The sequence below is a fragment of the Aegilops tauschii genome, chromosome 1 (assembly GCF_002575655.3).
Source record: "Aegilops tauschii subsp. strangulata cultivar AL8/78 chromosome 1, Aet v6.0, whole genome shotgun sequence".
Lineage (NCBI taxonomy): Eukaryota > Viridiplantae > Streptophyta > Magnoliopsida > Poales > Poaceae > Aegilops > Aegilops tauschii.
The window spans coordinates 1,067,557-1,139,645 of NC_053035.3; the positions used below are offsets into that span (position 1 = coordinate 1,067,557).

The following is a 72,089-nucleotide window of genomic DNA, read 5'->3' on the forward strand; positions in this document are numbered from 1 at the left end:
ATAAAGCCTTTCCTCAAAAAAATTATGCTTGCTATATGCCACATTCATTGACTGGTCAACGACAAAGCCCTGTCACAGGAAAACTACCATGTAAATGTGCAATAGCTTAGGATGTATTCTAACTGGTATTATAATAATTTATGTATAAGTTGTACTGTTGTACTTTCCTATCTCATAATGTTTTTGGATATTTTCCCAATCTATTAATCAGTATGGAGCGAGGGAAAATGCAATTCTGAAAATTTTGAAAATATAGACACACTAGAAGTGTTTCCTGCTGATATGTCCTCTTTATTCCACAGATGGCGGGCTTTCTTTACGGCCCCAGGGAATTTTTTTTCCTTTCAACATGGTATGGCACCAAATCCTCTCACAGACTTGCATTCAGTTTAAGTGAATAATTGTGTCTACTCCCTCCGTTTCAGTTTACAAGTCCTACGCGTATACCTAGGTTGCCAATTTTATCATCGTAACATAAACTATATAACACAAAAATTATACCGTTTGAAAATAGAACTTCTGAAGTTTATAATGGTATGTTTTTTGTAATATATGACTTCTATTAGGTTGGTCGAATTGACGACCTAGGGGTACGCGCATGCCTTGTAAACTGAGAGAGGGAGTACTATTTTATAGCTTTGATAAAAGTGGTAGATATATAGTAAATTTCTTATTAAGATGACGTAAATGCTTGGGTTGTAAACTGTCATAGAAAAATTTCGCCAATTTCCGTATAAAATGTTGTCAAGCTGGGGTTTTGTAGATTAAGTTATTCTACTCATAGAATGGCTGTTGGAATAAATTATTATAGAATTCAAAATGATTATTCATAAGAACTTTGATATTTTTGACAAATTTAAAAATGATACAGACAAACTAGACATTGGAATATGCAACTTAATTCGTTTGTATGGGAGCTATCTAATGCGTTGTTTGTGTTGGAACTGCAGCCCTCTAGCTACCTCTCCTCTCACTCGAACGGAGCTGGAAGAAGAAGAACAGTGGACACGAGATTTTCCGGCCGGCGCACGAACGCCACCATGGGCGCACGAACGCCCCAATCCTTTTTCTTTCTTACAGTGGCTAGATGGCTACACACGGCTCAACTAGAGCACAACGGATTACATGGCAGTCTTATAGTCCAGCTAACCCAACGCCTGAGCAACCTATTCCAGCGACTTACGCGCAAGCACGCGTGAACTGCACAACGGGCTTCCCTCGCATGATCCGCATGACTCAACCCACTCTTGATGCTCCTCCACAAGACCTGGCAAGCCTGCATGCATCTAGCCTGCACGTACTAAACTGACTAACCAACACATGCAGCTCCACATCTGCTGCTATAGGCCTAGTACTACCACCACGGGCACACACATGCCACACACACCACGAATGTAACGTGGTTTATTCCAACAGTTTGGTTGGTGTAGGACCAGGAGAGCTGTCCATAGAGGAATAACCAGACCAGGAAACGATGCTGCCGTCTTGGCTCTCTTTGTCTAAAGATCTTCCGATGAGGATCAGCTTGGTTTCATCCGGCAGCTCTGCTTCTGACTCCATGAGGCGTGTGTTCACGCTCTGCTTGCTCCAGTTGCTCGTCTTCAACAGCAAGACCCTACAAAAGCGTTGCCTTTTTAAATAAGAAATGAAACCTTGTAATAGTGTGCCTTTTGTTCCTGAAGGAAGGCAAAGCCAGTACAGCGACAGGTTTTTTTTCAAGTTTCAACCATCGACAGTTGTTCATCAGCACACCCTGATGGTTGAAGTAGTGTCATTGACCACAAATGGCAACATTAAATGACTTTGCTGGAGAATCTGAAACCTTGTAGTAACATGATTGGGTTCTCAAGCTTATTTTGGTTGATTTATAAACATTCCAAAAGTAGTCGCTTCATTTCGGTCTATTAACTAGCCTGAGCAAAATTGGGCCAAGTTATCAAAGGGCCTGCACTAGTGTTTTAATCAGATAGACAAAATGTGGTCTGGCATGACAGTCTTGTGCTAGAGTGAATCTGTTTATATTCTAGCTCCTACATGCAGTTTCTGTGGACTAGCACAAAGACCAAGACAAGTGACGAACATGGCTTTGGCAAGGTGTTGTGTTGGCAATTCTGGAGAGACGAGCCCAACAGTAAATCATACTCCCTATGGCCAGATGTGTAAAATCTTTCATTGCATAGTTTCATTGGAGGTTTAGGCTTTGCTTAGATTATCATTTTCATTCCGTATAAAACTTACAGACCTCCGCCGGGAAATAGCTGTTGGCCGGTAAGTTACACTTGTAAGAATAATACACCCGTATTCAATTACACCGATGCCAAGCGCGGCCTTAAATGGCTTTGGAGTAGCTATACAAGGAAACGCAAGAAACACACGGGCGTACACACCACAGCTGCAAAGTTTGCTGAAGAAATAACACTGCCAGTGTTAACTGACGAAACTGAACTGAACTGAACTGACTGAAGAAACTGAACTGATCGAACCTTGATGGGCTTAAACACTAGGCAGATTCAACCTACATTTTCGCTGAGAATAAAATGCATGTAAACTCTGTAGTCAAGCAATTTTATGACAGCCAAAGCAAAGGAAAATGCATCTAAAGTGTCATCTATGTAAGTAGAAGATGATAAATGAACATTTTGATCCTGCTTGTATCGTTGGTTCTGCTACTGTGTTCAATACTCCGTATGAGGTAATAAGTTTTAAATAGCGGGCCGTGACAAATAGTGGCCGAAGCGTTACCACCCTCCAAACACGACAGTTCTGAGGTAGCGTGCTATTTAGAATTATAATATTAACAAATACCAAACCAAATCCTAAGAACAGACAGTGCATCACCCAATGGTCCAATACTATACTACAATATCATTAGGAAGAACGAAAGAATATATGGTCTTATTACTACGCACCACCATCCTTGACTAGCAGAACACATCAAGATTCAGAGTTTGGACGGCAACTCCAGCATTGAATTGCTGTTGCTTGACATGCCCGGGAAGCAGGTTTTGACACATGCTTGACAGTGGTTATCAACTTGACATGGTTGACACATGCTGGTCTGCTATACATGTGGTTGTGAAGTTTAGTATGAGTAGCACTGCCCTGTAATCTATATCGAGCTAGAAGAAATCAGGGCAGAAATAAAAGGAAACGCCATATAAAAAATATATATATACCTTCGTCCACTGAGTGATGATCAGCTGGTCACAAAATTCAGTAAGTAAAACAGCGTAGTCTGCTGTAAACATACTCTGCTAGCTAGGTATACGTGTCAATCAGGCGCAACACAAACTCGTACATAAACACACGTACAAGTGTCAATCAGGCTTTACCGTCTGTCCTGAATTATTATTAGCAAATCATGCATGATGAAATCAATGTTCCTGGATTCTACAAGACTACACACTCCAACAATTCTTACATGCAGCGTACCATTGATTCAAACACCACGAGAAAGCACTGAGCAGGAGACATGGACTCTCCGAGAAGACAAGAAGAGGCTAAGAAGAGGTGACCTTGGTGCTCCCGGAGACGCGCGTGCTTGGCCAGCTCGCCGGGGAGGGGCGTGCTTGGCGGACGGATGCACTGGCTTATACGTTGGCAAGCATCCCTAGGGGTGGGGAAGTAAGCCAGCTTGCCTGCTGTGGAGAAGGAGACGACGGCATCGTGGCGGCAGCGGCCTCGTCTCGTCTCCGTCTCATTCTTGCGCCTTGTGTCTCGTCTCGTAGGCTCGAGGGCGGTGGATTTTGCGGGAATTAAGAGGCCTGGCTTGGGGAATTTGCCTACGCAGGTCCAGAATTTGCTCCACAACAGCTCCAGAACGTTGAGGGGAGGGAATAACTCTCACCCCCACTTGCATAAGAAGCCATGTACATGGGAGCTTGACCGGTACAAGATCGTCATCGTCATTAGGGATACCAAGCTGAGAAGAAAAATGGAATAAGATGGGTATTGTTTGGAGAAAGAAAATTAAGGGAAAACGATTTAAAACAGCCGGATGCACGCAGCCGTCCGAGCGACCGTCTCGCGCGCAGTTGGATCGCGCGGCATCGGACGGTGCGGACGCGTTACTACCAGGGGCGTTGACGCGCGTGCCCCAGGTGTTTTTTTTGCTTCGACCCCCACTAGCTCGCCCCCCTGCCTGCTTCCACCGTTTTGAGTGTCTCGTTTCCATCCCCATCCTCTCTAGCTCGGGCGACGATGCAGGCGACTGCCAGATCCAGAATCGTGGCGGCGGTGGGGGAACTTGATGCTGCGGGGAGGGCAAAGGAACCGGAGGTTCGGACGACGGCGAGCGTCGTCGGCCATGGCGCCAAGCTACACGACCCCCCTCTAGTTGCGGCGGCGGACGAGAGGTATGGGGTCCTGCAGTTCGTAGCAATTTTCTCCCCCGCGCTGCTTGATCTCCTTTTAGTGGTTCATTTTGCGGTTAATCCCAGTAGTTCACAGTGTTGGATGAGTAGATCCGGGTCGATTTTCATCAGTTTTGTCCGTTCAAGGGTTTCAGTTGAGCAGTTACTCCCTCCATGTCGCCAAATTCATCCCCATTTCACCTAGGGTTTGGCGTGTAGATCGTTCCTTGTGGTAGCTAGGGTTTGGATATGTTTATAGTTGAGACTTTAGGGTTAGGGGACGAGATTGTATAGGTAGGTGATGAGATTTTCAGAGAGTGGATGACTAGGTTTGTCAGTGATGTCATATTTTTGCGATGCTGCTATCTGGTCAGGGCAAGTTTTTATGCTTGGATAGGTGTTCATGCTGCTATCTGGTCAGGCAAAATTTTATGCTGCATAGGTTTTATGCTGCTATGTGGTCAGGCAAGTTTTATGCTGCATTTGTTGTTTAGCCTAGGGGTTTTCTTGGAATGAAAGTCAGTGTTTTGGAACTGATGTATAGATACATGCTGCAAGTGTGGTTCCTCTGCTTTTTTGCTCTGATATTACTTGCCTGCAGCTTTTACTTGCTCTGCTCGACTGTTTTTTACCAGAGCTAGACTGCCTTACTCTGCTTTTTCAGTGGAGATGCTGCCTTCTCACATTAATGGCAGCTGATAACTCTCTTCCCATTAGCTAGGAAAATACAAACTACATTGTGTGATATTAGATTCTTGATCTACAAAGCCAAATCTACTGCATCAGGAAAACTTAACTAGCTAGAGACACATCACTTAGAGACTATGCCGCGACGACCACCACTTATGCTGCAAAACCAGCTCAGTTTAAGAACTTTTTGAACATATGTTACTTATTTTTTTTTTTCTACATTCAGACCAGATTTCCCATGTTATAGTGTTTTGCTGCATGTAATTAGTTTCAGACTTTTTTCTTGATCTGGTTTTGTCATGTTGCTTTTTTTGTCTAAATCCACTCTGAAGTGATGACAAGAAAGGAATTATCATTTTTATCTTTTGTTTCATTGTTATGATTTTTGGTAGATGTTGAGTATGCTGGAATCTGAATGACCGTCGCTTCTGTAGTAATTATGTAATGTTGTTTTGTACCCCACTACATTTTTTATTCATTTTGATTTTTGCAGCTTCATGTCGGAGGAAGAAGCAATGGAGTCTGATACTGCATTCAGTCAACGCTTCGCAGCAAAACGCTTGTGTGAAGTTGCGAATACAAAACTCAATGATAGGAAGAGGGAATACATAAATGAAATTGGCTTTGGTGATCTCACGAGCATCTCCCCCTTCCCAGCACCACATGATCTGATGGAGTGGATAGCTATCAACATCGACACTGACAATCGTGAGCTGAGGTATTGCACCCACCTCCTTTCTTTTTCTTTCCTTTTTTCCCCTGCATCGTATACTTTCTGTCTTTCTCTCAGGCCATGTTGATTGCAAGGAATGAATACAATATTTTTTTGGGTTTTTCAGGCTGAGTCGGAATAAGGTCATTGTGTTCACTAGAGACATGGTGAAGAAGGTTTTCAACATCCCATCAGGCAACAGACCAGTTGAGCTTTTCAAGAGACACCAGCATTGCGAGCTCCGCAACATTTATCACAAGAATGGCAGGGCTCCAATTGCGCATACAGTGGATCTGCTTCATCGGGCAGGGGACGATGATGGAGATACTACAAAGAGGTCATGGGTGCTCTTAGCGCTTGCAACAGTTTTAACTCCAGGCACTGGCAACATGGTGCCCCTAGAGTACTTGAAAAGCCTCGAAGATATGGACAAGGTTACTGATTTTGCTTGGGATGAGCATGTTTTAAGTGTTGCAGTGAGACAGGTCAAGAAGTGTCAGGACTAGATTAAAAAACAGGCTTCTTCTTCATTCTGGGTTGGGGGATGCTTCCCTATGCTTGCGGTACACTTCTTTCTTTTTTGGAATTTTTCTATCTATCGCAACATGTTTGTGTTTTTTATAATCACATTTTTTTCTTTTTTGTGTCTGATATATTATGTCTTGTCTTCTTATTCAGGTTATTTACATGGACCATTTGATATTCCCTCAAGCTGCCATCAACGAGCACCAATTGAATTGTTCTCTCCCGAGGGCTTGCTTTGTGCATCAGACTGATTTCGATATTGTGTTGGAATATGATAGGAACAAGCTTTCTTTGGGCAAACCCTCATTCGGGAAGTGTCGGGTAAGTTTTTTGTGTGGTTTTACTCCCCTTATCCATCTTTGCAGTATTGTTTCTTTCCCATTTTGTCTGCCCTTCTTATTTTATGCTTGTGTATTCATGGTTTTAATACTTGTTTCTTTTTACTTTGTGTCATGTAGTTTCGCCCTCCGTCAGAGACACCTTACGCAGCATTGCCTGCCCAAGGCCATGAAGGCAACAACAGTGAAGTTGCTCAAGATCAGCATGTTTCGGACAACCCAGATTGCGGTGATACTCAAGATCGTGGGGCTAAAAATATCAACATTGATGATAACCAAGATGACATGGCTGCGAAACAGAATCCTACAGAAGTTAGCTATCCAACAGAAGATGGCAAAAGCACCGATGAAGATTTGTGTGGTTCACTGGATGATTGGCTTCAGAACCCAACACCATTTGGGGCAGAGCTCGAGGTGAGGTTTTTTTGTGTATTGTTTTTTCTGTTTTTTAATTTTGTTAAATATCTTTCTATCGCTTTTTTCTTTTTTCTAGTTTCATTATATGTTTAAGTTGCTTCCATACTGATGACCATCATTTTATTTTTCTATACATTTTGTCAGATACCATCACATCTGGCTACAATCTACGACAAGCACACAAAACTATTTTCTTCGGAGTTAAAAGGTGCTCTAAGCTCTTTTGGGCAAGTGTTGCAAGCAATACATTGCAAGCGAATGGGGCAACTCCTCAAAGATGTGCACGCTGCTTCGCCAAGCTCTCAGGAAGCAGCGGATGTTAGTTTTGACGTGCCACCCCCTCACAACAATGATGTAGACAAGTCAGATCATCATGGATATACCAAGTAAACTTCTAGCAGGAAGGCTGCAGATGAGCCAACAACAGACGAGGTGGTTGAGTCTTCTGAAGGAGCTCGAAGCAATCATGCAAGCAGCAGTGCTCACGAGTGTAATGGCAACAATGTGTTTGAGAAGGGCACACGAACTAGTCCTGTTGTCAGTGACCCCCCTGCAGAGTGTTTTGAGAATGCGAAGGATAAAGTGTCCAGTGGTGAAGATATTGAGCATGGTCACCAACTCAGCCAGCGCAATCACTCAGTGCTTACTAGTGTGGCTGAACATTGGAGGGATGCGCAATCGACGTGTCTGTTCCAAGAGGGCACCGAGGAGTATGATTGGTGGATTAGTGTCCAAAGTCAAGATGGGAACTCCAATGCTCCACCCAATGGCAATGGAAACACTGCTTCAACACCAAAGTCTTGTGCTGTTTTTGATGTCACTCCTCGGGCTCCAATCTCAACACAAGCACAAGCTTCTATGTTTGATGTGACACCAATCTCCATGGCTCCATTCTCGAGTTGGGCTGCAGGTATGCCCTACTACTAGTTTATCTTTGAACAAATCTCTACTCGCGACATTTTCTAGAAAATCAATTTTTCCTTTGTTTTTGTCAGATGGACCATCCAAAACACAAGAAGAGCCAGTTGTTCTAGTAAGCAGCAGGGAACCAAGTCCCGACCTCAACGAGGAGAAGTTGAAGAGTAAGGACGAGAAGAAGCTGAAGAGCAAGAAAAGAGTAGGGAGTCCAATGTCAGCCGGATCAAAGTACAAGAAAATCAAGACAGATTCGAAGATGGAAGCAATGTACCAGTACTATGTCATGAAGAGGTACAAGATGAAGAAGATGAAGAGAGGGGAAATTGAGTAAGTGTCATCTTTTTACTTATTTTTTGCTTCCATCATGTTGTTATCTCATATTTATTACATTTTCGTCTTGTCAAACGCTCCACTCTAATTTTTTTGCTTCCATCCTTCTTGTTGCGGGCCTCCTTTCATTAGGATTGGTGATTTCCACATTACGTACCCCAACTTCCAGAAGTTGTTGAAGCCACGTGCTTAGATTTGCAACGAAGTCATGTCTTTATTCATCGAAACCTTCAACATTGAACAGTTGTCGTCTTCAAAGAAGTAGAAGAAATTTGCTTTCTCTATTTTAATGAATGCTAGTTCATCTATTGTTGCTCCCTTTTATTGCCATCAGTTTTCTAGAGTTTTATGCCCTATTTGCAAAAGTTATCCATCATTTTTTCTTATGTCTTCTCCTTATGTCCAATGTGTTGCAGCTTCAACTCTCTGTCCACCCAGAAGTTTTTGATCCGAGTGTTTGTGCAAGAGAGCTGAGGAGGGCGTGCCAAAATTTTCAGATTTCAGGTTTCGACCTAGTAAGTCTGCTCCCAGCATTTTTTACTCAATTTTCTATGCTCCCTATAGTTTATTCCATTTTAACCTATATCTTGTCTTTACTTCTTCTCTAGATTTTCTTCACCATCATCCGCGATGGCCACTGGATTGTCTGTGTGGTTAACCTCTTCACAAGGAGTTCAATATGATTGACTCATTGGCTGACGGGAAATTGGATGTTGCTGTTGAAAATATGCCCTAGAGGCAATAATAAATGGTTATTATTATATTTCTGTGTTCATGATAATAGTCTATTATTCATGCTATAATTGTATTGTTCGGAAATCGTAATACATGTGTGAATACATAGACCACAACCTGTCCCTAGTAAGCCTCTAGTTGACTAGCTCGTTGATCAACAGATAGTCATGGTTTACTGACTATGGACATAGGATGTCACTGATAACGGGATCACATCATTAGGAGAATGATGTGATGGACAAGACCCAACTTAAGCATAGCATAAAAGATCGTGTAGTTTCGTTTGCTAGAGCTTTTCCAATGTCAAGTATCTTTTCCTTAGACCATGAGATCGTGCAACTCCCGGATACCGTAGGAGTGCTTTGGGTGTGCCAAACGTCACAACGTAACTGGGTGACTATAAAGGTGCATTACGGGTATCTCCGAAAGTGTCTGTTGGGTTGGCACGGATCGAGACTGGGATTTGTCACTCCGTGTAAACGGAGAGGTAACTCTGGGCCCACTCGGTAATGCATCATCATAATGAGCTCAATGTGACTAAGGCGTTAGTCACGGGATCATGCATTGCGGTACGAGTAAAGAGACTTGCCGGTAACGAGATTGAACAAGGTATTGGGATACCGACGATCGAATCTCGGGCAAGTAACATACCGATTGACAAAGGGAATTGCATACGGATTGATTGAATCCTCGACACCGTGGTTCACCCGATGATATCATCGTGGAACATGTGGGAGCCAACATGGGTATCCAGATCCCACTGTTGGTTATTAACCGGAGAGGCGTCTCGGTCATGTCTGCATGTCTCCCGAACCCGTAGGGTCTACACACTTAAGGTCCGGTGACGCTAGGGTTGTAGAGATATATGTATGCGGAAACCCGAAAGTTGTTCGGAGTCCCGGATGAGATCCCGGACGTCACGAGAGGTTCCGGAATGGTCCGGAGGTGAAGAATTATATATAGGAAGTCCAGGTTTGGCCACCGGGAAAGTTTCGGGGGTTATCGGTATTGTACCGGGACCACCGGAAGGGTCCCGGGGGTCCACCGGGTGGGGCCACCTGTCCCGGAGGCCCCCTTGGGCTGAAAGTGGAGGGGAACCAGCCCCTAATGGGCTGGGGCGCCACTTTGGGCCTCCCCCCCATGCGCCTAGGGTTGGGAACCCTAGGGGGGGGGAGTTCCCCCTTGCCTTGGGGGGCAAGGCAACCCCTTCCCCCCTTGGCCGCCGCCCCCCCTTGGAGATCCCATCTCCAATGGCTGCGCACCCCCCTTGGGGGCCTATATAAAGGGGGGGAGGGAGGGCAGCACACTACAGCCTTTGGCGCCTCCCTCCTCCCCTGCAACACCTCTCTCTCTCGCGCAGAAGCTCGGGGAAGCCCTGCTGGAGAGCCGCTACATCCACCACCACGCCGTCGTGCTGTTGGATCTCCATCAACCTCTCCTCCCCCCTTGCTGGATCAAGAAAGGAGGAGACGTCGCTGCACCGTACGTGTGTTGAACGCGGAGGTGCCGTACGTTCGGCACTCGGTCATCGGTGATTTGGATCACGGCGAGTACGACTCCGTCATCAACGTTCATTGGAACGCTTCCGCTCGCGATCTACAACGGTATGTAGATGCACTCCCTTCCCTCGTTGCTAGTAGGCTCCATAGATGCATCTTGGTGAGCGTAGGAATTTTTTTAAAATTATGCTACGATTCCCAACAGTGGTATCAGAGCCAGGCCTATGCGTAGTTACTATGCACGAGTAGAACACAAAGCAGTTGTGGGCGTTGAGTTTGCCAATTATTCTTGCCTCTACTAGTCGTTTCTTGTTTCGGCGGCATTGTAGGATGAAGCGGCCCGGACCGACCTTACACGTACGCTTACGTGAGACAGGTTCCACCGACTGACATGCACTAGTTGCATAAGGTGGCTAGCGGGTGTCTGTCTCTCCTACTTTAGTCGGAACGGATTCGATGAAAAGGGTCCTTATGAAGGGTAAATAGAAATTGGCAAATCACGTTGTGGTCATACGTAGGTAAGAAATCGTTCTTGCTAGAAACCTACAAACCACGTAAAAACTTGCAACAACAATTAGAGGACGTCTAACTTGTTTTTGCAGCAAGTGATATATGTGATATGATATGGCCAGAAGATGTGATGAATGATATATGTGATGTATGAGATTGATCATATTCTTGTAATAGGAATCACGACTTGCATGTCGATGAGTATGACAACCGGCAGGAGCCATAGGAGTTGTCTTTATTATTTTGCATGACCTGCGTGTCATTGAATAACGCCATGTAATTTACTTTACTTTGTTGCTAAACGGTTAGCCATAGAAGTAGAAGTAATCGTTGGCGTGACAACTTCACGAAGACACAATGATGGAGATCATGATGATGGAGATCATGGTGTCATGCCGGTGACGAAGACGATCATGGTGCCCCGAAGATGGAGATCAAAGGAGCATGATGATATTGGCCATATCATGTCACTGTTTGATTGCATGTGATGTTTATCATGTTTTTGCATCTTATTTGCTTAGAACGACGGTAGAAAATAGGATGATCCCTTAAAATAATTTCAAGAAAGTGTTCACCCTAACTGTGCACCGTTGCGAAGGTTCGTCGTTTCGAAGCACCACGTGATGATCGGGTGTGATAGATTCTTACGTTCGAATACAACGGGTGTTGACGAGCCTAGCATGTACAGACATGGCCTCGGAACACACGCAATACACTTAGGTTGACTTGACGAGCCTAGCATGTACAGACATGGCCTTGGAACACGTAGGACCGAAAGGTCGAGCATGAGTCGTATAGAAGATACGATCAACATGGAGATGTTCACCGATCTTGACTAGTCCGTCTCACGTGATGATCGGACACGGCCTAGTTGAGTTCGGATCATGCTTTCACTTAGATGACTAGAGGGATGTCTGTCTGAGTGGGAGTTCATTAAATAATTTGATTATATGAACTTAATTATCATGAACTTATTCTAAAATCTTTACACTATGTATTGTAGATCAAATGGCCCACGTTGTCCTCAATTTCAACGCGTTCCTAGAGAAAACCAAGCTGAAAGATGATGGCAGCAACTATACGGACTGGGTCCGGAACCTGAGGCTCATCCTCATAGTTGCCAAGAAAGATTATGTCTTAGAAGCACCGCTAGGTGAAGCACCAATCCCTGAGAACCAAGACGTTATGAACGCTTGGCAGCAGCGTGCTGATGATTACTCCCTCGTTCAGTGCGGCATGCTTTACAGCTTAGAACCGGGTCTCCAAAAGCGTTTTGAGAAACATGGAGCATACGAGATGTTCGAGGAGCTGAAACTGGTTTTTCAAGCTCATGCCCGGGTCGAGAGATATGAAGTCTCCGACAAGTTCTTCAGCTGTAAAATGGAGGAGAACAGTTCTGTTAGTGAGCACATACTCAGAATGTCTGGGTTGCACAACCGCTTGTCTCAGCTGGGAGTTAATCTCCCGGATGACGCGGTCATTGACAGAATCCTCCAGTCGCTTCCACCAAGCTACAAGAGCTTTGTGATGAACTACAATATGCAGGGGATGGAAAAGACCATTCCCGAGGTGTATTCAATGCTGAAATCAGCTGAGGTAGAGATCAGAAAAGAACATCAAGTGTTTATGGTGAATAAAACCACTAAGTTTAAGAAGGGCAAGGGTAAGAAGAACTTCAAGAAGGACGGCAAGGCGGTTGCCACGCCCGGTAAGCCAGTTACCGGGAAGAAGTCAAAGAATGGACCCAAGCCCGAGACTGAGTGCTTTTATTGCAAGGGAAGTGGTCACTGGAAGCGGAACTGCCCCAAATATTTAGCGGACAAGAAGAAGGCCGGCAACACCCAAGGTATATGTGATATACAAGTAATTGATGTGTACCTTACCAGTACTCGTAGTAGCTCCTGGGTATTTGATACCGGTGCGGTTGCTCATATTTGTAACTCAAATCAGGAACTACGGAATAAACGGAGACTGGCAAAAGACGAGGTGACGATGCGCGTCGGGAATGGTTCCAAGGTCGATGTGATCGCCGTCGGCACGCTACCTCTGCATCTACCCACGGGATTAGTTATAAACCTCAATAATTGTTATTTAGTGCCAGCTTTGAGCATGAACATTGTATCTGGATCTCGTTTAATTCGAGATGGCTACTCATTTAAATCTGAGAATAATGGTTGTTCTATTTATTTGAGAGATATGTTTTATGGTCATGCCCCGCTGGTCAATGGTTTATTTTTGATGAATCTCGAACGTGATGTTACACATGTTCATAGTGTGAATACCAAAAGATGTAAAGTTGATAACGATAGTCCCACATACTTGTGGCACTGCCGCCTTGGTCACATTGGTGTCAAGCGCATGAAGAAGCTCCATGCAGATGGACTTTTGGAGTCTCTTGATTACGAATCATTTGACACGTGCGAACCATGCCTCATGGGTAAGATGACCAAGACTCCGTTCTCCGGAACAATGGAGCGAGCAACCAACTTATTGGAAATCATACATACCGATGTGTGCGGTCCAATGAGTGTTGAGGCTCGCGGAGGATATCGTTATGTTCTCACTCTCACTGATGATTTAAGTAGATATGGGTATGTCTACCTAATGAAACACAAGTCTGAAACCTTTGAAAAGTTCAAGGAATTTCAGAGTGAAGTCGAGAATCAACGTGACAGGAAAATAAAATTCTTACGATCAGATCGTGGTGGAGAATATTTAAGTCACGAATTTGGTACACACTTAAGGAAATGTGGAATAGTTTCACAACTCACGCCGCCTAGAACACCTCAGAGAAATGGTGTGTCCGAACGTCGTAATCGCACTCTATTGGATATGGTGCGATCTATGATGTCTCTTACCGATTTACCGCTCTCATTTTGGGGTTATGCTTTAGAGACTGCCGCATTCACTTTAAATAGGGCACCGTCTAAATCCGTTAAGACGACACCGTATGAATTATGGTTTGGGAAGAAACCTAAGCTGTCGTTTCTAAAAGTTTGGGGATGCGATGCTTATGTCAAGAAACTTCAACCTGAAAAGCTCGAACCCAAATCGGAAAAATGCGTCTTCATAGGATACCCTAAGGAAACTATTGGGTATACCTTCTACCTCAGATCCGAAGGCAAGATCTTCGTTGCCAAGAACGGGTCCTTTCTAGAGAAGGAGTTTCTCTCGAAAGAATTGAGTGGGAGGAAAGTGGAACTTGATGAGGTGATAGTCACCCCTTCCGAACCGGAAAGTAGCGCAGCGCGGGAAAATGTTCCTGTGGTGCCTACACCGAATGGGGAGGAAGTTAATGATGATGATCATGAAACTTCAGGTCAAGTTACTGAACTTCGTAGGTCCACAAGGACACGTTCCGCACCAGAGTGGTACGGCAACCCTGTCTTGGAAATCATGTTGTTAGACAACGGTGAACCTTCGAACTATGAAGAAGCGATGGCGGGCCCGGATTCCGACAAATGGCTAGAAGCCATGAAATCCGAGATAGAATCCATGTATGAAAACAAAGTATGGACTTTGACTGACTTGCCCGATGAGCGGCGAGCCATAGAAAACAAATGGATCTTTAAGAAGAAGACGGACGCAGATGGTAATGTGACCATCTACAAAGCTCGACTTGTCGCTAAGGGTTATCGACAAGTTCAAGGGGTTGACTACGATGAGACTTTCTCACCCGTAGCGAAGCTGAAGTCCGTCCGAATCATGTTAGCAATTGCCGCATACTATGATTATGAGATATGGCAGATGGACGTCAAAACGGCATTCCTTAACGGCTTCCTTAAGGAAGAGTTGTATATGATGCAGCCGGAAGGTTTTGTCGATCCTAAGAATGCTAACAAAGTATGCAAGCTCCAGCGCTCAATCTATGGGCTGGTGCAAGCATCTCGGAGTTGGAACATTCGCTTTGATGAGATGATCAAAGCGTTTGGGTTTACACAGACTTATGGAGAAGCCTGTGTTTACAAGAAAGTGAGTGGGAGCTCTGTAGCATTTCTCATATTATATGTGGATGACATATTATTGATGGGAAATGATATAGAATTCTTGGAAAGTATAAAGGCCTATTTGAATAAGTGTTTTTCAATGAAGGACCTTGGAGAAGCTGCTTACATATTAGGCATCAAGATCTATAGAGATAGATCAAGACGCCTCATTGGTCTTTCACAGAGTACATACCTTGACAAGATATTGAAGAAGTTCAGTATGGATCAGTCCAAGAAGGGGTTCTTGCCTGTATTGCAAGGTGTGCAATTGAGCACGGCTCAATGCCCGACCACGGCAGAAGATATAGAAGAGATGAGTGTCATCCCCTATGCCTCGGCCATAGGGTCTATTATGTATGCCATGCTGTGTACCAGACCTGATGTAAACCTTGACGTAAGTTTGGTAGGAAGGTACCAAAGTAATCCCGGCAAGGAACACTGGACAGCGGTCAAGAATATCCTGAAGTACCTGAAGAGGACTAAGGATATGTTTCTCGTTTATGGAGGTGACGAAGAGCTCGTCGTAAAGGGTTACGTCGACGCTAGCTTCGACACAGATCCGGATGACTCGAAGTCACAGACCGGATACGTGTATATTTTGAATAGAGGAGCAGTAAGCTGGTGCAGTTGCAAGCAAAGCGTCGTGGCGGGATCTACATGTGAAGCGGAATACATGGCAGCCTCGGAGGCAGCACAGGAAGCAGTCTGGATGAAGGAGTTCATTACCGACCTAGGGGTGATTCCCAATGCGTCGGGCCCGATGACTCTCTTCTGTGACAACACTGGAGCTATTGCCCTTGCGAAGGAGCCCAGGTTTCACAGGAAGACCAGGCATATCAAGCGTCGCTTCAACTCCATTCGTGAAAGTGTTCAAAATGGAGACATAGATATTTGTAAAGTACACACGGATCTGAATGTAGCAGATCCGTTGACTAAACCTCTCCCTAGGGCAAAACATGATCAACACCAGGACGCAATGGGTGTTCGATTCATCACAATGTAACTAGATTATTGACTCTAGTGCAAGTGGGAGACTGTTGGAAATATGCCCTAGAGGCAATAATAAATGGTTATTATTATATTTCTGTGTTCATGATAATAGTCTATTATTCATGCTATAATTGTATTGTCCGGAAATCGTAATACATGTGTGAATACATAGACCACAACCTGTCCCTAGTAAGCCTCTAGTTGACTAGCTCGTTGATCAACAGATAGTCATGGTTTACTGACTATGGACATAGGATGTCACTGATAACGGGATCACATCATTAGGAGAATGATGTGATGGACAAGACCCAACTTAAGCATAGCATAAAAGATCGTGTAGTTTCGTTTGCTAGAGCTTTTCCAATGTCAAGTATCTTTTCCTTAGACCATGAGATCGTGCAACTCCCGGATACCGTAGGAGTGCTTTGGGTGTGCCAAACGTCACAACGTAACTGGGTGACTATAAAGGTGCATTACGGGTATCTCCGAAAGTGTCTGTTGGGTTGGCACGGATCGAGACTGGGATTTGTCACTCCGTGTAAACGGAGAGGTAACTCTGGGCCCACTCGGTAATGCATCATCATAATGAGCTCAATGTGACTAAGGCGTTAGTCACGGGATCATGCATTGCGGTACGAGTAAAGAGACTTGCCGGTAACGAGATTGAACAAGGTATTGGGATACCGACGATCGAATCTCGGGCAAGTAACATACCGATTGACAAAGGGAATTGCATACGGATTGATTGAATCCTCGACACCGTGGTTCACCCGATGATATCATCGTGGAACATGTGGGATCCAACATGGGTATCCAGATCCCGCTGTTGGTTATTAACCGGAGAGGCGTCTCGGTCATGTCTGCATGTCTCCCGAACCCGTAGGGTCTACACACTTAAGGTCCGCTGACGCTAGGGTTGTAGAGATATATGTATGCGGAAACCCGAAAGTTGTTCGGAGTCCCGGATGAGATCCCGGACGTCACGAGAGGTTCCGGAATGGTCCGGAGGTGAAGAATTATATATAGGAAGTCCAGTTTTGGCCACCGGGAAAGTTTCGGGGGTTATCGGTATTGTACCGGGACCACCGGAAGGGTCCCGGGGGTCCACCGGGTGGGGCCACCTGTCCCGGAGGGCCCCTTGGGCTGAAAGTGGAGGGGAACCAGCCCCTAATGGGCTGGGGCGCCACTTTGGGCCTCCCCCCCATGCGCCTAGGGTTGGGAACCCTAGGGGGGGGAGTTCCCCCTTGCCTTGGGGGGCAAGGCAACCCCTTCCCCCCTTGGCCGCCGCCCCCCCCTTGGAGATCCCATCTCCAAGGGCTGCGCACCCCCCTTGGGGGCCTATATAAAGGGGGGGGAGGGAGGGCAGCACAATACAGCCTTTGGCGCCTCCCTCCTCCCCTGCAACACCTCTCTCTCTCGCGCAGAAGCTCGGCGAAGCCCTGCCGGAGAGCCGCTACATCCACCACCACGCCGTCGTGCTGTTGGATCTCCATCAACCTCTCCTCCCCCCTTGCTGGATCAAGAAAGGAGGAGACGTCGCTGCACCATACGTGTGTTGAACGCGGAGGTGCCGTACGTTCGGCACTCGGTCATCGGTGATTTGGATCACAGCGAGTACGACTCCGTCATCCACGTTCATTGGAACGCTTCGCTCGCGATCTACAACGGTATGTAGATGCACTCCCTTCCCTCGTTGCTAGTAGACTCCATAGATGCATCTTGGTGAGCGTAGGAATTTTTTTAAAATTATGCTACGATTCCCAACCGTTGCTGCAAGGAATCTGGCAAGTGACATTTTTTATATTTTCTATGTGTAGTTTTCATTGTTAATTAAAATGAAAAAAGTAGATCCCCCAATGAACACATGCTCAAATTTTTGTTTGGTAGTGAATCTGAATGTGTCTCATGTTTTAGTGGTGGTAGCATTTTCCCCCATCACTTTTTGTGTTTGACATAGCCACTACTTTTTTTTGCTATTGTTTCATATTTCTGCAGTTTATCAATTTCAAGAGGATTGCTACCGAAGAGTCGGATTTCACAGTGGATCTATCTTCTTTCAAAATAGACTGGCCCCTGCTGGACTACCCACAACAAGCAACTCAGTAAGTCTAATCATACGCCCCCATCCATAATAGTAGTGTTTTTCCATGTCCTTTTATGTAAAACCTTACACCTTTTTCTCTACCCATTTTTTGATGTATGGTGCAATGAAACAGCTTTGATTGTGGATTGTTTTCAACAATGAACTTGGAAAATTTTGGTGGCCAAAGGATGAAAGATTTCAAGAAGTGCAAAATTTGATGATAATGCTTTTTTGGTACTTTTTCATAAGTTTACGTCTCTGATATATGTTTGCTCTTCTTTCTCCATTTTTTCACTTTTTAAATGCAGCAAAATATGCTTGATGTGCGGAAGACCATTGCTTCGAAGTTGTTTTTCCATCCTTTGAACAAGGTCTGCCCTGCTGATGTGCATAACACGATCATAGCGGCTTGAAGGAAGTGACCATAGCGCATTGAAGAAGGCGTTTGCATCGGCTTTGAAGATGCAACTTTGCAATATTTGGGAATTCATTTCGCCAGTACTGCATGATACGTCTCCAATGTATCTATAATTTTTGATTGTTCCATGCTGTTATATTATCAATCTTGGATTTTTTATAATCATTTTATATCATTTTTTGGTACCAACCTACTGACACAGTGCCAAGTGCCAGTTGCTGTTTTCTGCATGTTTTTTACATCGCAGGAAATCAATACCAAACGGAGTCCAAACGCAACGAAACTTCACGGAGATTTTTTTTGTACCAGAAGGAACATAATGGGCCATTGCCACACCTGGGGGGTGCTTCCAGCCGCACCCTGGTGGGTTGTGCCCACCTCGGGTGCCCCCGGACCGCCTCTTTGCTCTATAAATACCCCAATATTTTAGAAACCCTAGGATAGTCGACGAAATAATGATCCCGCCACCGCAGAGTCCAGAACCACCAGATCCAATCTAGACACCATCTCGGATGGGGTTCACCACCTCCATTGGTGCCTCTCCGATGATGCGTGAGTAGTTCTTTGTAGACCTCCGGGTTCGTAGTTAGTAGCTAGATGGCTTCCTCTCTCTCTCTCGCTGATTTCTCAATAAAATGGTCTCTTGGAGATCCATATGATCTAACTCTTTTGCGATGTGTTTTTTGGGATCGATGAACTTTGAGTTTATGATCGGATCTATCTTTTTATATCCATGAAAGTATTTGAGTTTCTTTGATCTCTTTTATGCATGATTACTTATAGCCTCGTATTTCTTCTCTGATATTTGGGTTTTGTTTGGCCAACTTGATCTATTTATCTTGCAATGGGAAGAGGTGCTTTGTAGTGGGTTCGATCTTACGGTGCTTGATCCCAGTGACAGAAAGGGAACCGACACGTATGTATCGTTGCTACTAAGGATAAACGATGGGGTCTATCTTTACATAGCTAGATCTTGTCTACATCATGTCATTGTTCTTATTGCATTACTCCGTTTCTCCATGAACTTAATACAATAGATGCATGCTGGATAGCGGTCGATATGTGGAGTAATAGTAGTAGATGCAGGCAGGAGTCGGTCTACTAATCTTGGACGTGATGCCTATGTAATGATCATTGCCTGGATATCGTCATGATTATTTGAAGTCTTGTAAATTGCCCAGTAGTAATTTGTTCACCCCCCGTTTGCTATTTTTCTCAAGAGAAGCCACTAGTGATACCTACGGCCCCCGGGTCTCTTTCTCATATTATTCGCATTTGCGGTCTATTTCCCTTTGCTTTTATTTTCAGATCTATTAAACTAAAAATACAAAAATACATTGCTGGAATTTATTCTATTTTATATTATTTGGCGTTCGATCTATAAATTTACTACAAAATTATTCACGTCCGTTTGCCTATCCTGAGGCGCCGTACCCGAAAGGGGTTCACAACCCCTTTTACACGTCGGGTTGCGAGAAGATGTTATTTGTGTGCAAGTGTTGTTTACGTTGTGTTGCTTGGTTCTCCTACTGGTTCGATAACCTTGGTTTCACATCTGAGGGAAATACCTACCGCGGCTATGCTGCATCATCCCTTCCTCTTTCGGGAAATACTGACGTAGCTTCAAGCCGCATCAAAAGGAATTTCTGGCGCCGTTGCCGGGGAGGATCTTCAACATATACCAGGTTCCTAATCATAAATCTTATCTCCTTGCAATGTACATTATTTTCCATTTGCCTCTCTTTTTCCTCTCCCACACTTCACAAAAATTTGTCATTTTTATTCGCCCTCTTTTTCGTTCACCGTTTTCTCGTCAGATCTGTGGTTTGCTATGTTTTCTTGTGTTGCCACGTGTCTTATATTTGCTTGCATCTTCGCTTGCTAAAAATTTATTGATATGGATCCTCATCCACTTGCTAATCTTTTTAAGAGATCCAATTATTATGAACTAATTGCGAGTGATTTGACTGCACTAGATTATCTGTATGCAGTTTTGCTTGAGATTCGTGGATCTGAAATTGTGATGAAGAAATTTGTGATGAAGTGATTCATGATATCTCCTTGAATGAAAAGGATGATTGCAATGATTTTACTATAAATTATATTAATGTTAATTGTGCTAATAATATGCAAAACCCCAAGCTTGGGGATGCTAGTTTTGCTATGTCCACTACTTATTGTAATGATCATGATTGGGGTGATTCTTCTTATGATCTTGAAAATTTATTTAAGCCTCATGATGAATATGTTATTTGCAATAATATTGAAAGTGGGTTTCAAAGAGAGTCAGCTTTAGGTAAAAATAATCCCACATATTTGGAGAGTGTTCAATCTTATGATTTTTTTATGAAAGTAGGCTTGGAGAGGTCATGACTTTATTTGATGATAATCCCACTACTTTGGAAGAGTGTCAACATTGCATGCATGTGGATCATATAGAGAATATTTTATGTGATAGTTATATTGTTGAATTTGAATATGATCCCACATGTAATTATTATGAGAGAGGGAAATATGGTTGTAGAAATTTTCATGTTATTACATTTCCTCTCGTTATGTTGAGATTGTCAATGTTTTATTCCTCTCCTTTGCATATGCTAGATGTTTCTTGTCTTGATAATTTGTTTTCCTATAAAATTCCTATGCATAGGAAGTATGTTAGACTTAAATATTTTCGTCACATGTTTCATGATACTCTCTTTGCGTTTCAATTCTTATCTTCGTGTGAGCATGGTTGAAATTTTATGCCTAGCTAGGGGCGTGAAACAATAGCGCTTGTTGGGAGGCAACACAAAGAATACAATTTATTTTTGCTTTTTGCTTTCTGTTCTTGAGTGTTAACACAATTATGATACTGTTATGATTGTGTTTTTTGTGTTTTAATTAGTGTTATTGCCAAGTAAAGTCTTTAGGATCTTCTTGAGTGATAGTTGCTTGATCTTACTGAAAAAACAGAAACTTTTGCGCTCACGAAAAAAAATATTATTTTTTATCAGAGCGTGGGAAAATTCCAATTATTTTTGCAGTAGATTAATATGCAAATTGCTCAGGTCGTCCTAATTTTTCAGAATTTTTGAAGTTTCAGAAGTATTCGAAATAGTCAGATTGCTACAGACTTTTCTGTTTTGACAGATTCTGTTTTCTTTGTGTTGTGTGCTTATTTTGATGGCTCTATGGTTTTCTTTGATGAGTTTTTGCCATAGAAAAGTTGGAATACAGTAGATATAATGTAAAAACAAAATATGAATTGGTTTGGTACAGTACTTATAGTAGTGATTTGCTTTCTTTTACTAACGGATCTCACGAAGGTTTTGTTCAGTTTTGTGTGATTGAAGTTTTTAAGTTTTGGGTTATCTTACGATGGATGAAGGAATAAGGAGTAAGAAGAGCCTAAGCTTGGGGATGCCCCGGCATCCCAAGCTATTATCCAAAAATGAGCAAACAACTAAGCTTGGGGATCCCTCCGAGTGGCATCCCCTCTTTCTTCTAACGAGCATCGGTATTTTACTTGAAGCAATATTTTTATTCATCACATACTATGTGTTTTGCTTGGAGCGTCTTGTATGATATAAGTCTTTGCTTGTTTTATTTTGTGTCTTAAGTCTTGATTCCTTGCTGGACACACATATTTGAGAGAGCCAAAATTATGTCATGACTTGTTAGAATTGCTCTCTATTCTTCACTTAAATTTTTATGAGCTATGGACTTGCTCTAGTGCTTCACTTATATCTTTTTGAGCACGGTGTGCTTTAGTATTTTTGAAGAAATTCTCTCTTGCTTCACTTAGATTTATTTCAGAGTTAGTAAAATTTTCAAGAAATTCTCTCTTGCTTCACTTAAATTAATTTGAGAGAAAGAAAGAAATATTATGCTCATGATCTTCACTTATATTTGTTTGAGCTTATCAAAAGCAACATATAAAAATTAGTCCCAAAGTGATAGATATCCAAGAAGGATATAATAAATCCTTTCATGAATATCATTGGACAAAGTAAATTAGATTCTTAGTAATAGTTTTGAGATATGATGATGTGATATGTGAGTTGTGTTGATGAGTAATCATGCTTTAGTAAAAATATTTGTGTTAAGGTTTGTGATTCCCTATGCAAGCACGAAAGTCAATAGTTGTGCAATGAAATTATATCCTACTTATGGTGCATTTTATGGTGTTAATTATGCTTAATGCTTGCTTATGATATTATTCGTTTCTTGGTTGGTCGCTTCCCAATCTTTTCCTAGCCTTCATTTTGCACTAAGTATGATCAGTACTTGTGCTCAAAAATCATTTAAACCCGTTTTGCCCCATGAGTCCACTATACCTACCTATATGCGGTATTCTTTTGCCGTTCTAGGCAAATTTGTATGTGCCATCTCTAATTTTCAAAATAAATTTCTCTTTTGTGTGCTCGTACCGCTCGCGAGGCGGTGAGGGGTGGATAATATTTTCCATGCTAGATGTGTTATTCTCACGATGAGTGTTTATTCACTTGTCATTGCACGAGAGTAAGGCAAAAGTATTAGGGATGCCCAGTCCCGAAATGAAAAAAATGAATTACTTTATGTTGTCAAATAATAAATTCCTTGGTAAGTGTTGGCATGGAGGCCAACCGTGGATACGACTAGCCATGGAAAGTGAAAGTATGGTTGAAAAAGGAATAAACTTTATTTTCTGTTTGGGAACCGCTTATGATATATCTAGCATGGAAAGTGTTGGGAACTCTAAGTCGTTTTCGTTGGTGGGAAGGATACACCTCCCAAAATGTTTTTATCTCTAAGTTTTTCGCTTTGAGCTCTGGCACCTCTACAAATCTACGAAGGGCCTTTCTTTTACTTTATGCAATTTTTATTTTGAATTTGTGTCTCCATCTCCTCTTATAAAAAGCACCAACTAGGAGGCAATATGATCGTACTTGAGTATTGGGTGTAGCTAATATGCGAGTGTGTTTCATGAATGGATCAATGATTGAACATGATGGGCTAGGGATAACTTATTTTAGCGTTGATATTTTGAAAGACATGGTTGCTTGTTGATATGCTTAAGTATTTAAATTATCATGTCAAAACTAGACTATTGCTTTGAACAATATAAAAGTCCAAATGTCCATGCTACAATGAAAACAAATATGATATGACATGATAGGCAGCATTCCACATCAAAAATTCTGTTTTTATCACTTACATACTCGAGGACGAGTAGGAGTTAAGCTTGGGGATGCTGATACGTCTCCAACGTATCTATAATTTTTTAATGTTCCATGCTGTTATATTATCAATCTTGGATGTTTTATAATCATTTTATAATCCTTTTATATCATTTTTTGGTACTAACCTATTGACATAGTGCCAAGTGCCAGTTGCTGTTTTCTGTATGTTTTTTACATCAAACGGAGTCCAAACGCAACAAAACTTTACGAAGATTTTTTTGGACCAGAAGCAACATAATGGGCCAAGGCTGCGCCTGGGGGGTGCTCTGAGGAGAGCACAACCCACCAGGGCATGCCAGGAGGCCCAGCCGCGCCCTGGTGGGTTGTGCCCACCTCGGGTGCCCCCGGACCGCCTCTTCGCTCTATAAATACCCCAATATTCTAGAAACCCTAGGGTAGTCGACGAAATATTGATCCCGCCGCCGCAGACTCCAGAACCACTAGATCCAATCTAGACACCATCTCGGATGGGGTTCACCACCTCCATTGGTGCCTCTCCGATGATGGTGAGTAGTTCTTTTTAGACCTTCGGGTCCGTAGTTAGTAGCTAGATGGCTTCTTCTCTCTCTCGTTGATTTCTCAATACAATGGTCTCTTGGAGATCCATATGATGTAACTCTTTTGCGGTGTATTTATTGGGATCGATGAACTTTGAGTTTATGATCAGCTCTATCTTTTTATATCCATGAAAGTATTTGAGTTTCTTTGATCTCTTTTATGCATGATTACTTATAGCCTCGTATTTCTTCTCTGATATTTGGGTTTTGTTGGGCCCACTTGATCTATTTATCTTGCAATGGGAAGAGGTGCTTTGTAGTGGGTTTGATCTTACGGTGCTCGATCCAAGTGACAGAAAGGGAACCGACACGTATGTATCGTTGCTACTAAGGATAAAACGATGGGGTCTATCTTTACATAGATAGATCTTGTCTACATCATGCCATTGTTCTTATCGCATTACTCCGTTTCTCCATGAACTTAATACACTAGATGCATGCTGGATAGCGGTCGATGTGTGGAGTAATAGTAGTAGATGCAGGCAGGAGTCGGCTACTAATCTTGGATGTGACGCCTATGTAATGATCATTGCCTGGATATCATCATAATTATTTGAAGTTTTGTCAATTGCCCAACAGTAATTTGTACACCCACCATTTGCTATTTTTCTCAAGAGAAGCCACTAGTGAAACCTACGGGCCCCGGATCTCTTTCTCATATTATTTGCCTTTGCGATCTATTTTCCTTTGCTTTTATTTTCAGATCTATTAAACTAAAAATAAAAAATACCTTGCTGCAATTTATTCTTATTTATTTTATTTGACGTTCGATCTATTAATTTACTACAAAATTATTCACATCGGTTTGCCTATCTTGAGGCACCGTACCCGAAAGGGATTGACAACCCCTTTTACAAGTCGGGTTGCGAGAAGTTGTTATTTGTGTGCAGGTGATGTTTACGTTTTGTTGCTTGGTTGTCCTACTGGTTCGATAACCTTGGTTTCACATCTGAGGGAAATACCTACTGCCACTGTGCTGCATCATCCCTTCCTCTTTGGGGAAATACCGACGTAGCTTCAAGCCGCATCAATGCATCTCTGTTATCTTTGTGTGTGAAATGAAACTCCATGTAAAGGAAACTAGATGTTGGGCTCTTTTGGATGGCTGGAACTATTATCAGTAGTTTGTAGTAAGGAAACATAAATATTTTTTGTTTCGAGATTTGATGGAAGCTATAACTATGTGGTGAATTTTAAGCAAGTTCTAAAAATTTCGCTGTTTGGTGCTCAAGTTTTCAAGTTCATGGAATGCTTCTCATTTTTTGGGTTTTCATGTGTATTTCTACCATGTGCTTCCTTATGTTCTCACAAAATCAGCCACAATGTTAAGGAATTGGAATTGCTAGATGGAGCATGTTCATGAAACATTTTTTCTACAATTTCTTTTTTTTTTGAAGCAACAACTTTTTCTGATAAATGTTGCTGGAAGAAGCATTCTGGGAGATTTTGCAACTAAGCAGTGAGCACTAGAAGCATTTTTAGCTTGTTGGACCCCCTACTACTAGATGCATTATTTAGCTTGCTGAAAGAAGCATTGTCGGAAAATTTACATGAAATTCATTTGAGAGAATCAACACATGTTGAGAAACTCATTTTTCTTTAATAACTGAAAATTATGTAACATTATTTAAAATAGATCCTTCTCAACTCACCACAAAACACAGTAAGAATGCTTCATAACTATTTCGCCCTCACCTTATTTTTAGCAGCAATATGAACTTTTTGAACATACGCGGTTTTGAGAAGTAACTTGAGCAGAAACACGAGCAACATGAGCAGTAATATGAACCAAAACCTCTGACAAAGTGGACTTAAATTTTCAGTACTTCTACCGAGTACAAATATGTCCTATTTTTTAAAGTATACTTTTAAAGTTGTTGATACATGAATTCAACTACAGAATGACCCTATTGAGCATGTCCCTCGACTTTTGCCATCGCAGCTTTAAAATGAATGCATGATTGCATTGTGTGGCCTTCCTCGGAGCAAAACTGACATTTTGTTGTAAGATTAGCCGCCATCATTGCCTTGTACCCACGGAGTGACTCACATGTTTTGATAGTGTGTTCTTCTTCACTGCAAAATGAACTAGTAACTTTCCTCCTAGGTTTTGGCTTGCTCGACGACTGCACGTTGTCTTCTTTCTTGCTTTCTTTCTTGGCTGTTCTTTTGCTATCTTTCTTGGCTTCTTTCTGAAGCTTCTTCTTATGCTCCTCTTCTCGCTGCTCCAACAATGTCTTTTTTCTTTTTGCTCGTTCTGTTGGTCGACCTTGCTTCGTCACACGAGCAGGATTTTGTAGCGGTGCTAATGGTTGTGGGTTTGCTCCAGTTTCAGCATTAGATGCACCTGCTTGAGGGGGTTGCTGATGCTGCACCACATCTTCCCTTGACATTTGCTCTTTTTTCATTGAAGCAACTATGGGCCAGAGCTGCGTCATTACATCTGTCAATAAGTTGTAAGCTGGATCAACTGAGCATGCTTCTGCTGCCAATGCATTCATATCTCTGCACAGCGAGTTGTACTTGAGAGTGTTTGTCTCTGGTAGGACAAACTCAAGGAACCTCCCAGATGTGTCCATGTTTGTCGTAGCTGCTTAGGACCACCTTTCCAACATGTATCTACTTGGAATTTCTTGCACATTAAGCTGTATCATCACCCTTATCATGTGTGAGCAAAGCACACCATTCATCTCAAAGTAATGGCAGCTACACGAGTACAACCCCTCTTCTATCACAGCTTGCACATGGTACAACTTTGGATTATCATACAAGTTTGAGTAAAGCTTAAACATGATACCTTCCTGCTCAAGATTAGGCACTTGTTTGATTATATAAGCTGTTGATGCTGCCGCTTGCTCTTGGAACTTGCCAAAGATGCTGCGTTACATTATAAGCTGTCGATGTTGTCGTTTCTCCAGTGAAAGCAACATTATCTTCACGGTCTAGCATTGTTTCTTGTAGGAATTCATACTGCCTTACAAATGTGAAAACCGAGTTTTGTAGATGCACCAACGTCTTGAAATAAGAATTCAGCCCTTCTGGTCTCCCGGTTATGCTTGTGAAAGGGAAGAAATAATTTTTGAAGTATGCAGGAGCCCATGTCTGACGGCATTCCCACATGTTTTGTAAGTGCCTATTCTCCGTGTACTCGAAGCAATGCAACATGTGTTGCCATGTTTCTTCAAATTCATCCACTGTCTTGGATTCATTGATGCATTCATAGAAAGTTTTCTCAAAAATTGAATCCCTTGTAAGCATCCTCCCAAGTTTCTCACGCGCCTTCCGATGTACATGCCACTTGCAACACCTATGGGTTGTGTGAGGGAGCACATCAGAAATTGCAGTTTCCATTGCTCTCACTAGTCAGTCATAAGGTTTCTTGGGTACTCATTGTTCTTCGAAAGCAACCATTGCCGAAAGACCCACTTGAAGGTTTCAGTTTGCTCATTTGGAAGCAATGCACAGCCTAGGACAATAGTCTGAAGATGGTTGTTGATGCCAACGATCGGAGAAAAGGCATATTATATTTGTTTGTGCAAAAGGTTGTATCAAAAAAGACACAGTCCTTGTACTTTCGGTATAGTGTTCTTGTCCTTCCATCCACCCAAAACAATGCCTCTACCACATTTGTTTCCTTATTCACCTGTGTTGCATAGAAGAACTGTGGGTTTTCAGCTTGCCGCCTCTCAAAGTATTCAATTGTCATGGCCATGTCCTGAAATGCCATGGTTTGCCGCATCTCGGACCGTGCATTTGGTACATCCCTTTTGACATAACCAAGGCGCCTCTGATCACCTCCGTGACAATCTCCAAGGATTCCCATGCAATCTGAGGTTGACAAGTTACGTTCATGGAACGTCCTTATCATTTGGAGGTCTTCTCGTGGGATCTTTCGATGAGACCAATAAAACCTAACCTTCTCTTCCAGTTGCACCAGAGCATGTGTATGGTCGTCTGTAAAGCACGTGACGGTCCATCGGTTATCTCGGAGTCCAACTATCATGTGAGCCTTGCAATCGTGACGTTGCAACCTGTTCCTTTTTCTTGTGTCTGCCATGTTCATCCAAAGTCCAGGGTGTTTGCCAGTGTTGCTTGACTCTGTTGCAATACTATCTGTAGTGCTATCAGATTCACTTTTGCTTCCATCGGGTCGTGCATGAACACACGTCAAAGTCCTGCTAATTAGCTTTGTGGGTCCTCTGGCCTGGCTGTTTTTTGAAGCAGATGTTCTGATTCCAAACCCATGCCTGAAAACATATGCGTTGTAGAATTGCCTTGCATCGTCAACTGATCAAAGGTCAAGCCCACATATGGAACAAGTGGTTGCGATGATATTGCATCATCATATGCATCATCGATATCCTGTTCGACATCACCCGCATTAATCATCCATTCCATACTAACTCCATTCGCAGCAGAAATTCGCCCCATAATGTAGCTCTCATCATCATCACCTCCAGCACCAGCAGCCTATTTTTGTTGTGCAGAAAAAAGTTTTCACAATGTCAGTAAAAAAAAGGTATAACATGCAAGAAAGTAGTGCTTCTAGCATAAAAGATGTATTTACATCAGATTTTGTGTTCATGTTTCTATGTTTTCACCTCATGATACTAAACAAAATGCTTCCACATCTTTCTACTTCAATGGTCACAGTGCTACAAGCAAAGTAATCAAGTTGATAATGTTTTTTGTAATACAAATTAGCTTTTCCTACCAGATGCAACATTTCTATCTATTTTTTCCTAGTAAAGGAACTTTTGTCAAGCATGACCGCTGTTTAAAACGATGCAACATAGTCAAAATAGCACCGGTGCTTTATAATTTTCACAACATATGCAGCATTTACAAGTAAGCTCACATTGGGGACTTTTATTCAAACTTGATTGTACTTTGTTAGGAGCATTCACCACACATACAGATAACCCCCACCGCCTTTTTGTTTTTTCAAATATTTAACTAAAATTTGCAAGGAGCAAATTATACACAGTCCTGAATTGACTTCCCCCTGCACATTTTTTTGGTGCATTTTTTAACTGAAAGTGTAAGGAGCATTTTTCAGACGACCTCCCCCAGCACATTTTGTTTGGAGCAGTTCTAAACTGAAATTGGGAGGAGTTTTTTCTGTACACACTTTCAGGAATTTTCAGTTGACATAAGGAGATATGCTGCAATTCATACTGCCTTTTTTTAGGACAGTGATCAGAGAGAGAAACATAATTGTTGACATAGCAGAAGTCAAAACAACTTGATGCTTCATGCATGTGAGGAGCTTGCAACTTAACCAACCCTGTGAGGAGCTTGCCCGAGAGGCTTCTGCAGAGAAGACAGGAGGATCACGGAGCTCCCTTGCAGCTCCAGACCGGCGAATCGGCTCGCCGGCGAGAATCGGGGCCGATCTGGCCTTCCTCCTGCTCGATGGAGCACCGGAGCTTCGATCCATGGCGGCCGACAACATAGATCGAACTATGTGGTGAGCTGCCATGGCGCTGGAAGGTGTACGGGGGTGTTGCTGCGTCGACGGCGGCGAGGTAGAGGCGATGCTGCGTCGTCTGCGGTGGTGGTAGAGTCGGTGCTGCGTTGGCCGCGGCTGTGGTAGAGGCGACGCGGCGTCGGCGGCGTGGATCTCATCCTCGCCCTGACCTCGGGCGGGTGCAGAGGAGGTGGGGATTATGCTTCCACGAAACGGTTGTAGCAACACGGGTAACGACAACGGGAACTGGTCGGGAGGGTGAACACGTGGCTTCAATCCGACGGCCGCGCATAATTAAATCCAGCGGCAGTTTTGCAGGATACTAAATGCGATATTAGCAGGCGGATGACGCCTAGCAGCCGCCAAAATTAAGCCATAATCTACAGAAGAAACCTGAGAGAAAGGACCCACGAATGGTACGAACGGTGGGATGGTTGGGATGGGTGTCCGCTGCATGCCTCAGCACAACATCCACTTCCTCCTTGCACTTATCTGAAGAGTTGCCTTCCTCAAGCCAAAGGCAAACCTTGACTTGCTAGAGGGAAGGGAGGTGCTCCATGCCGACATCCAGGTCACCGCCGACAATATCTGACGCTTGGGCTGAGAACACCAGGACTTCAAGCCTTGGCATAGCTCCTCGTGGAAATATAGATGGCCCCATGATAAAACCATAGAACTGGTACTCTCTCAAACATGGGAATGCATTAGGGCCAATGGCGAATGTTTCGGCACGAGTGTGCTGAGATTTGTTTACCCAAAGCCAGAAAAAATGAAGAGCGGGAAGCTTCCCGAGGATTTGAATGTCAACTTCCGGTCGCACTATGTCTACTGAAACATGCATGGAGGAGAGGAGGGGAAATGATAATGAATTAACCCACCTAGGCAATGTCGTGGTACATCTTTTAAACCAAAGGTACCGAAGCTGTGGGGTGGGCATCCAACCATCCCAACTGACATCAGACCTTGCATCCCCTACATCGAAAATTGTTAGACTCTGCATTTTCCGCAGCTTGCCCAGGGACACCACCAAAGAATTATACATGCTCTCATCGCTTCCATTCCAGTAAAGGTAGAGCACTCTCAGCTCGACCAGTTTCCCAAGCTCTTTCACATCCACCAGTAATCCTTTCAGCTCTTCTAATGACGTCAGCTTCCCGATCCCAACTGGTAACGCTGAATCGGCTGCATTTTGGCATATCAAACGTGTTAGACGGACAACACTTGTTGGAATCACTGCTAGAGTTGATCCATTTTCTGCTAAGTCGAGTGTCTCCAAAAACTGTAGCTTTCCTATTTCCACGGGGAGCTAGCGAACAGAAGTTCCTCTTAGCCCCAGATACCTTTGGTGTAATAAATTCTCAATATGCTTGAGATCAATATTGTGGCGATTTCTCCCAAGATCACAACCTTCCAAATCCAATACACGTAAATCTTGAAAGCATGAAATAGTCTGGATTAGATCAATATTTGTTCTATAGAGAACAACAGACCTCACTTGTGAGATACTTGTGGCATCGACCCGATGGGTGGTGAGCTCTGACATGCTATTTTGAAAAGACAATCTACGACCCTTGCTGTGCGAAATAGGTTTTCTCTATTGAGTACCATCTAATATTGTAGCAAAGTTTTGTTCACTCGACAGGGAACATAACAAATCAAGCACCATATCATGCATGCGACAAGTTTCCACCTTACCCGTAGCATCAACATCTATTGGTTGAATCAAGTTTCTATTTGCAAGTTCATTGAAGTAACTCTCTCCGAGCTCAAATAGTCCAGTTTCTTTTTTTCCACCTTGCACAAAGCCTTCGGCTATCCACATCCATATCAATCGGTCTCTCCTTAACTCAAAATCCTCTGAAAATATACTGAGATATAATAAACAAGCCTTCAGATGAGAAGGTAAATCATAATAACTATAGGACAATATTCTCTGCATGTCCTTTGCACTATCACCTTCTTCAAGTCCACGACCAATAGAGCCAAGTATGTTGTCCCAGTGATACTTTGGCTTGATCTGTTTATCTGGACCATCGCTAGCTAAAATACTTGCAATAGTGATGATGGCTAGTGGTACTTCACCATATTTCTTTAAGATTTTTCTAGATACCTCCTCCAACTCATCAGGACACTTGATTCCTTGAGGAAATATTCTTTTGTAGAAGAGTTTTCTAGAGTCATCATCAGGAAGTGGTTTCATCTGATATACTATATCATCACTAGAAGAGCAACATACATTAGATATACCGGCTATGCGGGTGGTAGTCATTACTCGACTACCAAGGCAGTTGTCAGTGAAAGCACACTTAATAAGTTCCCATGCTTTTTCATCCCATATGTCATCGATTACAATGAGGTACCTGTATTTTTTATTGCGTTACTTTACAAATCAACCAACATAACTAGGTCTATATATGTTTTGCCAAGTCAGCACCAAATTAATTAAGAGACGGTATTGCCATCTCATGAAATTTATAAAAAAGATAACCATATATAGTGCATAATTTGAAGAGGCATATGAAACAAAAATGTAAGGCCTAATATCAGCGCCATTTAACAAAACCAAAATAAAACTTAGTTGGGACACGGTATTTACTAGCCAGCATTACATGCTCTCCTGAAAAGAATAATGATAATAATTTGCTGCTACATACATACCTCTTGTCCTGAAGAAACATTCTCAGTTCATCGATGAGTTGTTCATTGTCCCTAGCAGCTTCGTTGATGGTTGCATACTTGCTCTTGTCAAGTTCATATAAGACCTTCTTTAAAATCTTGGCCATGTCAGGATTCCGAGATACGGAAACAAAAGCTACATTATCAAACTGCACTTTGATCTTGTCATACACTGCTTTGGCCAGAGTTGTCTTGCCGAGTCCGCCAAATCCAACAATAGACATGGTCCTCAATTGGTCCTTGGACCTCTCATTGCAGTCACAGCTTCTTGATCAGCTCATCTCTTACATGATCTATCCCAACGAGCTCTGTGACATCTTTGTACACCGCCTTGAGGCGAGGGTCAATGGCATCAGCATTACCTTTGGTGTCCGCGTCACTCATATACTTTTGGCGCAGCTCGCCCAACTCCTTGGAGAGCCGCTGAGCTTCTTCAATGTCATTAGAAAACTGATGAAGAGCCTTACCCTTGGTAAACAATTTGGTAGCCCTTTTGAGGAACTTCTTGACTCTGTTCTTCATGTTGTTGGAGCCACGGTTATGGCCAACGTCCTCCACGCGCACGATGAAAGCGTCGACGGCGTCCTCCATATGGTAGGAGCAGTGGCGGATCCAGGAATTTAGAATTGGGTGTTCAAATTTTTTTTTCACACTAACAGAGGAGCCAATTCGTTCACTTTGCCCGCCCAAATGAGGACCTCCTCGTCAAACAGCTCGGCTGGCTTGGCGCTGATCTTGCGTAGAACGGCGTGCATCATCTCCAGCTCTGTGATCAGAGACTCGACGCGCTTCCTCACGCGCTTCTCCAGGTTGTACTCGTCCGCGAGTAGGCCGCCGAGCTTCTTGATCAAAGGGATCATGGCGGCTTCCATGGCTTGGGTGTGGAGGGGTGTGTTTTCTTGCTGTAGCAGAGGAGTTGGTGGTGACGATGGGTTGATTGATAGAGCTGGAGACACAGAGGAGACGCTGGGTTGATTGATAAGAGTTGGCGGTGCTACTGCTACAGATGGATGGTGCAGCAGTCCATGTGATGTGCGTGAGTGGGCGAGTGACCCCTCCACCTTAAATTGCATAATAGATGTGTTGCTGCAGTGACCTCACGATGTCTTGCAGTGTCGAGCCCACGATGTCTGGCATCCGATGCTTTGTTAGAGGTGCCAAGGAGGTAAGATTTGGAGCGGCCCGTGCTCTCTGGACGGTCATGTAAAGCTCTGTTTTTAGTTTTTACACATCGCCATGGTAGAGCTGCTTCTAATGATAGAGCTGGAGAAAATGAGGTGCTACAGATGGATGGTGGTATGCAGCAGTCCGTCCATGTGCGTGAGTGACCCCTCCACTAATTGCATGATTGCTGTCTTGCTGCAGTGAGCCCACGCTGCCTTGCTGCTGTTTTCTGCAGTGACCCTAGAGAATGCTGGCATGGCATCCCATGCTTTGTTAGAGGCGCCAAGGAGATAAGATTTGGAGCGGCCCGTGCTCTCTGGACGGTCATGTAAAGCAGTGTTTTTTATTATGCAGTGATTCTTCTTCACGTTGCGGTGTAACTTGATGATGCAGTGATTTTTCTTCATGATTCGGTGTGTGTATATGATATGAATTAAACAATTAGGTCAAAAAATAAGCTTGGTGAGTTAACACTAAAGAAAATATCATAAAATTAAACTATACTAAATTATTTAATACTCCCTTCGTCCCAAAATAAGTATCTTAACCTTACTACGACCTTGTACTAGAGTTAGTACAAAGTTGATACAGAGTGAGTACATGATATGAATTACACTGTGATACAAGATCAATTAACGTATATATTGGTGTAATGAAATTTCAAATCCATCAATCAAGTTAATCATGAGGCACATTTGTAGTTCACACTAATTTCTAGAAAAAAAAGGATTCAATAAAATAAATTTTAAAAAACTGAGTTAATGTAAGGCATCATATGGTATATTTGCACTAACATCATTTTATGTGTGATGAGACCATTTTTTGTAAATTTTATGAAAATAATAAAATAAGAAAAAATGATTCGATATGAAATTTCTTTACACTTACTACACATAAGAAACTCATTTGTAAAATAGAACTGACAACTAAAATAAGAAAATTTTGTATTCTTTGCATCCGATGCCAAGGAGAGATTTGGAGCCACTGGTGCAGTGATTTTTCTTCCGGGTTCGGTGTGTGTAATTAAACGATGGCCTGCTACTCTTCTTGAGGCGCCGTACTGGGTCTCCCCGACGATGAACTGTATTTATACCAGTATTAGAAGGAGTTGTACTGGGACTCCACGTCTACAGCATGAAAACTAACCCCGGACTAGAGGGCAGACCATTTACATACATATGTGCGGGGCGACATGATCTGTTCATGAAAAAACTTGTTCGACATCCGGTTAATCTAGTTGAATTTGAACTATTTCTCGCTGAATTTGAAGTATTGTTGTACTAGACTTATTTACATCCTATGTATAGATGATTTGTGCTATTTTCTATCCGGACTTTGATGAATTATATCGTGTTTGATGAAGTATATGCGTTTAGCGTTGGATGGCCGGCTTCGAGATTTGTGTCCATAGACTTGTCTCCCGTGTCTGTGGACCCAGCGTTAGGGATTTTTATTCGAAAAGTGGATGACCCCCGGTTTCTGCATTTGGGCAATCCATGCATCCATTTTATTAATTATTCACAAAGACAATATAAAGTAATACAACAGTAAGTCTGAAGGCACCATCTTGGCAACATCTGTCACTTCTCCTAAATGAAGGGATGCCAATTGTCTAAGCCGAATACCAAACAGATATCACACGAAGCCTAACATCGACCTTGCCAAGCTCACCGTCGTGCCACCATGGCGCCAGAAAACGCCACCTTCCTACGTGCGTGCATCATAACACATCCATCGTCGAGACCCTGCTGCGCCACGCCGCCGATATCCGTCGTCATTGATGCGGTAAATGAAACACCGCTCCACCACTTGTCTACCACACCCGGCAGCTGCTCCAAAAACGATGCCCCCATGAGGGAGAGCGACGACTAAATAGCCGCCATTGTCAGATTCGGAAAACCCGGGTCTAGGTTTCCACCAGGAGCAGCCCAAGGAAGTCGACGATAGCTGCAGTGGCGATGTCTTCAACAAGATAACGACGCGAAAACGCAGCCACGGCCCGGCATGACCGAAGTCATAGCACGGTTTTCACCGGCAGCATCGCCTCCCCACTCGATGCCAGGACTGGATGCGACTTGCCACAACCAGGCGGCCAACCACCTCTGGCGAAGGAGATGACCACCACCATCACGCCCAGGGTCGGAGCCCTCGACATCCTTGTGTTGCAAGTCTAGTCCAGTAGCCGCTTGCCGTCGCCGGATCAGAGGAGATGCATAACGACAGCCTGACGTGTGGCCCGTTGAAGCCCATTTGGGCCTAGATCGGGTGCCCTAGCCGACGTCACGGAGATCTCGACGTCGCCGCGGCTAGCACGCTGATCCTGGTCTCCGCTAGCCTGTGCCACTGCCCTTCATATGGCCGGAGTGGACCGTCGCCACCCAGATCCAATCGTCAGCTGAGGAGAATTGTCGCTGCCGCCGCCGTGCGTTCCCCTCGGCGGCAGCGGCGGGACGGGGATCCTTTGCTGTTGGCGGCTGGAGGCGGATGGCGGGGTTTCCTTGGAGCGGCACGGCGCCGCTGCAGGGGGAGGAGATGCCTTAATGCAAGTTGTACTTACACGCTCCTCAGATCTTAGGATTATATGTGTAGAATTGTAATTTGCTGGCACACAGTTAAAGCAAACACAAATAGTTCCGAGGATCGAGATTACATGCATCGTCTTTTTAATTGGAAAGGGTACACAAGGACCCTACAAACAACAGAGAAGTTGGTGTGATGCATGTGAGGGCGGGTAAACTTCATGAGGCATGTCTCGTTGTTAGGTCTTGCATTCCCACGCATGCAGCGCCACTTGTGCTGCAAAGCTGACAGACCATGTCTCATCACATCATCTTATTTTCAGACTACAGCTGCCGACACAAGTGGTACTGCTCTGCTAAGTCTGCTCCATGTGCGTCACCGGCCCCAACACCCTCACCTCCATGTACGGACTCTACTATCCAAGGGCGTGTTTGGTTGCCTGCATTAGGTCCAGCCTGGCTCGAGCGGGAAGAATTTGGCCCGTTTGGTTTCCTGCATTCACTGTGCGGCCTGCATCGCACGAAACTTAAAGCACGCCCAGGCCAGGCCCAGGGGAAATGCACGATTCGGCAGTAGCTCACGAGTCTGGCTCGGGCGAGGTGAGGGAGGGCGACGCGCTTCTCCCCACGTGAGACTAGGGGAGATGGCGCAAGCTCGCCCGCGTCGCTGAAAAATTGGCGGGAGGATTTCGGCTCACCTCCCGCCGCTCCACCCCCTATTTAGCCCCTCCCTCACGGTTGGAAATATGCCCTAGAGGCAATAATAAATAGGTTATTATTATATTTCCTTGTTCATGATAATCGTTTATTATCCATGCTAGAATTGTATTGATAGGAAACTCAGATACATGTGTGCATACATAGACAACACCATGTCCCTAGTAAGCCTCTAGTTGACTAGCTCGTTGATCAATAGATGGTTACGGTTTCCTGACCATGGACATTGGATGTCGTTGATAACGGGATCACATCATTAGGAGAATGATGTGATGGACAAGACCCAATCCTAAGCCTAGCACAAGATCGTGTAGTTCGTTGGTAAGAGCTTTTCTAATGTCAAGTATCATTTCCTTAGACCATGAGATTGTGCAACTCCCGGATACCGTAGGAATGCTTTGGGTGTACCAAACGTCACAACGTAACTGGGTGGCTATAAAGGTGCACTACAGGTATCTCCGAAAGTGTCTGTTGGGTTGGCATGAATCGAGACTGAGATTTGTCACTCCGTGTAAACGGAGAGGTATCTCTAGGCCCACTCGGTAGGACATCATCATAATGTGCACAATGTGACCAAGGAGTTGATCACGGGATGATGTGTTACGGAACGAGTAAAGAGACTTGCCGGTAACGAGATTGAACAAGGTATTGGGATACCGACGATCGAATCTCGGGCAAGTAACATACCGGTTGACAAAGGGAATTGTATACGGGATTGATTGAATCCTCGACATCGTGGTTCATCCGATGAGATCATCGTGGAACATGTGGGAGCCAATATGGGTATCCAGATCCCGCTATTGGTTATTGACCGGAGAGTCGTCTCGGTCATGTCTGCGTGTCTCCCGAACCCGTAGGGTCTACACACTTAAGGTTCCGTGACGCTAGGGTTATAAAGATATTAGTAAGCGGTAACCCGAAAGTTGTTCGGAGTCCCGGATGAGATCCCGGACGTCACGAGGAGTTCCGGAATGGTCCGGAGGTAAAGATTTATATATGGGAAGTCTTATTTTGGTCGCCGGAAAAGTTTCGCACTTTATCGGTATTGTACCGGGAGTGCCGAAAGGGGTCCGGGGGTCCACCAAGGGGGTCCACCAGCCCCGGGGGGCACATGGGCTGTAGGGGTGTGCGCCTTGGCCTATATGGGCCAAGGGAACCAGCCCCAAGAGGCCCATGCGCCAAGAGATAAGATAAAGGGAGAGTCCTAAAGGGGGAAGGCACCTCCGAGGTGCCTTGGGGAGGATGGACTCCTCCCTGGCCGCACCCTTCCTTGGAGGAAGGGCCAAGGCTGCGCCCCCCCCCTCTCCCTTGGCCCTATATATAGTGGGGGGAAGGGAGGGCAGCAATACCGAAGCCCTGGCGCCTCCCTCTCCCTCCCGTGACACCTCTTCCTCCCCGCTTGCGCTTGGCGAAGCCCTGCCGGGATCCCGCTACTTCCACCACCACGCCGTCGTGCTGCTGGATCTCCATCAACCTCTCCTCCCCCCTTGCTGGATCAAGAAGGAGGAGACGTCGCTGCTCCGTACGTGTGTTGAACGCGGAGGTGACGTCCGTTCGGCGCTAGGATCATCGGTGATTTGGATCACGACGAGTACGACTCCATCAACCCCGTTCTCTTGAACGCTTCCGCTCGCGATCTACAAGGGTATGTAGATGCACTCCCCTTCCCTCGTTGCTAGATTACTCCATAGAATTATCTTGGTGATGCGTAGAAAATTTTGAATTTCTGCTACGTTACGTGAGATGACGATATGTGATCAAGCATCGCATGCTCCCTCTACCATCGAGATTTGGTGTTTGCGTTGAGCATGATTGGATTATGTTTATCGCAATACAGTTATTCATTTAAGGAGAATAATGGTTATTCTGTTTATTTGAATAACACCTTCAATGGTCTTGCACCTAAAATGAATCTCGATCATAGTGATACACATGTTCATGCCAAAAGTAATGATAGCTCCACATACTTGTGGCACTGCCATTTGAGTCATATTGGTATAGAATGCATGAAGAAGCTCCATGTAGATGGATCTTTGGACTCACTCATTTTTGAAAAGATTGAGACATGCGAACCATGTCTATTGGTATATGTGCATGAAGAAACTCCATGCAAATGGATCGTTTGTACTCACTTGATTTTGAATCACTGGAGACATGCAAATCATACAACATGGGCAAGATGACTGAAAGGCCTCGTTTTCAGTAAGATGGAACAAGAGAGCTACTTATTGGAAGTAATACATTTTGATGTATGCAGTCCAATGAGTGCTGAGGCATGCAGTGGATATCGTTATGTTCCTACTTCACAGATGATTTGAGTAGATGCTGAGTGTATTTACTTGATGAAACACAAGTATGAATTATTGAAAGGTTCAAGTAATTTCAGAGTGAAGTTGAAGATCGTCGTGACAAGAGGATAAAATGTCTGTGATATGATCATAGAGATGAGTATCTGAGTTACGAGTCTGGCACACAATTGAGACATTGTGGAAAGTGTTTCACAATTAATACCGCCTGGAACACCATAGTGTGATGGTGTGTCCAGACATCATAGCTGCACCCTATTGGATATGGTGCATACCATGATGTTTCTTATCGAATTACCACTATCGTTTATGGGTTAGGCATTAGAGACAACCGCATTCACTTTAAAGGGGCACCACGCAATTCCGTTGAGACGACACTGTTTAGAGACACCTAAGTTGTCGTTTCTTAAAAGTTTGGGGCTGCGATGCTTATGTGAAAAAGTTTCAGGCTGATAAGCTCGAACCCAAAGCGGATAAATGCATCTTCATAGAATACCCAAAACAGTTGGGCATACCTCCTATTTCAGTTCTAGAGGCAATTACTTTTGCTCCCACTCTAGAAACGAGTCCTTTCTCGAGGAAAAGTTTCTCTCGAAAGAATTGAGTGGGAGGATGGTGGAGACTTGATAAGGTTATTGAACCGTCACTTCAACTAGTGTGTAGCAGGGCACAGGAAGTTGTTCCTGTGGCACCTACACCAATTGAAGTGGAAGCTTATGATAGTGATCATGAAACTTCAGATCAAGTCACTACCAAACCTCGTAGGACGACGAGGATGCGTGCTACTTCAGAGTAGTACGTGAGCCTGTCTTGGAAGTCATGTTGCTAGACAACAATGAACCTACGAGCTATGGAGAAGCGATGGTGGGCCCATATTCCGACAAATGGTTAGAAGCCATGAAATCCGAGATAAATGGATCTTTAAGAAGAAGACGGACATGGACGGTAATGTTACCGTCTATGAAGCTCGACTTGTGGCAAAGAGTATTTTCACAAGTTCAAGGAGTTGACTACGATGAGATTCTCTCATCCGTAGCGATGCTTAAGTCTGTCGGAATCATGTTAGCATTAGCTGCATTTATGAAATCTGGCAGATGGATGTCAAAACAAGTTTCCTTACCAGTTTTCGTGAGGAAAGGTTGTATGTGATACAATCAGAAAGGTTTTGTCGATCCTAAGGATGCTGAAAGGTATGCTAGCTCTAGCGATCCTTCCATGGATTAGAGCAAGCATCTCGGAGTCAGAATATACGCTTTGATGGAGTGATCAAAGTTTTTGGGTTTATACAAAGTTTGTTAGAAACTTGTATTTACAATAAAGTGAGTGGGAGCGCTACAACATTTCTGATAAGTATATGTGAATGACATATTGTTGATCCGAAATGATGTAAAATTTCTAGAAAGCATAAAGGGTTGTTTGAAAGGAGTTTTCAAAGGAAGACCTGGATAAAGCTGCGTGCATATTGGGCATCAAGATCTATAGAGATAGATCAAGACGCCTGATGATACTTTCAAAGAACGCACACCTTGACATGTTTTTGAAAGAGTTCAAAATAGATCAGCAAAGAAGGAGTTCTTGGCTGTGTTACAAGGTGTGAGTATTGAGTAAGACTCAAGACCTGACCACAACAGAAGAGAGAGAAAGGACGAAGGTCGTTCCCTATGCTTTAGACGTAGGCTCTACAGTATGCTATGCTGTGTACCGCACATGAAGTGTGCCTTGCCATGAGTTGGTCAAGGGGTACAATAGTGATCCGGGAATGGATCACATGACAGCGGTCGAACTTATCCTTAGTATCTAGTGGACTAAGGAATTTTCTCGATTATGGAGGTGAAAAGGAGTTCGTCGTAAAGGGTTACGTCGATGCGAACTTTGACACTAATCCGGATGACTCTGAGTAGTAAACCGGATTCGTATAGTAGAGCAATTATTTGAGATGGCTCCAAATAGCGCATGGTAGCATCCACAAGATGACATAGATATTCGTAAAGCACACACGGATCTGAAAGGTTCAGACCCGTTGACTAATAACCTCTCTCACAAGCATAACATGATCAAACCAGAACTCATTGAGTGTTAATCACATAGTGATGTGAACTAGATTGTTGGCTCTAGTAAACTCTTTGGATGTTGGTCACATGGTGATGTGACCTATGAGTGTTAATCACATGGTGATGTGGACAAGATTATTGACTCTAGTGGGAGACTGTTGGAAATATGCCCTAGAGGCAATAATAAATAGGTTATTATTATATTTCCTTGTTCATGATAATCTTTTATTATCCATGCTAGAATTGTATTGATAGGAAACTCAGATACATGTGTGGATACATAGACAACACCATGTCCCTAGTAAGCCTCTAGTTGACTAGCTCGTTGATCAATAGATGGCTACGGTTTCCTGACCATGGACATTGGATGTCGTTGATAACGGGATCACATCATTAGGAGAATGATGTGATGGACAAGACCCAATCCTAAGCCTAGCACAAGATCGTGTAGTTCGTTTGCTAAGAGCTTTTCTAATGTCAAGTATCATTTCCTTAGACCATGAGATTGTGCAACTCCCGGATACCGTAGGAATGCTTTGGGTGTACCAAACGTCACAACGTAACTGGGTGGCTATAAAGGTGCACTACAGGTATCTCCGAAAGTGTCTGTTGGGTTGGCACGAATCGAGACTGGGATTTGTCACTCCGTGTAAACGAAGAGGTATCTCTGGGCCCACTCGGTAGGACATCATCATAATGTGCACAATGTGACCAAGGAGTTGGTCACGGGATGATGTGTTACGGAACGAGTAAAGAGACTTGCCGGTAAAGAAATTGAACAAGGTATCGGGATACCGACGAGCGAATCTCGGGCAAGTAACATACCGATTGACAAAGGGAATTGTACACGGGATTGATTGAATCCTCGACATCGTGGTTCATCCGATGAGATCATCGTGGAACATGTGGGAGCCAATATGGGTATCCAGATCCCGCTATTGGTTATTGACCGGAGAGTCGTCTCGGTCATGTCTGCGTGTCTCCCTAACCCGTAGGGTCTACACACTTAAGGTTCGGTGACGCTAGGGTTATAGAGATATTTGTAAGCGGTAACCTGAAAGTTGTTCGGAGTCCCGGATGAGATCCCGGACGTCACGAGGAGTTCCGGAATGGTCCGGAGGTAAATATTTATAAAGGAAGTCTTATTTTGGTTGCCGGAAAAGTTTCGCACTTTATCGGTATTGTACCGGGAGTGCCGAAAGGGGTCCGGGGGTCCACCAAGGGGGTCCACCAGCCCCGGGGGGCCACATGGGCTGTAGGGGTGTGCGCCTTGGCCTATATGGGCCAAGGGAACCAGCCCCAAGAGGCCCATGCGCCAAGAGATAAGATAAAGGGAGAGTCCTAAAGGGGGAAGGCACCTCCGAGGTGCCTTAGGGAGGATGGACTCCTCCCTGGCCGCACCCTTCCTTGGAGGAAGGGCCAAGGCTGCGCCCCCCCTCTCCCTTGGCCCTATATATAGTGGGGGGAAGGGAGGGCAGCAATACCCAAGCCCTGGCGCCTCCCTCTCCCTCCCGTGACACCTCTTCCACCCCGCTTGCGCTTGGCGAAGCCCTGCCGGGATCCCGCTACTTCCACCACCACGCCGTCGTGCTGCTGGATCTCCATCAACCTCTCCTCCCCCCTTGCTGGATCAAGAAGGAGGAGACGTCGCTGCTCCGTACGTGTGTTGAACGCGGAGGTGCCGTCCGTTCGGCGCTAGGATCATCGGTGATTTGGATCACGACGAGTACGACTCCATCAACCCCGTTCTCTTGAACGCTTCCGCTCGCGATCTACAAGGGTATGTAGATGCACTCCCCTTCCCTCATTGCTAGATTACTCCATAGATTGATCTTGGTGATGCGTAGAAAATTTTGAATTTCTGCTACGTTACCCAACACTCACCGCCCCAACTCCCGCCATCATTCTTCCTCCGTTCGCACTTCCCCGCCGACGCGCATCGGCACCGACGAGCATGTAAGCGGCGCATCTTCATCGTCCGGCGGTCCACAGCGCCGGAGCTCCTTCACCTGCCGGCGTTCATCTTCCACCACCGTCCCCCCTCGTCCTCAAGCTGCAGCCATGGCCTCTGTGAGTTCAATCCCCCTTTCTCTCTGTTCCTTCTAGCTAGATCTGTGTTGCAGCTAGGGTTTGATCTAGATGCATGGTTGATTATTGGTTTGATCTGTGAGCTGATATGGTTGGTTGCTATGCTGCGGTTGTAATTTGTGGTAGGGCTAGATGTTCAAGCATGTGGTAGGCTAGATTAGCAGTAGAGTTTGAAGTTGAACCTTGTGCTTGTGTTGAATCATGCTTAGATCTGTGATTTGTAGCTATTGGTGGTCCATTTGTAGCATGTTGTTTGTTGTAGATGTATGTTTCTGCTCATAGATTGTCTGGTATGCTTAGTATGACAGTGATGAAGCATGTGCTTGCTATGATAGTGATGAACCATGTACATGTATGCTCCCGCTTTCATGGATTGTCCGGTATGTTGTGTGCTATGCTCACTGTCAATGCGTGCTACGATTATAGGACATGACCACGCAGACGCAAGATCTTAGTCAGACCATTGTCGTGTCCGACAGCCAGTTTGCTCCATCGTTTGTCGAGGACTCGCAGCCTATGTCCGAGATGGCACCTGATTCAGAGATGTTCGAGTCTGATTCCCTCTATGTGCCAGCAGTGCTAGTTGAGCCAACTCCTGCTGCTGCCGCCGCCGCTGCAATCAAGCTAGCAGCATCAAAGGCAAAGAAGGATGGTAGGTCCAACAACATGAAGTGGCAGCCGTTCATGTCCACGTTCGTGCTGAGCAAGATGTGTGAGCTCATCTCTAGTGGAGTTAGGACTGGCAAGGGCTTCAAGGAGGTGCACTTGAACACTGTTGCGAAGCAGGTGTTCGAGTTCTGTGGGCAAGAGGTGTCTGCCACCCAGGTGTACAACCACCCGAGGAAGTGGAGAAGTCGATGGATCCAAGTGCCCAAGCTGAGAGACCTTAGCGGCGCCTCATGGGATGAGAACACTTGCTCCATAGTTCTGGAGGCAGAGCACTACGCCGGCCATGTCGCGGTTAGCTCACAGCCCTGTTCATTTTCATACTCTCCACCATTGCCTACTCCTAATCGCAACTAACAACACTTGTGTTTCATTCTTAGGACCACCCAAGGGACGCTGAGTTCCTCAACACACCCACCCAGAACTACAACCAGATGCAGCACATCTTCTCCTTCAGGCTGGCAACTAGGAAGCATGCCAAGGGCTCGGGTGAGCCGCTTGGTTCTCCCATGCCAGACTTCCCTGAGACACCGGACGTCGAGGTCCGTGATGGCCCTGACAAGCCCGCTGCGAAGCCCTTCGACAAGCCATTTGACCCCGTCCATGGTAGGAAGACGAAGAGAGGAGGCCTGATGGAGGAGGAGATCAATATCTTTTGCAGCATGACTGAGGCGGTGAAGGAGGTGGCAACAGCCATCAGGGGGTGCAAGCCCCTCGACGTCCACCCTGACCTGTATGGCACTGTCATGACCCAGGGTGGGTTCAGCGACGAGGCTCTCATGGCAGTTCTCAGCCACCTGCTTGACAACAAGGCCCAGGGTGTTGGGTTCATTGCCATGGCCGACGCTCAAAGGGTGCTGTGGTTCAGGAGCTGGCTGGGCAAGCACTACTTCTAGAATAGTGCTGCCTGTGAGCGTGCATGATCCCCGATGGCGATGGCGGTGGCGACGACGACGATGACGATGGCGACGTACATTTTGTGTAGCTAGGGCTCAAAAACTATTTGATGGTCTGTATATTTTGGTGAGGTGGTATATACTAACCCCTCACGCTGATGGTGAACTTGCGGTGGCAGGACGACACCCTCTTTTGGATGTGGTGGTAGGTTAACACCAAGGTAGTGCTAGGTTGAACTTGCTATGCCGTATGATCATGTATGCCTTACTTCTCTTCTGCTCCATTGTTGTTTGTGTGCTACTTTGCTTGCTACTTGTGCTCCATTGATTTGCTGCTTCAACTCTTCCTCTTGTGCATTGCTAGGGCAAGTGGTATGCCGTGTTCATCGGTGAGGTTCCAGGGGTTTATAGTTCATGGGAAGAAGCCAATGCACAAGTGGCATCATATAGCAACTGCAACTATAGAGGGTTCAAGGCTAGGCAGGCAGCAGAACAAGCTTACTCCGCCTGGGTGCGAAAGCACGGAGGCAGCAGTGTCGACAGTGCCAAGGTTGGAGCTGTCAAAGTGGAAGCTGATAAGGTGGATCGTCAGTTCGGCCTGAAGCTGAAGAACTTCATCATCTTCGCCCAGTTCGTCACCATTGCTGTGTTGTGGCGTTGGTGTGCTAGCTGTGATCATTGTGGGTAAGCTCACCAACTAGGGTACAAGGTAAGCACAACATGTATGCCGTATGCAACCAAACGCCGTGTTCATGTGCCGCTAGAGCCAATGCAGCCAACCAAACAAAGTGCACTTGGGTATTACCTAATGCAGGGACTAAGGATGCAGGCAACCAAACAAGTTGCGTATGGCGTATTAGGGCCTGTTTTTCCTCAACCAGGCTGGGTTGAGAAGGGTATGCAATGCGACTACTGTTTCAAACTGGAACCAAACACGCCCCAAGTGTCTCTCAAAACTTCTCCATGTACGTCACAATGCACATTATTTCCACGTTTGTAAAAAGAAAGGAAGGAAATATAACATTCTCTCAAAATTAAAGGGTTTGCGGATGTATAGAGATGATATGAGGGTGCTCGATCGGGTCACTTTTTTCCTTCTATCTTCTGTCTGGTGATCGACCAATCGTGTTCGTGGACGCTTGAGGAGGATTTAAGGAGGCTGGCTTTGCATGCTCTAATGAAGTCCAGTACATGGTGTTGCGATAAGTTAACATGGGTGGGGTTCAAAAGTTAGATGCATGCTCCCCGTCACACACACACCGGCTAAATTTTGTGTTTTAACCCTTTTCTGTAAGTTGACCCAGATCTGACCCTAGTTTGTACAAATTTCGGGATCTGACCCTTTTCCTACCGCCAGGGTCCTTGGCGGTAGGGGATAATAGCCTACCGCCAAGGACACTGGCTGCTGCTGGGGACAATCTCTGTCTGCTACTGCCTACTGTTATGACTCAGAATGCACGACAATCCCAACATTGGAGTGCAGTGCTTGTGACTATTGCAGTGCACGCGGAGCATCTTCATCATCAATTTGGCCTGTGTACATGACCCACATGGAACGCTCACCTAGCTAGCGAGTGCGTGAGAGTCAAGCCATTCGACCCTTTTGTGCGTGTGAAAGAACGGGGCATGCTGTTGATGAGATTACATTTTTGTCAAATTGTCCACCTCCGAAGCAGCCTTTTTTTACCATGGCATTTGATTTTTCATCTAGAGTGTCGACCAGTGCACTGACCATGTCCTCCGGTAATTCCTTTGTTTTTTCAGTTGGAGTGTCGACAAATAGAGGAACACGGTTCTCCAGCAATTGCTTTGATTTCTCAGTTAAAGTGCGTTATGATTCTGAAAAAGGCCATATTCATGCGTTAACATAACCATTGTTCATGTGGAAAAAATTTAGAGGAAACCCCGTTTATTGCCGTCGCTCATAACTTGTTACAATACATATACAAATAAGTAGAGTACAATGCGTTGAGGCATATAGACAGAAACAACACATCGATCTCTGCCTTCCACTTGTGGAGTACCTATTAGTTGTATCATTATCATATGCCGATTCTTCTGAGTGCGTTCCCATCCACACGAGGAGTTCTTCCAGGTTTCTTTTTCCCAAGCAACCCAAACGAGAAACGGTCACTAGTAGAAAATAGAGTTTTCGTTCAGGCCGGGCCAGCCCATTAGTCCCGATACACCCCAGAACCGGGACCCATGGGGTATTGGTCCCGGTTCGTGAGGCCAGGGGGCCTGCCGGGCCTCGTAGGGGCATTGGTCCCGGTTCGTCTTGCCCCTTTGGTCCCGGTTGGTGGGACGAACCGGGACCAATGGACCGCGCTCCTGGCCCACCACCATTGATCCCGGTTGGTGGCTTGAACCGGGACAAAAGTGTGTGCTTTAGTCCCGGTTCCAGACACGAACCGGGACCAATGTGATGCCTATATATACCCCCTCGCCGGCGAGCAGAGCACTCCACACTGCTCTTTTTTTGGCCGGCGAGGGGAGGGCTTTTTGGTGCTCTAGCTCACCTGCAAGCTCGACCTCCAAGCTCCAAAATTGTGTATGATGAAAGTCATTTATGTATATGTTCATATTTAGAAGAAAAAGAAGGAGAGGAAAAAGGAAAATAAGAAGAAGAAGAAGGAGAAGAAGAAGGGAAGAAGAGGAGTGGAAGAAGAGCAGAAAAAAGATAAGAAGAGGAAGAAGAAGAAAACAAAAGAGGAGAAGAAGAAGGAATAGAGGAGAAGAAGAAAAAATAGAAAATTTTCTATTTTTTCTTCTTCTCCTCTATTTCTTCTTCTTCTCCTCTTTTTTTTCTTCTTTTTTTTCTTCTATTTTTTTCTTCTTCTTCTTCTCCTCTATTTTTTCTTCTTCTTCCTCTTCTTATCTTTTATCGGGAACGAGGGTATCGGGAACTAGGGTGTCGGAAACTAGGGTAGATGGTCGACGGTCGCCGAGGGGTCGAGGGTCATCGAGGGGTCGAGTGTCCAGGATCGTCGAGGGGTCGAGTGTCGAGGGTCGTCGAGAGTCGAGGGTCGAGGGTCGATGGTCGAGGGTCGTCGAGGTGTCGAGGGTCATCAAGGGGTCGAGGGTCAAGGGTCGTCGAGGGTCGAGGGACGTCGAGCGTCGAGGGTCGTCGAGGGGTCGAGGTTCATCAAGGGGTCGAGGGTCGAGGGTCGTCGAGAGTTGAGGGTCGAGGGGTCGTCGAGGGGTTGTCGAGGGGTCGTTGAGGGGTCGAGGGTCAAGGGTCGTCGAGGGGTCGAGGGTTCAGAGGTCGAGGGTCGAGGGTCGAGGGGTCGAGGGGTTGAGGGTCGAGGGTCTCCGTTTAACAAGAATGCCCCCATTATGGATGTGCACAAGTTGATCCATTTTTTTTCTGATCTAATCCATGGCTACATCATTTGCTGGAAGTAACAGGCGTATGACGCTATGAAACTATTCAAAGTTATTTTGGAACGGAGTTCCGGTCGCTTTTTGGTACGGATTTCAGAAAAGGCCTTCCAAATAGCGATATTTGGAAGGCTCTTGCTGAACTTCCTACCAAAAAGCGAATTATCCTATCCGGGACTCCGTTCCAAAACAATTTTGGAGAGCTTCATACCGCTATGCGCCTGTTACTTTTGGAAAATGATGAAGCAATGGTTTTCTTGAGATCAGGAAAAATATGGACCATTTTCTGCACATCCAGAATGGCGCAATCTTATTAAATCCCTTAAAGGTTAAGACCGAGCGGTCCAGGATCGGAACTAGCTAGGGTAGTGGGTCAAGGGTCGCCGAGGGGATGAGAGTCGAGGGTCGTCGAGGGGTCGAGGGTTGAGGATCGCCGACGGGTCGACAGGGGGACGTCGATCAACCCCCTCTCGCTCGGCCAACTCTCGAGGACACCCAAACCATAGGAAAAAACGTTGTCGATCTCGTACCCCCTCCCGCCCCTACCCGACAAAATCTCTCGAGATTTATAAGAGATTTATCAAGAATGCCCCCATTATGGATGTGCATAATTAAATTGATCCCTATTTTTTCCTGATTTCATCTACCATTCTATATGTGCATGTTCTCTTGTGTCAAAGTATTGAATCCTTTGACACTAGACAACGCGTGACATATAGAAGGGTAGATGAGATCAGTAAAAAATATGGACCATTTTTTCTGCACATCCATAATGGTGCCATCTTGTTAAATCCCTTAAATGTTAAGAGAATCTGAGCGGTCGAGGATCGGAACTAGCTAGGGTAGGGGGTCAAGGGTCGCCGAGGGATGAGGGTCGAGGGTCGTCGTCGAGGGGTTGAGGGTCGAGGATTGCCGAGGGGTCGATGTTTGCCACTATTAATATATCCATATCTCATGTTTGTATATAAATTGCCATGTTGTAATATTTGCAGAAACTATGGATCAACAAAGAGACTTCGAACAAGAAGAGATATTGGGGGAAGGAGAAGAAGGAGAGGAAGGAGAGTCATGTATACTACACAACCTTCTTCTTGTAGACATTGTTAGGCCTCCAAGTGCAGAGGTTTGTAGGACAGTAGCAAATTTCCCTCAAGTGGATGACCTAAGGTTTATCAATCCGTGGGAGGCATAGGATGAAGATGGTCTCTCTCAAACAACCCTGCAACCAAATAACAAAGAGTCTCTTGTGTCCCCAACACACCCAATACAATGGTAAATTGTATAGGTGCACTAGTTCGGCGAAGAGATGGTGATAGAAGTGCAATATGGATGGTAGATATAGGTTTTTGTAATCTGAAAATATAAAAACAGCAAGGTAACTAATGATAAAAGTGAGAGTAAACGGTATTGCAATGCTAGGAAACAAGGCCTAAGGTTCATACTTTCACTAGTGCAAGTTCTCTCAACAATAATAACATAACTGGATAATATAACTATCCCTCAACATGCAACAAAGAGTCACTCCTAAGTCACTAATAGCGGAGAACAAACGAAGAGATTATTGTAGGGTACGAAACCACCTCAAAGTTATCCTTTCTCATCGATCTATTCAAGAGTCCGTAGTAAAATAACACGAAGCTATTCTTTCTGTTCGATCTATCATAGAGTTCGTACTAGAATAACACCTTAAGACACAAATCAACCAAAACCCTAATGTCACCTAGATACTCCAATGTCACCTCAACTATTCGTGGGTATGATTATACGATATGCATCACACAATCTCAGATTCATCTATTCAACCAACACAAAGAACTTCAAAGAGTGCCCCAATGTTTCTACCGGGGAGTCAAGACGAAAACGTGTGCCAACCCCTATGCATAAGTTCATTGAACCCGCAAGGTGATCACCAAAACATACATCAAGTAGATCACGTGAATATCCCATTGTCACCACGGATAAGCACGGCAAGACATATATCAAGTGTTCTCAAATCCTTAAATACTCAATCCGATAAGATAACTTCGAAGGGAAAACTCAATCCATTACAAGAGAGCAGAGGGGGAGAAACATCATAAGATCCAACTATAATAGCAAAGCTCGCGATACATCAAGATCGTACCACCTCAAGAACACGAGAGAGAGAGAGAGATCAAACACATAGCTACTTGTACATACCCTCAGCCCCGAGGGTGAACTACTCCCTCCTCGTCATGGAGAGCGCCGGGATGATGAAGATGGGTGCCGAAACAGGGTCCCGATTGGTTTTTGGTGGCTACAGAGGCTTGCGGCGGCGGAACTCCCGATCTATTGTGCTCCCCGATGTTTTTAGGGTATATGGTCATATATAGGCGAAAGCAGTCGGTCAAGGGAGCCACGAGGGGCCCATGAGGGTGGGGGCGCGCCTAGGGGGATAGGGCGCACCCCAGACCCTCGTGGCCACCTCGAAGCTTCCCTGACGTCTACTCCAAGTCTCCTGGATTGCTTCCGTTCCAAAAATAACTCTCCCGAAGGTTTCATTCCGTTTGGACTCAGTTTGCTATTCCTTTTCTTCGAAACACTGAAATAGGCATAAAAAACAACAATATGCGTTGGGCCTCCGGTTAATAGGTTAGTCCCAAAAATGATATAAAAGTGTTTAGTAAAGCCCAAAAACATCCAACACAAGTAATATAATAGCATGGAGCAATAAAAAATTATAGATACGTTGGAGATGTATCAGAGAGGAAGGCGACGGAGGTGATGTCCTGTCGTTATTTCTCAACAAAACCGATGGTCTGGAAGGAGAGGAAGTAGGCTACGGTGATCAAACAATGGAGGAGGAAAGTCATGAGCATGATGGTGGCTCCGGCGACCGTGATGACGACTCCGGTGACCGAACGAAGTCGGGATCAGCTGTTGCAAAGTCTGGCGAGGGATATATATATTAATTAAGCCTGTTCTGCGTAGCTAATTGATGCATTAATTGTTTTTGTATGTACATATATTAACTCTTATTTCTTCTTTTATAGCCCTCCGGATCGAGCAAAACTTCGGTAACGAGACGAGGCCCGAACAAAAAGTTGCGCCCGGATGAAAGGTTCACGATCACAGAAATCGCGCGCGATGGCCAACCGATTCAACCCCTCCGGACCAAGGAAGCATTTTCTGCTCAGTGCGGGGTTCTTGTTAGGGACATGATCCCGATCAGCATCCACCAATGGTAGAAGCCTAAGAAGGAAGACCCTCAAGTTTCTTTCGTCAAAGATAGACAGAAAGATGATCTTTGGACTGTGCTGAAGGAAAATTTCACCCTACTGGCAGAGGAGGATCCGGAGGAGCCAGCTATAGAGCCATTGATCAAGGCTCATGCTCTCAAGAAGATGGCAGGTCTATTCAGGAGGTGGAAAAATGAGTTGAAATCAATGTATGTCGACAAAAACAAGACTCCAAAATTCACCGGCCGATTTGAGAAGATAAGAGATCACTGGCCCGAATTTGTGGCCCACAAGACATCGGAGAAGAGTAAGAACATGTCAGCCATTAACAAGATAAATGCTGCAAAGAAGGAGCATCACCGTCGCACGGGGTCAGGTGGCTACCTCAAAGCCCGGCCGTTGTGGGACAAGGCTGAGCAGGACCTGATTGCTAAAGGGGTCGAACCAGAGACATTGCACTCGCCAGACCGTTCAAGGACTTGGTTCTTCGGGGTTGGGGGAACTTTGGACCCTGAAACAGGGAAGTGCTGTTGGACAGACGAGCAACTTGCAACACCCATCACGAAGCTTCAGGAAGCAATCAAGGCAGCGCAGGAAGGTACGTTCGTTCCCGATAGAGAGAACGACGAGCTCACAAAGGCCCTCGGGAATCCTGAGCACCCTGGACGAACACGAGGCACACCCGGCTCCATTGCGTGGAAGGTTGGGTTTCCCGACGCAGGCAGTTACAAAACCCAAATGAGGAGGAAGAAAGTGGAGATGAGCGAACTGCAGAAGCTTCAGGCAAGGGTACGAAAGCTAGAGGAACGACAAGCTGTTGAGAACCAGCCAGATCCTGCCCAAGCTACCCCAGAAGCTACCTCGCCATCTCAGTGGAGAAGCAGCGTGGCTTCCTCCAAGCTCGTTCAGCAGCCTGACTTCATTGGTCCTAGCTACCCCGGGGATTTTATCACGGATTCACACCAGTGGCACCTTATGATGCAATGGCTTCAACTCAAAGTCAAGGCGGCTGTCAGCTCTGTGTTCCCGCCTTCACTCGAAGCAACTTTTCACTGCCGTCCGATTCCACAGGGCTATGCTGTTGTGATGGTGGATGAAATAACGGAGGGACTTGAGGAGCTCCAGCTTGACAACCCTACAGGTGATGGGGAGACTCAGCTGGGTCTTGCTCCGAAGACTCTGTGTCTATGGCGGAAGGAGCACATCAAGCTTCTGAACGTCACGCCTCCTGCAAGTCAGCTGGGCACTCCGCCTCCTCCTCCTCCTCCTCCGGTGAGTGATCAGGACACTCTGCCTCCTGCTCCAACGCGTGATGGCGGCAGTACTCCACCTCCTTCTCCGCCTACTCCGGCTCGTCCGAGCAGCCGGCCTCCTCCTTCGCCGCCTCGTAAGCAACGGCGACGGCGGAACACAGACGCCGCCGCCGCTCCGGCTACTCCGGCGTGTCATAGCAGTCCGCGTCCTTCTTCTCCGCCTCATAAGCAACGAAAGAAGACAGCCGCGACCGCTCCAGCTGCTTGGCCGTCTAGCAGTACAGCCAGAGGCTGGAGGCAATACAGGTTCAGTCCATCGTCTCTCAAGCCTCTAGAGAAGTTACCATACAAGAGGAGCGAGGAGGAAAACTAGAAGATCTGTGAAGGCCACGTGAGGGACTTCTTTGAATCGGTAAAAGCTAAGAAACATCCACCTCCGCAGGAGAAGATAGATCCGGTGAAAGCGAAGCGCACTTTGGATGCCCTGAAGCGACCATCACTGCCTCCGCCGCACACCAACTATGACCGCGTTATTGAAAGGACATATAAGGAAGCGAAGCGGTCGGTAAGTACTTGCACTGATCAAAGGTTAGCAGAACGAAGAAGTGGGAAAAAAATTCCGCAGCTCGGCGAACAAGCGAAGGAATCATGCCCCCCGCTCAAGGTGTCTAGCAATATCATCGCTAATCTTCCGGGGATGCTGCCCGGTACCAATCCTGGAGATTACATGCCTGATGATGCACATTTTGATACAATAGAGGTGGACACATTCAAATTCCAGCATGGGAAGCCTCTCGTCAAACGTGGTACTCCTCTAACAGCAATGATGTGAAGATTCCATGATTGGTACATGGACATCTGCAGCAAGTCTGGGACGGATACTTTAACGCTGAGAGTTAAAGAGGAGCACGACCTCGTTGGAATTGATCTGTTGTATGTTCCATATGAGGAGTTCTTCCAGTTTTTCAATCAAAAGGCCCTCGATAAAACAATCATCACTTGCTACTGTCTGTAAGTACTACTTCTATAATTAAGTCTCTATATATAGCTCAGCTCTTTCATTGCATGTAAATATAATTATCCTCACTATATTATGCAAATTGAAGATCGCCGAATTGAAGAAAAGACAAATCGGTGATATTGGGTTCATTAACACAAATCTCATGGATGAATGGAATGTTAAACATGATGCCAAAGAAACCGAGGCCAACTTGTTCGCATCGTTACTTCGAAATCAAAACAAAGATACAATACTCTTTCCTTACGAATACAGGTGAGTGTTACTGTCTTGTGCATATTCGGTTTCCCATATTACTCAAGGTTATAGTAATGTAATTGATGAGTTATGCATGCGTGCACAGCTTCCACTTTATTCTGCTGGAGATTAAGCTTGAGCAGGGACTAGTAACCGTCATAGACTCGAAACGAAAAAATCCCGAGGAGTATGCGACCATGACTAAAATGCTCGAGAAGTAAGTTCAATCGATCATTATCGCACCATATCGGCAACTTTGTTCATTCCCTGATATCAAGTAATTGTTTTCTTTGTCTGGCAGGGTTTGGAAAAAGTTCACCGCACAAGCTCCGGGACTGCCGGCGGAGCTGCGATTTAACCACCCGAAAGTAAGTACTACTAGCTAGTTCCGCGCATCTCCCATTGATTCTATCTAGTTTCATCAATACCATTTAGCATGCTATCTTATGAGTTTGATTGACCTCTATTTCTGGTAAAGTGGTTGTGGCAGGAACCCGGGAATAATTACAGTGGATACTACATTTGCGAGTTCATACGCCACACGACCTATGAGCGGGGCTACTCTAAAAAACAATATGAAGTGCGTAAGCAATAATATTCACAATTTTATTTTATTACCATCATTTGTGTTGAGTTTCATTCATATATATGTATTGGCCCACTTCTTTAAATTAGATGTGGCAGATGCAGGATGAACTCCTACTACAAGATCGCATACGAGCAATTCAAGAGGAATTGGCGGGATTCTTTCTTGACCACGTCATCGACAAAGACGGAGAATACCATGTGGAACTTGAGTTCAGATGTTAGGGGATTGTAAGAGATCTTATATTGTATATATGTAGCCCGTAGCGTCGGATAGATATATGAAAACTTGTTATTCGGCAATCTCTCAGAGAAGGAGAGGTCGATCACTTCTCTCTGTATATGTTCATGACGATCTTCTGTACTTAATGGTTTCCTTCATTTGCTTACTAGCTAGCTAGCGTGTCGAGTCCTCTCTATACGTATAATACGTAGCATCGACCAAGCATGGAGAAAAGAGGACGCTTCTCTCTATTAGCTAGCTAACACAATATATGAAACCCCTAAATTAACCCTACAAAACCCCCAACCCCCCCCCCCACCCCCCTTTCAGAAAAAAGACCCCAGCCCCTGAACTGCTGACGCGTGGATGCCTTTTGGTCCCGGTTGGTGCCAGCAACCGGGACAGAAGGCCCTCCTACCTGGGCAAGCCGCAGCGGCCACATGGAGCCCCATCTGTCCCGGTTCGTGGGCGAACCGGGACTAAAGGTGTTGGGCTTTAGTACCAACACTTTAGTCCCGGTTCGGCAACCGGGACAAATGGGCCTTATGAACCGGGACAAATGAGGCTTTTTCTACAAGTGGGTACTTCTGGTCTTGAATCAAATTGTGCACCTCCAAAGCAGCCTTTTCAATCATGGCATTTGTGAAGGAAATATGCCCTAGAGGCAATAATAAAGTATTATATATTTCCTTATATCATGATAAATGTTCATTATTCATGCTAGAATTGTATTAACCGGAAACATAATACATGTGTGAATACATAGACAAACAGAGTGTCACTAGTATGCCTCTACTTGACTAGCTCGTTAATCAAAGATGGTTATGTTTCCTAGCCATAGACATGAGTTGTCATTTGATTAACGCGATCACCTCATTAGGAGAATGACGTGATTGACTTGACCCATTCCGTTAGCTTAGCACCCGATCGTTTAGTATGTTGCTATTGCTTTCTTCATGACTTATACATGTTCCTATGACTATGAGATTATGCAACTCCCGTTTATCGGAGGAACAATTTGTGTGGTACCAAACGTCACAACGTAACTGGGTGATTGTAAAGGTGCTCTACAGGTGTCTCCAAAGGTACTTGTTGGGTTGGCGTATTTCGAGATTAGGATTTGTCACTCCGATAGTCGGAGAGGTATGTCTGGGCCCACTCGGTAATGCACATCACTATAATCCTTGCAAGCATTGTGACTAATGAGTTAGTTGCGGGATGATGTATTACGGAACGAGTAAAGAGACTTGCCAGTAACGAGATTGAACTAGGTATCGAGATACCGACGATCGAATCTCGGGCAAGTAACATACCGATGACAATGGGAACAACGTATGTTGTTATGCGGTCTGACCGATAAAGATCTTCGTAGAATATGTGGGAGCCAATATGGGCATCCAGGTCCCGCTATTGGTTATTGACCGAAGAGGTGTCTCGGTCATGTCTACATAGTTCTCGAACCCGAAGGGTCCGCACGCTTAACGTTACGATGACAGTTATATTATGAGTTTATATGTTTTGATGTACCGAAGGTTGTTCCGAGTCCCGGATGTGATCACGGACATGACGAGGAGTCTCGAAATGGTCGAGACATAAAGATTGATATATTGGACGACTATATTCGGACACCGGAAGTGTTTCGGAGAAGTTTCGGATTAAACCGGAGTGCCGGAGGGTTACCGGAACCCCCCGGGGAAGTATTGGGCCTTAGTGGGCCTTGAGGGGAGAGAGAGGGCAGCAGCCAGGAGGTGGTGCGCCCCCTCCCAGGAGGAATCCTAGTTGGACTAGGAGAGGGGGGCGCAGCCCCCTTTCCCTCTCCCTCTCCCTCTCTTTCCTTCCCCCCTCTGTTCCTAGTTGGACTAGGAAAGGGGAGTCCTACTCCTACTAGGAGGAGGACTCCCCCACTCTCGTTGGCGCACCTAGGGCAGCCGGCCTCCCCCTTGCTCCTTTATATACGGGGGCAAGGGGGCACCTCTAAACACACTTGATATACGATATTTTAGCCGTGTGCGGTGCCCCCCTCCACCATATTACACCTCGATAATACCGTTGCGGAGCTTAGGCGAAGCCCTGCGTCGGTGGAACATCATCATCGTCACCACGCCGTCGTGCTGACGAAACTCTCCCTCAACACTCGCTGGATCGGAGTTCGAGGGACGTCATCGAGCTGAACGTGTGTAGAACTCGGAGGTGCCGCGCGTTCGGTACTTGATCGGTCGGATCGTAAAGACGTACGACTACATCAACCGCGTTGTGATAACGCTTCCGCTGTCGGTCTACGAGGGTACGTGGACAACACTCTCCCCTCTCGTTGCTATGCATCACCATGATCTTGCGTGTGCGTAGGAAATTTTTTGAAATTACTACGTTCCCCAACAGTGGCATCCGAGCCTGGTTTTATGCGTTGATGCTATGCACGAGTAGAACACAAGTGTGTTGTGGGCGATATTAGTCATACTGCTTACCAGCATGTCATACTTTGGTTCAGCGGTATTGTGAGATGAAGCGTCCCGGACCGACATTACGCGTACGCTTACGCGAGACTGGTTTCACCGTTCGGAGCACTCATTGCTTAAAGGTGACTGGCGGGTGTCTGTCTCTCTCACTTTAGTTGAACCGAGTGTGGCTACGCCCGGTCCTTGCGAAGGTTAAAACAACACCAACTTGACAAACTATCGTTGTGGTTTTGATGCGTATGTAAGAATGGTTCTTGCTAAGCCCGTAGCAGCCACGTAAAACATGCAACAACAAAGTAGAGGACGTCTAACTTGTTTTTGCAGGGCATGTTGTGATGTGATATGGTCAAGACATGATGTGATATAATTTGTTGTATGAGATGATCATGTTTTGTAACCGAGTTATCGACAACTGGCAGGAGCCATATGGTTGTCGCTTTATTGTATGAAATGCAATCGCCATGTAATAGTTTTACTTTATCACTAAGCGGTAGCGATAGTCGTAAAAGCAATTAGTTGCCGAGAAGACAACGATACTACGATGGAGATCAAGGTGTCGCGCCGGTGACGATGGTGATCATGACTGTGCTTCGGAGATGGAGATAACAAGCACGGTGCTTCGGAGATGGAGATCACAAGCACAAGATGATGATGGCCATATCATATCACTTATATTGATTGCATGTGATGTTAATCCTTTATGCATCTTATCTTGCTTTGATTGACGGTAGCATTATAAGATGATCTCTCACTGAAATTTCAAGATAAAAGTGTTCTCCCTGATTATGCACCGTTGCGAAAGTTCTTCGTGCTGAGACACCACGTGATGATCGGGTGTGATAGGCTCTATGTTCAAATACAACGGGTGCAAAACAGTTGCACACGCGGAATTCTCAGGTTAAACTTGACAAGCCTAGCATATGCAGATACGGCCTCGGAACACGGAGACCGAAAGGTCGAGCGTGAATCATATAGTAGATATGATCAACATAGTGATGTTCACCATTGAAACTACTCCATCTCACGTGATGATCGGACATGGTTTAGTTGATTTGGATCACGTAATCACTTACATGATTAGAGGGATATCTATCTAAGTGGCAGTTCTTAAGTAATATGGTTAATTGAACTTAAATTTACCATGAACTTAGTACCTGATAGTATCTTGCTTGTCTATGTTAATTGTAGATAAATGGCCCGTGCTGTTGTTCCGTTGAATTTTAATGCGTTCCTTGAGAAAGCTAAGTTGAAAGATGATGGTAGCAATTACACGGACTGGGTTCGTAACTTGAGGATTATCCTCATTGCTGCACAGAAGAATTACGTCCTGGAAGCACCGCTAGGTGCCAGGCCTCCTGCAAGAGCAACGGCAGAAGGTATGAACGTCTGGCAAAGCAAAGCTGGTGACTACTCAATAGTTCAGTGTGCCATGCTTTACGGCTTAGAACCGGGTCTTCAACGACGTTTTGAACGTCATGGAGCATATGAGATGTTCCAGGAGTTGAAGTTAATATTTCAAGCAAATGCCCGGATTGAGAGATAAGAAGTCTCCAATAAGTTCTATAGCTGCAAGATGGAAGAGAATAGTTCTGTCAGTGAGCATATACTCAGAATGTCTAGGTATAATAATCACTTGATTCAACTGGGAGTCCAACTTCCGGATGATTGCGTCATTGACAGAATTCTTCAATCACTGCCACCAAGCTACAAGAGCTTCGTGATGAACTATAACATGCAAGGGATGGATAAGACAATTCCTGAGCTCTTCGCAATGCTAAAGGCAGCGGAGGTAGAAATCAAAAAGGAGCATCAAGTGTTGATGGTCAGTAAAACCACCAGTTTCAAGAAAAAGGGCAAAGGGAAGAAGAAAGGGAACTTCAAGAAGAACAACAAGCAAGTTGCTGTTCAGGAGAAGAAATCCAAGTCTGGACCTAAGCCTGAAACTGAGTGCTTCTACTGTATGCAGACTGGTCACTGGAAGAGGAACTGCCCCAAGTATTTGGTGGATAAGAAGGATGGCAAGGTTAACAAAGGTATATGTGATATACATGTTATTGATGTGTACCTTACTCATACTCGCAGTAGCACCTGGGTATTTGATACTGGTTCTGTTGCTAATATTTGCAACTCGAAACAGGGGCTACGGATTAAGCGAAGATTGGCTAAGGACGAGGTGACGATGCGCGTGGGAAATGGTTCCAAAGTCGATGTGATCGCCGTCGGCACGCTACCTCTAGATCTACCTTCGTGATTAGTTTAGACCTAAATAATTGTTATTTGGTGCCAGCGTTGAGCATGAACATTATATCTGGATCTTGTTTAATGCGAGACGGTTATTCATGTAAATCAGAGAATAATGGTTGTTCTATTTATATGAATAATATCTTTTATGGTCATGCACCCTTGAAGAGTGGTCTATTTTTAATGAATCTCGATAGTAGTGATACACATATTCATAATGTCAAAGCCAAAAGATGCAGAGTTGATAATGACAGTGCAACTTATTTGTGGCACTGCCGTTTGGGTCATATCGGTGTAAAGCGCATGAAGAAACTCCATACTGATGAAATTTTGGAATCACTTGATTTTGAATCACTTGGTACTTGTGAACCGTGCCTCATGGGCAAGATGACCAAAACACCGTTCTCCGGAACTATGGAGAGAGCAACAGATTTGTTGGAAATCATACATACAGATGTATGTGGTCCGATGAATATTGAGGCTCGTGGCGGATATCGTTATTTTCTCACCTTCACAGATGATTTGAGCAGATATGGGTATATCTACTTAATGAAACATAAGTCTGAAACATTTGAAAAGTTCAAAGAATTTTAGAGTGAAGTTGAAAATCATCGTAACAAGAAAATAAAATTCCTACGATCTGATCGTGGAGGAGAATATTTGAGTTACGAGTTTGGCTTACATTTGAAACAATGCGGAATAGTTTCGCAACTCACGCCACCCGGAACACCACAGCGTAATGGTGTGTCCGAACGTCGTAATTGTACTTTATTAGATATGGTTCGATCTATGATGTCTCTTACTGATTTACCGCTATCGTTTTGGGGTTATGATTTAGAGACGGCTGCATTCACTCTAAATAGGACACCATCGAAATCCGTTGAGACGACTCCTTATGAACTATGGTTTGGCAAGAAACCAAAGTTGTCGTATCTTAAAGTTTGGGGTTGTGATGCTTATGTGAAGAAACTTCAACCTGATAAGCTCGAACTTAAATCGGAGAAATGTGTCTTCATAGGATACCCAAAGGAGACTGTTGGGTACACCTTCTATCACAGATCCGAAGGCAAGATATTCATTGCTAAGAAAGGATCCTTTCTAGAGAAGGAGTTTCTCTCAAAAGATGTGAGTGGGAGGAAAGTAGAACTTGATGAGGTAACTGTACCTGCTCCCTTATTGGAAAGTAGATCATCGCAGAAATCAGTTTCTGCGACACCTATACCAATTAGTGAGGAAGTTAATGATAATGATCATGAAACTTCAGATCAAGTTATTACTGAACCTCGTAGGTCAACTAGATCAAGATCCGCACCAGAGTGGTATGGCAATCCTGTTCTGGAGGTCAGGTTACTAGACCATGACGAACCTACGAACTATGAAGAAGCTATGGTGAGCCCAGATTCCGCAAAATGGCTTGAAGCCATGAAATCCGAGATGGGATCCATGTATGAGAACAAAGTATGGACTTTGGTTGACTTGCCCGATGGTCGGCAAGCCATTGAAAATAAATGGATCTTCAAGAAGAAGACTGACGCTGATGGTAATGTTACTGTCTATAAAGCTCGACTTGTTGCCAAAGGTTTTCGACAAGTTCAAGGGATTGACTACGATGAGACCTTCTCACCCGTAGCGATGCTTAAGTCTGTCCGAATCATGTTAGCAATTGCCGCATTTTATGATTATGAAATTTGGCAAATGGATGTCAAAACTGCATTCCTGAATGCATTTCTGGAAGAAGAGCTGTATATGATGCAACCGGATGGTTTTGTCGATCCAAAGCGAGCTAACAAAGTGTGCAAGCTCCAGCGATCCATTTATGGACTGGTGCAAGCCTCTCGGAGTTGGAATAAACACTTTGATAGTGTGATCAAAGCATTAGGTTTATACAGACTTTTGGAGAAGCCTATATTTACAAGAAAGTGAGTGGGAGCTCGATAGCATTGCTGATATTATATGTGGATGACATATTACTGATTGGAAATGATATAGAATTTTTGGATAGCATAAAGGGATACTTGAATAAGAGTTTTTCAATGAAAGACCTCGGTGAAGCTGCATATATATTAGGCATTAAGATCTATAGAGATAGATCAAGACGCTTAATTGGACTTTCACAAAGCACATACCTTGACAAAGTTTTGAAGAAGTTCAAAATGGATCAAGTAAAGAAAGGGTTCTTCCCTGTACTACAAGGTGTGAGGTTGAGTAAGACTCAATGCCCGACCACTACAGAAGATAGGGAGAAGATGAAAGATGTTCCCTATGCTTCCGCAATAGGCTCTATCATGTATGCAATGCTGTGTACCAGACCTGATGTGTCCCTTGCTATAAGTTTAGCAGGGAGGTACCAAAGTAATCCAGGAGTGGATCACTGGACAACGGTCAAGAACATCTTGATATACCTGAAAAGGACTAAGGATATGTTTCTCGTTTATGGAGGTGACAAAGAGCTCGTCGTAAGTGGTTACGTTGATGCAAGCTTTGACACTGATCCGGACGATTCGAAATCGCAAACCGGATACGTATTTACATTGAACGGTGGAGCTGTCAGTTGGTGCAGTTCCAAGCAAAGTGTCGTGGCGGGATCTACGTGTGAAGCGGAATACATAGCTGCTTCGGAAGCAGCAAATGAAGGAGTCTGGATGAAGGAGTTCATATCCGATCTAGGTGTCAAACCTAGTACATCGGGACCAATGAAAATCTTTTGTGACAATACTAGTGCAATTGCCTTAGCAAAGGAATCCAGATTTCACAAGAGAACCAAACACATCAGAAGACGCTTCAATTCCATCCGGGATTTAGTCCAGGTGGGAGACATAGAAATTTGCAAGATACATACGGATCTGAATGTTGCAGACCCGTTGACTAAGCCTCTTCCACGAGCAAAACATGATCAGCACCAAGACTCCATGGGTGTAAGAATCATTACTATGTAATCTAGATTATTGACTCTAGTGCAAGTGGGAGACTGAAGGAAATATGCCCTAGAGGCAATAATAAAGTATTATATATTTCCTTATATCATGATAAATGTTTATTATTCATGCTAGAATTGTATTAACCGGAAACATAATACATGTGTGAATACATAGACAAACAGAGTGTCACTAGTATGCCTCTACTTGACTAGCTCGTTAATCAAAGATGGTTATGTTTCCTAGCCATAGACATGAGTTGTCATTTGATTAACGCGATGACCTCATTAGGAGAATGACGTGATTGACTTGACCCATTCCGTTAGCTTAGCACCCGATCGTTTAGTATGTTACTATTGCTTTCTTCATGACTTATACATGTTCCTATGACTATGAGATTATGCAACTCCCGTTTACCGGAGGAACACTTTGTGTGCTACCAAACGTCACAACGTAAATGGGTGATAATAAAGGGGTGTCTCCAAAGGTACTTGTTGGGTTGGCGTATTTCGAGATTAGGATTTGTCACTCCGATAGTCGGAGAGGTATCTTTGGGCCCACTCGATAATGCACATCACTATAAGCCTTGCAAGCATTGTGACTAATGAGTTAGTTGCGGGATGATGTATTATGGAACGAGTAAAGAGACTTGCCAGTAACGAGATTGAACTAGGTATCGAGATACCGACGGTCGAATCTCGGGCAAGTAACATACCGATGACAAAGGGAACAACGTATGTTGTTATGCGGTCTGACCGATAAAGATCTTCGTAGAATATGTGGGAGCCAATATGGGCATCCAGGTCCCGCTATTGGTTATTGACCGGAGAGGTGTCTCGGTCATGTCTACATAGTTCTCGAACCCGAAGGGTCCGCACGTTTAACGTTACGATGACAGTTATATTATGAGTTTATATGTTTTGATGTACCGAAGGTTGTTCGGAGTCCCGGATGTGATCACGGACATGACGAGGAGTCTCGAAATGGTCGAGACATAAAGATTGATATATTGGACGACTATATTCGGACACCGGAAGTGTTTCGGAGAAGTTTCGGATTAAACCGGAGTGCCGGAGGGTTACCGGAACCCCCCGGGGAAGTATTGGGCTTTAGTGGGCCTTGAGGGGAGAGGGAGGACAGCAGCCAGGAGGTGGTGCGTCCCCTCCCAGGAGGAATCCTAGTTGGACTAGGAGAGGGGGGCGCAGCCCCCTTTCCCTCTCCCTCTCCCTCTCTTTCCTTCCCCCCCTCTCTTCCTAGTTGGACTAGGAAAGGGGAGTCCTACTCCTACTAGGAGGAGGACTCCCCCCCTCTCCTTGGCGCGCCTAGGGCAGCCGGCCTCCCCCTTGCTCCTTTATATACGGGGGCAAGGGGGCACCTCTAAACACATTTGATATACGATATTTTAGCTGTGTGCGGTGCCCCCCTCCACCATATTACACCTCGATAATACCGTTGCGGAGCTTAGGCGAAGCCCTGCGTCGGTGGAACATCATCATCGTCACCATGCCGTCGTGCTGACGAAACTCTCCCTCAACACTAGGCTGGATCGGAGTTCGAGGGACGTCATCGAGCTGAACGTGTGTAGAACTCGGAGGTGCCGTGCGTTCGGTACTTGATCGGTCGGATCGTGAAGACGTACGACTGCATCAACCACGTTGTGATAACGCTTCCGCTGTCGGTCTACGAGGGTACGTGGACAACACTCTCCCCTCTTGTTGCTATGCATCACCATGATCTTGTGTGTGCGTAGGAATTTTTTTGAAATTACTACGTTCCGCAACAATTTGATCTTTCACCAATTGTGTCTGCCAATGTGCCACGGTCCTCGAGCAATTCCTTTGTCTTTTCAGTGAGAGTGTCGACCAATAGAGGAACCCGGTCGTCCAGCAATTGCTTATAATTCTCAGTTAGAATATGCATACATGAACGGGAGAGGCTCAATACAAAGAACATCATGCCACCTATGAGAGTCATCATGATCAAGATTGTGTGGACGAAGAAGCTCTAAACCGCTCCCATGGATACTTCAATGAGCGTATTGAGTCCTGAGACAATCTTCTCCATAACCATCTTGTGTTCCATACTCAGGTTGTCTGAAACCCCGATGAAATCATCCAACCCCAAGGTGGAGGCACCTGCCCTGGATGGGGACTGAAATATCAGGGTAGGATTCTCGATGGGCATGCTCAATGGTTGCATCGTCAAAACCACAGCTAGGGTGATGATGACGGCCGCCTTGGTGCACTTAGCACATGTTGCCATGGAGTTGGACACCAGCGCTAAGAAGGCGAGGGCAAGAAGGGTGACATACCTGATACGTCTCCATCGTATCTATAATTTTTTATTGTTCCATGCCAATATTATTCAACTTTCCTATACTTTTGGCAACTTTTTATACTATTTTTTGGGACAAACATATTGATCCAGTGCCCAGTGCCAGTTCCTGTTTGTTGCATGTTTTATGTTTTGCAGAAACCCAATATCAAACGGAATCCAAACGGGAAAAACAGACGGAGAATTATTTTGGAATATTTGGGATTTTCCGGAGGAAGAATCAACGCGAAATGGTGTCCGAGGTGGCCAGGAGATAGGGGCGCGCGCCCTGGACCCTTGTGGGCACCCCGTAAGGCGGTTGATGCTCTTGTTTTGCCGCAAGAAAGCTAATTTTATGAGAAAGATCTGGGCGAAAGATTCACCCCAATCGGAGTTACGGATCTCCGGATATAAAAGAAACGGTGCAGGGGCAGAATCTGAGAACGCAGAAACAGAGAGAGACAGAGAGATAGATCCAATCTCGGAGGGGCTCTCGCCCCTCCCACGCCATGGGAGCCAAGGACCAGAGGGGAAACCCTTCTCCCATCTAGGGAGAAGGTCAAGGAAGAAGAAGAAGAAGGGGGGCTCTCTCCCCCTTGCTTCCGATGGCGCCGGAACGCCGCCGGGGGCCATCATCATCACCGCGATCTACACCAACACCTCCGCCATCTTAACCAACATCTCCATCACCTTCCCCCCTCTATCTACAGCGGTCCACTCTCCCGCATCCCGCTGTACCCTCTACTTGAACATGGTGTTTATGCTTCATATTATTATCCAATGATGTGTTGCCATCCTATGATGTCTGAGTAGATTTCCGTTATCCTATCGGTGATTGATGAATTGCTATGATTGGTTTGAGTTGCATGTTTTATTATTGGTGCTGTCCTATGATGCTCTCCATGTCGCGCAAGCGTGAGGGATCCCCGCTGTAGGGTTTGCAATATATTCATGATTTGCTTATGGTGGGTGGCGTGAGTGACAGAAGCACAGACCTGAGTAAGTAGGTTGTTTGCGTATGGGATAAAGGGGACTTGATACGTTAATTCTATGGTTGGGTTTTACCTTAATGAATCTTTAGTAGTTGCAGATGCATGCTAGAGTTCCAATCATAAGTGCATATGATCCAAGAAGAGAAAGTATGTTAACTTATGCCTCTCCCTCAAATAAAATTGCAATAGTGATTACCGGTCTAGTAACGTAGTCAATTGCTTAGGGACAATTCCACAACTCCTACCACCACTTTTCCACACTCGCTATATTTACTTTATTGTATTTTTATCTAAATAGCCCCTAGTTTATATTTACGCGTTCTTTATCATCTTGCAACCCTATGCAACAACACCTACAAAGTCCTTCTAGTTTCATACTTGTTCTAGGTAAAGCGAACGTCAAGCGTGCGTAGAGTCGTATCAGTGGCAGATAAGACTTGAGAGAGTATTTGTTCTACCTTTAGCTCCTCATTCGGTTCGACACTCTTAGTTATCGAAAGAGGCTACAACTATCCCGTATACTTGCGGGTCATCAATACCTCATCACCAAGTGGGCGACACGGTAATTGTTTATGAAGATAGAAGATAGCAAGTCCAACGAGTGTGGCTTTCATGTGGGTGAAAATGGAAGGTAAGGTGGAGAACGATCCAGAGGACAGAACAGACTGCTCTAGCAGTGATGTCTACTACACAACCTTCTTCTTGTAGACGTTGTTGGGCCTCCAAGTGCAGAGGTTTGTAGGACAGCAACAAATTTCCCTCAAGTGGATGACCTAAGGTTTATCAATCCGTGGGAGGCTTAGGTTGAAGATGGTCTCTCTCATGCAACCCTGCAACCAAATAACAAAGAATCTCTTGTGTCCCCAACACACCCAATACAATGGTAAATTGTATAGGTGCACTAGTTCGGCAAAGAGATGGTGATACAAGTGCAATATGGATGGTTGATATAGGCATTTGTAATCTGAAAATATAAAAACAGCAAGGTAGCAAGCGATAAAAGTGAGCGTAAACGGTATTGCAATGTTAGGAAACAAGGCCTAGGGTTCATACTTTCACTAGTGCAAGTTCTGTCAACAATAATAACATAATTGGATCATATAACTATCCCTCAACATGCAACAAAGAGTCACTCCAAAGTCACTAATAGCGGAGAACAAACGAAGAGATTATTGTAGGGTACGAAACCACCTTAAAGTTATCCTTTCTGAACGATCTATTCAAGAGTCCGTAGTAAAATAACACGAAGCTGTTCATTCCACTACTGGAATCAGCTAATTTGCCATTTGCCAGCTCTTTGCCGTCTGCTAGCTGACGGCAAAGAAGCTCTTTGCCATCAGCTACCCAAAAGCAGACGGCAAAGAAACGGCTGACGGCAAAGAAGCTCTTTGCCATCTGCGAGCTCTTTGCCGTCTGCCAGCAGACGGCAAAGAATCTTTGCCGTCCGCTAGCAGACGGCAAAGAGTGAGGTGGCCCCCACCCCCCGCTCGTTTGGGAAAATCTTAACGGCCCACCTCTTTGCCGTCCGCTAGCAGACGACAAAGAGGCAAATAGGCGGACGACAAAGGCTGGCGGATGGCAAAGAGGGCACTTTACTAACGGCAGGTACCCCCCCGCCCGTTACTCACTTCCTCCTCGCCCTTCTCCTCCCACCCCCCGCCGCCGCCGCCGCCCGCCGCGCGCCGCCGCCCCGTCGCCCCCGCCGCCCCGTCGCCCCACCGCCCCGGCTCCCCGCCGCCCCACCGCCCCGTCGCCCCCCCCCGCCCCGGCCCCCGCCGCCCCGCCCTCCGGCCGCCCCGGCCCACCGCCGCCCCACGCCCCCCGCCGCCCCAGGCCGCCTCCTCCACCGCCCCGCCCCGGCCCCCCGCCGCCCGGCCACGGCCCCCCGAGGAGCGCCGCCCATCGCTGCCCCTCCCCTCCCCATTGCTGCGCCGCCTCGCTGCCGCCCCGTCGCCGCCCCTCCCCGACCCGTCGCCGCCCCCCACGGTGAGCCCCTGCCATTTCTTTTCTGTTTTTTTGTTTTTCTTTTTTGTTTAGATAAGGTTTTTTAGTTTAAGTTTTTTCAGTTTAGAATTAATTAGTTTAGGTTATTTAGTTTAATTAGCTTAGGTTTAATTAGTTTAGGTTTAATTAGTTTAAATAGTTTAGTTTTAATTAGTTTACGTTTTTAGTTTAGGTTTAGGTTAAGTAGAAGGGGGAAGAAGAAGAAGAAGAAGAAGAAGAGGAGGAGGAGGAGGAGGAGGAGGAGAAAGAAGAAGAAGAAGAAGAAGAAGAAGAAGAAGAAGAAGAAGAAGAAGAAGAAGAAGAAGAAGAAGAGGAGGAGGAGGAGGAGGAGGAGGAGGAGAAGAAGAAGAAGAAGAAGAAGACGGGGGATGAGAAGAAGTAGAAGAATGAGAAGAAGTAGAAGTAGTAGAAGAATGAGAAGACCCCCTGACCCCCTGACCGCCCAACCCCGACACCACACCCCGACATCCGACCCCGACTCCACCCCGACACCCGACCCCCTAACCCCCTGACCCCGACACGACACCCCGACCCCCCGACCCCGAAACAGCACCCCGACCCCGACAGGGCACCCCGACACCGACACGACAACCCGACACCGACACGACACCCCCGACACCCCGACCCCCCGACCCCGAAACAGCACCCCGACCCCGACAGGGCACCCCGACCCCCGACACGACACCCCCGACACCCCGACACCCCGACCCCGAGACCCCGACCCCGACCCCGAACACGACCCCGACCCCGACCCCGACACCCCGACCCCGAGCCTGACCCGACACCCCGACACCGACACGGCACCCCGACCCCTTCCCGACACCCCGACCCGACACCCCGACCCCGAGACCCCGACCCCGACACGGCACCCCGAGGCCGACACGACACCCCGACCCCCGACACCTCCCGAAAAGGTGTTGTTTGGCCTTCCAGAAGCCGACGGGGTCATATATTTGTGAATTATTAGTTAGGTCATATATCTTTCGATTTTGTTATGAAAAACATCATATATAATTGTGTTGATCGGGTAGTTTTAAATGTGCAGTTGTTTCATCGCTGCGAGGTTTGGTGTTCGACGACCTCGCCGTGCGTTTGACGAGCTCTGCCCCTTCGTTCGTGGGTGAGCACAAATGACATGTCCTCCTCCCCCATTAATTATTTGATCTATTCCGATGAAACTAGATAGCTAGCTATATATGTGTCTTGAATCATCAGTATGCGTAACCAATATGTGTCTCCCGTTTGAAAGCGTCATAGTTATAAATATGCATGCATTTGCATATTTATAACCTTGATTCTTTCGAATTGTCCAACGCTATCCATGGACAGCCCGAGTATGTTTAGATTGGGTTCGTTTTCCCATATGCTTTGCTCCGGATCCGACGCATAAATTTCGTCAGTGCCTCCCCTGTTGTTCTCCGGGTACACATCCTCTCTGTTTATTGCAGAGACGTGTATCAGGAGAACAGCGGGGAGGTGCTGCCGAAATTTTGCGTAGGATCCGGGGCATAGCATGGGAAAATGAACCCAATCTAAACATACCCGGGTGGGATTAGGACCTATCATTACCTATTAGAGTGTAGGTTGCATGGACGTAATAAAATTGACAAAGTAGATCAACTAATGAATACATACATGGTGAATTATATATATATATATATATATATATATATATATATATATATATGTTGTGTGTCTAGTAGCTCTGAAAGTCAAGATGAGTGATCGTGCGTGGATGTACACCGGTCACACTGGTCAGAACAAATAGAGCACTGAATGGTTCACAAAAACCAAGGGGTTTGTGCGAGCCGCATTTGCAAATGGCCAGAGGAAAACCTGGTGCCCCTGTTTACGGTGCGGCAATTGGGAAAAGAGGACAGAGGCTGAAATGGGCAAACACCTGCAGAAGAGTGGTTTTACGCCCGATTATACGGTGTGGACATTTCATGGTGAGTCTGCCCAACGTGACCGAGCTGAGGTGGATCGTCGTCGCACCGACGAGCATGGTACCGGGATGGAAAACATGGTGCAAGACTTTGATGATGCTCGGGATTCGGACGAGGAGATGGAGGAATCTGCAAAGGCCTTCAATGAAATGTTGGAGTCTTCAAAACGTCCGCTCCATGAGCACACTGAGCTTTGTCAGTTGGATGCCATCTCACAAGTAATGGCTCTGAAGGCTCAGTTCAACTTGGGCAGAGAATGCTACGATGCAATGATGACAGTATTTGGACGCTTTCTACCCAAAGGCCATGTAATGCCTGCAAACCTGTACCAGTCGGACAAAATCCTCCGTGCACTGAAGATGCCCTATGATAAGATACATGCCTGTGAGAAAGGATGTGTCTTGTTTAGGCTTGACTATGAGGACTTGAACTATTGTCCCATTTGCAAGTCTTCCAGGTATGTTGTGGTAGACAACGGTATGGGTGAGAAGACACAGACCAAAATCCCCGTTAGTGTTCTTTGGTATATGCCAATCGTACCAAGACTTCAACGTCTTTTCATGGTCGAAGAGACGGCCAGACAGATGACATGGCACAAAACGGGCAAAAGAACCGAACTAGATGCATATGGGAATCTGATGATTGTACACACATCGGATGGTGTTGCGTGGAAAAAGTTTGATGAATTACATGGTGACAAAGCGGCAGATCCGAGGCATCCTCGAGTCGGCATCAGCACGGATGGGTTTAGTGTGTTTGGTATGACGGCAGCCCAATAGAGTTGTTGGCCCGTATTTGTCTTTCCACTCAATCTCCCCCCCAGACAGATTATGCAAAGAAAGAACATTTTCCTGACGTTGATAATTCCAGGGCCCAACTATCCGGGGAAAAATATGAATGTGTACATGCAACCGCCTAAGGACGAATTGCAAGAAGCCTGGGATAATGGGTTCAAGACATACGATGCCTATAGCAAACGGAACTTCATAATGCGTGTCTGGTACATGTACTCGACGCATGACTTGCCGGCGTATGCGCTATTCGTTGGCTGGTGTGTGCATGGAAGGTTCCCGTGCCCCACATGCAAGGGAGCTCTTGAGTTTCGTTGGCTTCAGGCCGGTCGCAAGTTTTCTTGCTTCGACATGCATAGACAGTTCCTGAATCCTCGCCATAAGTTCAGGAAAGACAAGAAGAACTTCATCAGAGGTAGAGTTGTCAAAAACTCTGCACCACCTGCATTGACAGGCCAACAGACCCTGGATCAGTTAAACGCTCTCGAGCCAGATCCAGAGCGTCCAGGGTACTTCAAGGGGTATAATTCTAAGCACGTCTGGACTCAGAAAACATGCTTATGGGATCTGCCTTACTTCAAAGACCTCCTTTGCCCACACAACATCGACGTGATGCACACTGAGAAGAATATCGCCGAGGCACTTTTTGGTACATTGTTCGGCATAGATGGGAAGTCAAAGGATAATACTAAGGCTAGAGTCGATCTGGAGGCGCTATGTGATAGGCCATTACAAAACATGAAAGAACCGAAAGGAAAGCAGAACTGGACGAAGCCAAAGGCATGGTTCAATCTTGGAAGGCCAGCTATGAGGGAAATTATCTTGTGGGTGAAAATGCAGTTGATGTTCCCCGATGGGTATGCAGCGAATCTACAGAGGGGAGCCAGTCTTGATAAATTGAAGATATTTGGTCTAAGGAGTCATGATTGGCACATATGGATTGAGCGGGTAATGCCGGTGATGTTGCGTGGCTTCATCCCTGAGGATGAATGGCTAGTACTGGCAGAACTCAGCTATTTCTTCCGTGTTCTTTGTGCGAAAGAACTATTGCCTGGCGTGCTAGAAGAAATGGAAGAGTTGGCGCCAGAGTTGATCTGCAAGTTAGAGAAGATCTTTCCACCGGGCTTCTTTAATCCAATGCAACATTTGATTTTGCATCTCCCGACCGAGGCAAGATTGGGGGGGGCCCGTGCAAAATCGTTGGTGCTACCCAACTGAGAGGATGCAGAAGACGCTTCGACAAAAATGTAAAAATAAACGTAGAATTGAAGCATCGATGGCTGAGGCATTCATCACTGAGGAGGCGGCAAACTTCGTGACAGCACACTACGAAGCCAAAAAGCGTCATTTGCATAATCCGAAGCCTCGGTACAATGCTGACAACCCTAAAAAGGGTGGATCCAACCTCAGCCTATTCAAAGGGAATCTCGCACCAGCCAGTGTTTCAAATCCAGTATCTTTGGATAATGAACAATGGCGGACCATTTCGTTGTATATCTTCAACATCCTGATAGAAGTGCGGCCGTACATCGAGTAAGTTCTCGGTACATAGTTTCGCAACTTCTATTTCCTTTGAACTGCTCTTATTCCTGGATATTTCATACAGTCGATACGTCGCCTTATTCTCGTATGGAGCGGTGATCCAAAAGGATTCTGTCGAAGAGTATGAGCTTCTCGCAAAGCAAGGAGGCGGCTATCCCGGTTTCATCTCTTGGTTCAA

General features: G+C 45.3%; 1 protein-coding gene and 2 pseudogenes across 1 annotated transcript; 1 reads left to right on the forward strand and 2 right to left on the reverse strand.

Moving 5' to 3' along the window:
* Positions 1–25,670: 25,670 nt before the first annotated feature.
* LOC141025665 (protein FAR1-RELATED SEQUENCE 5-like) lies at positions 25,671–28,638 on the reverse strand (annotated as a pseudogene).
* Positions 28,639–30,310: 1,672 nt separating this feature from the next.
* LOC109783384 (disease resistance protein RGA5-like) lies at positions 30,311–34,405 on the reverse strand (annotated as a pseudogene).
* Positions 34,406–44,323: 9,918 nt separating this feature from the next.
* LOC120966641 (uncharacterized) lies at positions 44,324–45,850 on the forward strand. Its single transcript, XM_040392982.3, has 2 exons — positions 44,324–45,038; positions 45,182–45,850. Exon 1 carries the CDS (start codon positions 44,356–44,358, stop codon positions 44,815–44,817), a length of 462 nt encoding a protein of 153 aa, XP_040248916.3. The 5' UTR covers positions 44,324–44,355; the 3' UTR covers positions 44,818–45,038; positions 45,182–45,850.
* The last annotated feature ends 26,239 nt before the right edge of the window (positions 45,851–72,089 follow it).

Excerpts from the sequence above, each read along its gene's own strand:
- LOC120966641 (XM_040392982.3), top strand. The coding sequence starts at position 44,356 with ATGCAGCACATCTTCTCCTTCAGGCTGGCAACTAGGAAGCATGCCAAG.